Raw genomic sequence first — 72,089 nt, 5'->3', positions numbered from 1 at the left:
TGGAACAAGGTGTTTTCCCCGATAGACTGAAATATGCCATTGTACAACCATTGCATAAAAAGGGGGATACATCGGATGTCAACAACTACCGCCCAATCTCTCTTCTGACAGCTCTATCAAACATTTTTGAGAAAGTAATGTATGCAAGAGTAGCCTCCCATATTTGTAAAAATAAAGTACTAACAAAATGTCAGTTTGGTTTTCAGAAAGGCTTTTCAACAGAAAATGCTATATACGCTTTCACTGATCAAATACTAAATGCTCTGAATAACTGGACATCACGCATTTGTATTTTTTGTGAGCTCTCAAAGGCGTTTGATTGTGTAAATCATGGAATTCTTTTAAATAAGCTAAATCATTATGGTTTGAGGGGGGCAGTGCACAAATGGTTTAATTCATACTTAACTGGAAGAATGCAGAAAGTTGAAATAAGTTGTTCACGTAATGTTAAAACGACAGCTGATTCCTCAAACTGGGGGGGTTATCAAGTATGGGGTCCCACAGGGTTCGGTCTTAGGTCCTTTACTGTTCTTGATATACATTAATGACTTACCATTCCACATTGATGAAGATGCAAAGTTAATTCTTTTTGCTGATGATACAAGTATAGTAATAACATCCAAAAACCAAGAACTAACTGATGTAATTGTAAATGATGTTTTTCACAAAATTATTAAGTGGTTCTCAGCAAATGGACTCTCTCTAAATTTTGATAAAACACAGTATATACAGTTCCGTACAGTAAATGGCACAACTCCAGTAATAAATATAGACTTTGAACAGAAGTCTGTAGCTAAGGTAGAATTTTCAAAATTTTTAGGCGTGTCCATTGATGAGAGGCTAAACTGTAAGCAACACACTGATGGTCTGCTGAAACATCTGAGTTCAGCTACATATGCTATTTGGGTTATTGCAAATTTTGGTGATTAGAATCTCAGGAAATTAGCTTACTATGCCTACTCTCATTCACTGCTTTCGTATGGCATCATATTCTGGGGTAATTCATCATTGAGTAGAAAAGTATTCATTGCTCAAAAATGTGTAATCAGAATAATTGCTGGAGCCCACCCACGGTCATCCTGCAGTCATCTATTTAATGATCTAGGGATCCTCACAGTATATATATTCACTTATGAAATTTATTGTTAATAATCCAACCCAGTTCAAAAGTAAGAGCAGTGTGCATCGCTATACCGCCAGGAGAAAGGATGATCTTCACTATGCAGGGTTAAATCTGACTTTGGCACAGAAAGGGGTAAATTATGCTGCCACAAAAGTCTTTGGTCACCTACCAAACAGCATCAAAAGCCTGACAGATAGCCAACTAACATTTAAAAACGAATTAAAAGAATTTCTAGAGAACAACTCCTCCTACTCATTGGCTGAATTTTTAGATATAAATTAAGGGGAAAAAAATAACAACAACAACAAACATTAGTGTCATGCAATATTTTGTGTAATGCAACATCTTGTACAGACATCTTTTATTAACCTGACACGTTCCACAAAATTACGAAGTGTCGTACTCATGATCTATGGAACAAGTATTAATCTAATGTAATCTAATCTAAGAAGCTGATGCAATGCGAAGCAGCATAATGTCTTTTGTTATTGCGGAAGTTATTAATAAAATAAGTGCTGCGGCAGTTGATACGAGGACTGAGGTGCACTATTTGATGCTTACAACACATTACATTAACACAGATTGGTCTCTTGTGAACAAAGTTTCATTTACAACAAAATTCCCTGATGTTAAGAAGACGGGAGTAAATATTATGAAAGAAATTGAAGAGAGGATGGCTGATTGGGACATTTCGTCGCACATGTTGCACAGTTTTGTTTTTGTCTCCGACCAGGTTGCTAATGTAATAAAGGTTTTGGAAAATCAAGGATTCCTGGTGCTGCTCATTGTATAAACACAGCACTTAGCCATACTTTTGATGAAGATAACTTCTTGTTAAATCATGCCCCGAACGTCCCATCAACAATAAATACTGCAAAATGCTTTGTAAGGTACATTAAGAAAAGAGGTCTGCACACGCTGGAACAGCTTGTACACTGTGCTGGAGTCCTTACACACTCAGTATAACGAAGCCGCTGCTTTGCTGATGGAAAAGGACTCCGCTTACAGATTGCGAGGATATGATAATGAGCTTACAGGAAAAATTGCGCATATTCTGAGACCATTTAAAGAGGCCACAGATGAATTAGAAGGCGAAAAAGAACCGACAATCCAGTTAGTTGTTCTTTGGTTTCACAAACTGCAACAAATGTGCAGTGTCAATGACAATGACTGTCAGGTTAGTAATTACTGCAGTTAAAGGCAGTTTCATTATGATACACTTCAGATGTATAATTAACTACTGTAATTGATGTGTACTAACAGATATGCATTTTTTAAGAGGAGGTACAAAGGATTAAAAATCATGCCTTGACTTTCATTTGTGAAAGACTGTGATCACTTCCAGACATAAAATTGCTACGTCTCCTATCTGTGATTGTATTGAAATATCATTTTACTTTCCAAGTGCTTTATGTATTTATCTGTGTCATGTACTCATTCTTGGAAATGTTACTTTTGTATTAAAAGAGAGAGAGAGAGAGAGAGAGAGAGGTGTTGGATTTGTACAGTACAGTGCAGTAAGCCAGTGCGAGGTGAGGTGAGACATCAGCGGTGACCGGTCATGCTTGGTTACCCGTGTGTCCGGAATCCGGACAACAGACATGGGGCGAGTACGTGGCCGAGCCGAGTCATATGGGGCCAGACACGAGCGGCTTGGTCCCCCCGTCAACAGGTGAGCCGTGTCCGGTCAAACATTGCGCGTTGCAGCACTCTATAGCAGATGATGTTTGAGCCTTAGGGTTGGTGGGACGAAGAGGAGACGTTGATCGAGCGATCTTAGCACTGGCTGACCTGACAATCGAATCGCTAAATGTTAGATTGCATGTCTGTGTAGCTACCTCCCTGGTAGGCCCAGGAGAGGTGAGAACGGTACTGTATGTATCTGCCGGAAGCACAGTGGGCTTTCTGCTATTGAACAACTTGCAAGAAGCTGAGGCTGACACCTTCTCTTTTACTCGAATTTCCTGTACACTTTTCTCATCTTTGTAGACAGGGCAGTCGCGAGAGGAGGCAGCATGGTCGCCCATACAACTGATGCAACGAGGGGATGGAGGTGGACAGTCACCCTCATGGGCGTCCCTGCTACAGGTAATGCATTTTGCTGGATTTGAACAAGACTGCCATGTATGGTTAAACCGCTGACATTTGTAACACCTTGTAGGGATGGGTACATACGGCTGAACAGAAATGATCTCATAGCCCACTTTAATTCGTGAAGGTAATTGCACATTGTCAAATGTCAGGAATATGGTTTCGGTCAGTATGAGGTCCTTGTCGCCCCTTTCCATGACCTGATGGATGGCCGTCACTCCCTGATCAGAGAGGAAAGACAGAATCTCCTCATCTGTTAGTCCGTCGAGTGACCTGGTATACACCACGCCACGCGACGCGATGAATTCAAGGCGTGGTGGGCCTCCACCTGTACAGGAAATGTGTGTAAGAGAGTGGCTCAAAGTAATTTTTGGGCCTGGAAGGCGCGCTCTGTCTCCAACAGCAAGGTACCGTTGCACAACCGAGTACAAGATTTCACCCGTCCTGCAATTGCATCTACACCCTTCTGAATGACGAAAGGGTTGACTGTTGAGAGATCGTGACTGCCAGATCTGGTGACAACAAGAAACTTCGGTGCTGGTAGTAGAATTTTTGGAACAGGAGTCGCATCTAGCTTTCTTTTTTGGGCAAAAGACAGGGGGGAAGAAGAAGAAGAAGAAAAGAAATCCATTGCAGATGAATCCCCCATGATTGCCAGTGTCTCCGATGGTGCGCTCCTTCCTTGTGGGGGTCCTCTCAGAGGGCATTTCCACCTTAAGTGATTGTTCACACCTCAGGTCACACCTCCCGAGAAACGGCAGAGGGACCAATTGGCACGTTTGGAAGGTAGCAGCTCAGGCAATCACCCCTCCCTGGGCCTGTCCTTTACCAGGGGGTACATGTGTGCCTTACTTGTCTACCCAGGGTGGGGAATACACGTCACCCCTTCACCAGCTATGCGTGAGAACGCGTGGGTCGGCCTTCAGACATGCACAGGGAGGAAAGAAAAGAGAGAGAAGAGAGAGAGACAAAATCTCAAACGCCGAAGCGGAGAATAAGACTCAAAGAAGAAGACAAGGAGAATAGGGCAAGGAGAATGAGGCAGAGATAGAGTAAGTGCATGAAAGCAAGGAGAACAGTGAACATAGGGAAAGACCAATGGAGGAAAAAAGCATGATGATAGAGAAAAACAAAGGAAACAGGATCCTGTAGTTTTCAAACGTCCATCTCCAGACGATGGCTCGATACATTACTCCCAAGAAGAGGGAGTGTGAAGGGGAGGTAAGGGGGGGGGGGGAAGGATCGGGGACAAGTAATGATGGGGAAGGGGGGTAGGGCAGCCTGGAAAGGTAGGAGAACTGCACTGGCTCGGGGCCCCATGCTCGCCACGCACATATCCACAAAAGAGTTCTAGACCCCCTGGAGGGTAAGGTACTCTGTTGTCAGAGCTGGCCCAAGGAACAGAGGATTGCTAAATCAGCTGCCAAATGAATGGTTGTAATTATATTCTGGGCTTCCTTGTTGATGCCTCCATGTGGCGGAGAGTCCAGGCCGACAGCAAATGCAAAAGCACTCCAGTCACCCATGTTGAGAGCCCATCTGGGCATGCATCCAGGGCAATGATGCTGGGGGAGGGACAGGAAGATTGTGGATTGGTCACTACCACACAGGTTATCATGAAATCCCCAGTGGATGGATGGGAGAAGCCAAGGGCTGCAAATGAAAATGTTAATGACCAAGAAAACTTGGTGTGCCATGCCAAAATGTGAGGGGGTATCAGTATTTAAGAGGCAAAGAAAGTTGTGCCAGTTAGCCTCTCAGGTCCTTATGATGGCCAGTGATCATGGTTAAAGCTCAAAAAGGGTTATATGTATTGAAATTGCCCAAGATTAGGAAAGATGGGGGAGCTGAGAAACCAATGCAAACAATATCTTATGAGGTGCTTTATCATCAGGAGGGAGGTACACACTGCAGATAGTACTATGCCAAAATGCACTTACCTGAACAGCCACAGCCTCCAAAGCTGCACCAAGAGGCAAAAGTTTGATATACAGTGTATCCAGAACATATGTGCGACCTCCTTTCCGGGTACCATTGTGTGGTTCAAACTAGGGTCTCAGGGGTTGCTGGAATCTCTGCCTTGGCCACAGGAGTTGAACAGATCGCATCTGCTAGTATGGGGGCCCACTGGAAGGTCCTCCTCCTTTACACACTTTTCTTGTCCTTTCTCTCCTTACAGGATTTTGATAATGCCAAGGGCTTCTCTGAATCAGTTTCAGGCAAAGATGATAATGAAGCAGTGCGACCAACAGTTTGTGGTTCTTTCAGCCACTTCCTGGTGTCCAGTTGGTAAGTGCAACCCAGGGAACAAAGTGTCCCCAAGGACACCTTCCTGGCAAGAGAAGCCAGAAGAAACTTATTCATCTCAGGCTGAGAGGTAGGGACAAATATCCCTGGTGGATGGAAAGCTATCGATCCCAAAGCAGGCGTGGAAAAAGCAGCAAAAGGGGATCCCCAAACCATCAGGGGGGCAGGGATGGTTCAGTGGCCCTGAGGGCTCACTACAGAAAGAGTAACAGGCAAGAGTACCACCAGCAAAGGGGAAATGTCTTTGTAGCTGTAGCATATGACATTGTGTACATGCTGGGGGCAAATGCTTGCACGTCCTTTTGGTCTCTTTGTCAGTTGGTTTGTCCTGAGTCTTGTATTCTTGTTCCTTCTTCCCTCTCTAGAAAACAGTGTAATCTGGTGAGCACAAAGTATGGTGCTTTCCAGAGTCGACACAGATGGGGGGAGAGGCACACGGGGCATTCGCAGGCGATACTCATCCACAGTCTCTACAGATGAGGTTAGTGCTGCAATGCAAAGATGTGCCCAAATTCCAGCACTTTAAGCACCACAGGGAGGGGGGGGGGGGGAAGAGATCTACGATTTCACATCACATCAGTATACCATCACCTTGACCTTTTCAGCCAATGAATCACCCTAAAAGGCCCCTGGGGAGGGGGGGAGGGACATGGAATGAAAGGTAATGGCGTTCGAGGAGTTAGAATTGGAGTACATGCATACCCAGGTGAAGCCAAGAAGTCCACTAGTTTTACTTAAATAAAACTTCCTTCATTCTGAAAAACAATGCCATATCATTATTGTACAAAATGTAAGACATGTAAGATATCATGACAACTTTCTGCTTCTTTCCAGTGTCACAGTCACGGTAGTGATGTGGTGAATTATGGATGCTATGTGAGTTACAAATTTAATTCTCTTACAATTGAATGTAATTGTGAATTTGTCCTAAATCTTTACAAATAAAAATAAATATAATCGTTTTGCTTGCACCACTAGCAATCCTTCAGAAGTCACAGAAAACAACTCACATATGCCATCTGGACACCCACTGTCATTGTCCTAGGAACCCAAAACTAAAGACAAATTTTCCATGATAATGAACAGGCACAAGGAATGGCCTTTGATGTAAAAAGCAGTGATCACCTGTTTTATGTGCAGTAGAGTACAAATTCACAGCTGGTTTACTCTCCCTCCCTTTTACTAGTCAAATGATGGAATGATGCAGTCACACTCTTAGTACAATTATAGCTGTCAGTAAATATCTATGCAAGCCACCAAAGTTAAGTTTATAGCAATTTCCCACTTGTTACATCCATATTTGTTCTTCCATGATTTTTTCTAAAATCTCCTACCTTATGGGTGGACTTTCTCTGCATCCACCATATCCAGTATCTCAAATGTATCCCTATAAAAGCAGTGGCATAACAAATTCTGTTTTTGGACCACTCAACAAAGATTTTCATGGCATTTGCTGTAAAAAAAATTGAGTGGTACAATGTGAGTGGAAAAAATACAGCACTTCTGCAGTTGCAGTGCTAGCAGGTGCATAAATATATTTGTGTTAATTTCCTTTTACTGTGTCTTTCTGTGTGGAATATTGTAAGCTTTTCTCTATCTGTATCTGTATTTAGCTTTTCCTTGTTGGTGGGAATGTGAGAGCCTTGCACTCATTTACTAATTTCGAAATTCATCTTAAATCTGCTGTAGCTGCCACTGCATGTGACTTAGACAAGCACCTGTTGAAAAGTTAGCTCAGCGAGGGGAGGCAGGGGGAGGACATCACCAGGGTGACTTACAAGTGGACAAAAAAGTACATTTGACATTCTGGCAGTGAATGTTCTCAAAACAACCGAGCCACATATGAGAAGCAGAGTCGCTGCCAGGTAGTCAGTTTGAAAGCTACAATCTTCGCGCTAACTTGGAAGTGATAAAAAGTGATCACCTCCATTATTAGTTATTACTGCAGACTTCAGTCAGCATTGTGCTTAGTGATATTAGAAATATGGGGAGCATGGCGGAGAGTGTTTTAGTGCTAAGTGTACCTGTGTTGCATTTCTCATTGCGAATAAAGCATTTATTCGAGAATAATTTGCATATAATTTACCTACATCATAACAATATAATAAAATGGATTGCTATGTAATAAAGAAGAAAGTAGAAGCATCTGATGATTCTAGTCACCATTCAGCCACAAAAACCCCATCAGATGTAAAGGCAGAGCCCAGCATTTCGTCTAAAGTTCCACAACGAAGTTCATCGAACGATTCCTTTAATCACACAGATATTAGCAATTAATAGGATGTATCACCATCAGGATATTACTGATGATATAAAACACAAGCTTCTCACAGCTCCAAGGAAACCTGCAAACGGTTGTCTTTCCTAGTTCTAAGCACAACAAGAAAGGGTGGATTGAATGTAGACAAGTGCATAATAATCATTTTAAACACTGTCCACGGTTGTTGTTCTCCCAAGTTACAAAGGGACTTCTTTGCATTAACTGTTTACTTTTTGTGAATAATAAAATGGCTGGAGGAAAGAAATCCATTATCGCCAAGAAACTTGTGATTGAACCACTAACAAAGTCTGCCAAACTTACTGGTAAAGATGGTGACCTTGAGACTCACTCTCAACTCGAGTACCATGTTGAAACATCAACAGATGCAAAATTAAATCGCTAAACTAGGAATGCTAACTTTATGTCATAAATCCATTAGGGAAAACAGAGACCATCTTGTACCTATCATAAAAACAATCATATTTCATGGAAAGCAAAATATTCCCCTGCGTGTTCATACATATGATGGGAGTCTATTACAAAACGATAATGATCGTGAAAGTATAGTGAGTAACACGGGAAACTTTAGAGCTCGTATAAGATTTAGAATTGACGTTGGAGAGCTGCAACTAAACCATCACCTTGAGACCACTAAAGCAAATGCCACTTACATATGTAAAACAACGTGTAAGGAACTTAATTCATGCTGTGAAACAGTGATGTTATCGAGATTACTGGAGGAAATCAAAGATTCTCATTATTACAGCATAATCTTCGATGAGGCTACGGACATAGCACACACTGCTCAACTGAGTTCAGCTGCAAGATATGTTGATGGTGATGGTGAATTACACAAAAGATATTTGAGTTTATTGACATCAATAAAGACGAGGATTGTAGTGGAAGACGATGAACCTCAAGTATGTCAAGATGAAGAGCATAGTGTTACTGGTAAAGTATAGGTACTACAATTCTAAGGAGAATGAAAAGCCTTTCTCTGTCCCTGCGGAACTGTATAGGCTGTGATGGTTGCTCAGTTAACATGTCAGAATCAAAAGGAGCTGTGGCTACAATAAAAAAGAAAGCTATCAACGTGGAAGTAGCACCATGTCGAAGTCATCAGATCAGCTCAACCTCGCTGCCTCTCGCAGCTGCAAAGTTACAAGTGTGAGAAACTCACCTGGTACTATTGAAGTAGTAGTATCATTCTTTACAGTGTCTAGCAACCCTCCCCATTTATATAAATTAATGCCCACAGACAGCCCAAGTCTCTACTTCCTTTGTCCCGAGTCATTGTGGCTGCAGGATCAAAATACTGTCTGTCCCCTTGGACATGTTCAAAAGAATAGACAACACATGCATATTTGATGTGTGAAGATTGGATATGAATAAAACTTTATTTTGCAGTGATAGTGACTCCTTCCATTTATGTTTAACCAAAAATATGTAACTTTACTTCGGGCTAACTTTCATGACCTCATTTAGTCAAAAATCTCTGCTCCTTGAAAGTAGCATTATTGAGCACCCAAATTCTGGTTGCAACTACACCCATAGCAATCAAAACCAATTAGCATGTACGCATTACGTTACCGTTACTTAAAACAAAGATTAAGCCAGTACTTTATTCGACTGCTAACAACACCATAATTTAATTGGTGTTGTTTCAGAATCAAGATACATATGTAGCGCTTCCCTCACCCCCCTCCTCCCCCTCCCCCCTCTTTTTTATGATTACATTCCTTCCATGTCTTTGTAGTCAAAAGGTGCAATCCCATATTTTAGTAACTTTGAAGTGTATACGCGGTCTGTTACACAGCTTAATTCTTTTGAATGAACAACTACACAGCGCAGTAGTGCATTAGCCTCCACTGATGAAACGTCAGAAGAATAGCAAGTTACATATACTGCTTTCTCTGTGTGTTTTATAGTTAATTCTTGAATAGTAGTGCTGGAATTGACATAACGTGTGCACGCTGTGTGCAGATGGAGGAGCTGACCTCAGCTAAAGAGCAGCTGAAGATGCTTTTTGCCGTGTTCAGTAGCATTCAGGCTGCTGCCTACTGTAGTAGCAGTGGCCGATAATCTGGCAAGTCAGATGGGATGCCGAAGGTGCCACCTTTTTGCCCAATGGCTCTGCTGTCAAGACACCTTGTGGTGAACCCAATGTGGCAGAGTTGTCCTCACCAAATGGTGAGGAATGGGTGGTAACTGTTAGCACTGAGGCACAGAGTGAATATGGAGGCTGGCCTCGCCCATTGATCCTGTGAGTGGACTGGCAGGTGTTCATTCACCAGGGTCCAAACAGCAACAGGTGGGGAGGGAATTGCTTGTTAATCAGGAGCTCCAACATTAAATTCATTATGAAACTCCTTAGGGAAATGGTGTCCAGGCCTGGAAATGAATCCTACTTGTACTGAATATGTCTTCCAGGGACCCTCATCCGAGATGTGGAGAATGTCCTGCCTGTGGCTATCAAACATGCAGGGTGCAGCTGTCTCCAAGTTGTGGCTCATGTTGGCACCAATAATGCCTATCATTTTGGTTCTGATGTGATCTTCAGTTTATATGAACAAGTAGCACAAATGGCCAAGAGCCCCTGAGCCACACATGGAGTGCTTGCAGTACACAGCTTGTATCAGCATTTCCTGAATTGATTCAAGTCCTTTGGTTTGGAGTGAGCGGAGGGTCTCAACCAAAGGCTTCATCGATTCTTTGACTGTCCCGACTGCAGACTGCTAGACATGTGTGGAGAATTGTAGGAATACTTGATAGGTCTGGGATGCACTACACAAAGCAAGCTTTTTTAGGCTAGACAATAGTTTGAGGTCCTCTGATGAATGCACGCTAGTCAGTGCAGAGATACAGAAAACAGATTGAATAAAAAGTAAAGACCATACTACCATCAAAACATTGAACAGTAAATTCTTTATGTATTTGTAGTTCCTGAATGTAATGCCCTCCAAGAAAATTGTCATGTTCAAAATACTCTTTGAACAAAGCTGGCTGAAACCTTGAGCAGAAACCCTTGAAATATTTAGCAAGCCATGGAATGTACACTGAAAAAACGGATTACACACCTCTTGTATGGTAGCGTCAGAAGAGTGGAGGAGAGATGAAGGGCAAGAATGAATATGGATGAAATTTGTGCAATAAATGAAAGCCTATGCTATTGGTGGTAAAGCCCAAACAGTAGTGAAAGTAGGATTCTCAGACTCGATAATATTTTTATCTTGCCAACATATAACTATAGTTAAAATGCTTTTTGCCACAAATAAGTAGGCACTTATGCAAACATTCATTTTCATTCCATATGTTTTGTGTGTTAGCTATGACTGTTGGACACTGTCACAAGAGAAGGTACTTTTACAGTTTACAATGTGGCAATGGCAGGTACTTCACACCTATCAATTTGTACCATTCAGTTCTAATGTATCTTACTGTTTTCATGTAATTTAAGGCATAAAGTAATGACTAACTGCATAGCAGAAGTGCTATGTCATTGAAAGGCACATCAACTTTGCTAGCTTTCCCACAGATACTGCTTCAGAACTATGGTCTCATTTTACAGGCTGACTGCATTGTGGCAGCACTGTGAATAAGCAGACTAAATAGTTTCACATGACCAGTAATTATGGGATCCATTTCCATTCTTGCAGATGAATTTATTTATTTTTCAAGAACCATCATACAGAATCACATAATCATTCAAGAAGATTTTTACACCAACTAGGTATGTCTGTAGTTTTGCACATATTTCCTGTGACTTTTCTAACAGACTGGAGTGACCTCTGCCTTTTTCTATACGTGCGACAAACCACTGTTCCATAAATGAACAATTCGGATGGCAGGGAGGGGCCAGTTCAGCACCATTTTTTGTGTACCTGAACCTGCTAACTACACTTTGTCATGTGGGTCTTTTCTGTCTGTAATCCAGTTACTCACCACATACTTTTTCAGTGTGTGATGTACAGACCATTTAACATTTGCAAATATTTCTCTATGTAAATGATACTGGAAGTAAATTATATTCACTCATTGCATACATGGGATGCTAACAACTACTAGCCCTGCTCTTTCTAGCAGATCTATTCAACTAGCCTTCTTGAAAGATTCAGTAACTTCATTTACTATTGTTGTTGCACTGGAATCATGATCACTAACCCCTCTGTGCACTAATACTGTCTGTAAGGACATGACTGTTCATAGTTACAAGGTCTAAAGTATTATAATTTTGTGTGGGCCACTATACTAGCAGCTTACCACAGCTTTCAGAAAACTGCTTAAAAGTACCTCACAAGACTGTCTGTCCACAACACATGCAGTGTATGCACAGACATCTTAGTCTCTACTCAGAAGGTTATGATCATCTCCCTTTTCTGCACTACTTTGTGTAGGTTTTTCTTGAATAATTCTGTAACTGTCACAGCAGTATCACATGGCAAATAAAAACATACAATGCTGGAGTTCACATATACAGAACTATTAAGAGAACTACTCATTAAAACAGGAAACCATAGCTTGAAACTTGGGACTTGGTACCAATTTTCATATAACTTTACCAATGCAATCTCATGTAATTCTTATTTGTGCTTATAATGTAAAGAAGCAATTCTACGAACTCACTAGCTAAACTACTTCACCTGCTCAAAGGCAATGTTTAAATCCATATGGGTATACTGTAACAAAATGTTTTACTTTACCTGTTTCCTCATTTCCAACCTGTGGCATACTATAATACCTTAAGTCTTGTCATCTTTACCTTAAAGTAAACACAGGACTGCTAAAGTGAATACACACACAATTGACAACCATCTCATTATTTCCACCACAACTCAGCAACGATTAATTCCACGTGGTCATATAAATTCTATAATTACCTCTTTATTTGCACCCTCCTCCAACTCTTCTTTTACATTCATGCTGAATGGGTAAACTTGGGCCTGTGGTAAAAATAACAAACTGTAATTAATACATTTAAGCAGTCACAGTCCTCCCATATTATATAAAATGTATAACATACATGAAGCCCAACCGTCATACTTCCTAACAACTAAATAGTAGTTCTGGTTAATTGTTATCTTTTGAGTTTGAAATTCTTGGTGATGAGTTCACTATGGTATATTTAAATGGGAGGCAGCAAAAAATTAAGACTGATTAATGACAACACCTTTTAAAATTCATTACGATCTTCAACTTCAGCCTTCTTTCTATTCCATTGTTTTCAATCATATTTTCTAGCTTCATTATCTTCATATGCATATAATGGTAGTGTAATCAAATAAAATAACACAGCTACTACCTCAAACAATGAAATCAATGTTGTTCATATCAAACGACACAATACGGTGTACATCAACTGTGTGGGGAAGCAGGAACTGGACTGTCAAGTGCCACATCACTCATACTACTATTACAATCAGAATCATAAAATGTCTGGAACAGTTACATCAAAACCGTTTGTTTCACAGAATGCTTATTTATGATAAAATTATTAAAACACACACACACACACACACACACACACACACACACACACACACACACACACACACACACACACACACTAACTTCATTGATTCCTTTTGGTGGGACAAGTACGTTTCTAACAGTACAAAAAGAGTGTAGGCTACAGACAGGCTGAACCAGCCCTATTCTAAGGATCGGAACTATGGGTTTTACTTACTGATTTCAAAAGAAGACAAAGTTCTAGAAAGATTACTTATGGAGCAGCTCCAGCATATCAAGAGTGAAAAATCTGTAATGTTGAAGTAAGTGATGGAAAGAGAACAAATGAAACAGTGATATCATAGGAAGAAAATCATTAAACTGATATCAACATCTGTTGAGAATGTTAGATAATTAGCAGCCAAAGAACAATTTTTGGTTGGAAGTCACCTTACTGATAGAAATAAAGTAGACCACTTAACTTTCAGAAAGAGCATATCGACAAAATAATGAAGCAACATGGTGTATGGGAAGAGGATGCCTTGAAGAGAGATCCTGGGCAGGAGATAGAAAGAGTACAGCCACATCATGTTATTAATCGATCTTTCTAATAATTAACTGCCTACAGTAATACTAACATACTAGTACAAATAACAATAATATTATTTTATTATTATTATACTATCTGAGCCACGACAGGCTCCCTCTTTGACTTCCTGCCCTGCACCTGGTGTATGTCATTTCTTTTCCTTGGAGCTTGTGGTGCCATGGGGTATGGTACAGCCATGCAGGGTACATTGACAGTATCTGGCATTCATCTGAAATTGATAGACTGGAGTGACTGGTAGTCCTTTAAAAGTACTGTCGAGTCAATAGTTGCAGGCACAAGTGTTAACGGAAGATGGAACATCGGTGTGGTCTTGGCTATCTGTATTTGCTGTTGGTTGTTCTCTGTGGAAGTCACATTATGCAAGGAGCTTTTTCATCCACAAAACTGCTTGATTTGCATTGTGTTGCACGACTTAATACTTTGTGGCATGGACTTGGAAGGGGTTAGGGTAATGTCTCGCAACTGGACAAGCTTCTTATTGCTATTCAATTCCTTATGTTCAGCAGTGGATTCTATGATTTGGTAATCCTGAATGCTGTTTTAAGTGTGACCATGTTTAGCCTTAGACTAATTTTTTGATGAGAATCATCTGATGAGTCCGTTGATCTGTGCAACTACTGTGGTCATGTAGTTGTATTAAGTGAGAATGACAGTGGAATTAAGATGCTCCCTTAGTCTGCTCCAGTTTTCTACTGTTGTGACACACTGATTGTTTAGGACCTGGACTCTTAGGGCCTGCTCATCATACTGTGGCTGTTAACACTGCCTTTGAACATCAGCCTCATGGAATGCACCACTGCCAGCTACCAATGGGCTGCCTTCACTCAAGTTATGTAAATTACTATTTGAAATGTGTACTAAAATTTTGTACATTTTCATGTTTGGGGGTTTGATGGGATGAGTGCTCTTCTTGAACATACCGCTGAGCACTGTTAGAATCGCATGCTGATCAGCTCTATGTGAATCACTCATGTCATATTTAGATGTCATCCAGACTTGTGAAAATATAGCCTGTTGGCACATTTGAGGCTCACGGGCTGGAACAAGCAAAAGTGTGTAAAACTTCAAGTCTTACTGAGCTCGGAACGTTTTTTGTGTGTTTGTTCACTGGCCATTTGTGAGCTGGAGAGTGAAAGATATTTATTCCATCTCAGGGCTAATTACTGCTTAATAGATTTAATTGTCCAACTGTTTTGTTATTTTAAAGTTGTCATGGGGTGACCTTTCCTCACCTTTTATTTATTTACTGCTAAAAGTTGGTTCTGAGTACTAAATACTAGTTTTCCTTTTTAAAGGGCATTCTTGAGCTCCTATGCATGCACATTCACTTACTTAAACACTTACGCATCTTCTACGGCATACCTTAATAGAATTTCCAATGTGTCTGAAACCAATTATATCAATCTGTGCACACTAATTTCAGTTAATTACTTAACTGCTCATTGGGGGCAAGATTTAAAGCAACTTGTCCTGTCTGCTGAAGGCAGCTCCAGAAATCAGTGCACCTGTTTACTTTATTAAATTATCTAGATGCACTTTGAGGTGTATTTTAAGAATTTCCTTTTTCTAGTGGTCCCGAGGCAGCTATAAATTGCTCTGTCTTCAGTTTTAACCTTTGAGAGGAGTTATGCTTCTGTGTTGTCTTAAAGAGCCATCTGTTTCCAAATAATTATTTGTCCATTTGTTGAAGCATTTTCTGAGTTGCGGTTTGTGAAGATGGAAATTTTGAATCTAAAATCTAAGAACTGGTGTAAGACACAGCTTTTGTCTTTAACTACTGCCTTATTCAAATGGTCACTAAACTAAGGTGTGTAATGTCTTAAATTTGAAACTTCAGAGTGTTGTTTGTAATCCTGCTAATGTATCTGATTTTAGTTATTTTTCTTAAATAAAAACATTTTAATAAACAATGGAGACTCATGTGAACCCCAATCCATCCGGTCACTCCACTTAATTTCCCTTTTTCCTGCTGGATGTTTGGTTGGTATTGGAGGATGGTTATTTTCCTGGAACTAAAGGGGGAGGTTATCTTCATACTGTCATTCACCACAAGGTGTGTGTCTGTAGGTATCCACTGCTGAACATGGTGTCCCATGACTGTCTCAATTTGTCCTTATTGAAGAAGCTACAGTTTATCTATGAATTACAAGTCAGTCATCTTCCATGTAGTAAGGGCAGTGTGGCCGAACTTGTGGCTCGTCTGCATGTGGACAACCCCCTTGGTGATTAGTACCAACTGCACCGGGGAGGTATATGTTGCACTAGCTGACTGAGCTCTGACCACGACTTCCTTGTGTCAGAACATAGAGCGTTTAGAAAGTAGTCAGCCCCACGATAAGCAAATACATACAGTCCAGGCACAATTGATCCAATGGGATAATCACTTGTGGGGTATTCCACAGTGTAATCGCTATCCTGAGCAGGTTATATTAGCTCTGCAGTTAAAGGGGCAGGTGCATGATTTGCTAAGTGGGGTCAGCCACCTTGATTTAAACAAATTAGGAGCAATAGGTGGAGAAAAAGGTTCTCCCACCAACAGATAACTGCTGTAAGTAGAAGTAATGCTACAGTCACCTTTAAGGATGAGAAGGGAATTCATTTGGGAAATTACCTTACCAAATATGTTACTGCTTCTAGCTATAATGGAACTTTCAATTTAGAATTTAAAGACAGGTGAGATCCATCCTGTGGATCACCAAATTTATGTTTGATGCTGACACTTTGGCCATCTCCAATAATGTTGTTGTTCAGGCATTGTTAAGTCATGTTTTCAGTTGAATTTTACTCAGAGGTGCAACATTGAGAGAGTTGTGGGAATCAATTACTGGGCTGACATTTCACCTCATATTTATAGGGTGCTAAAGCATGAACATTTCGGCTAGTGCAGTTTCCTCATGAACCTTTCCCTAGGTACACAGATGAATGCATATGGTCATTCCTTTCTTGCAATTGCAGGTCACAGAGATACAAATACTCCATAATATATTAGAGAAAATGCAGCGACAGGACCGTTCATGGATTACCTCCTCTAATAAATGCACAACTTTTACTGAATTAGAGGATTTGGTGTCCGCTATTGAAGTCCGAGTTTCGCAGACCAGCAGTGATGGGGCTTTAAGTGTCATTATCAGGATGGGGATCGAGATTCTGGGCAATTTAAAAGGGGACCACCCATACGGAACAAGTGTAGGATTTGTTTCCAGTGTAACAAGGAGGGGCATTTTGTATAGCAATGTCTGGTACCATGGAAGGAGAGTCAAACAGCTGGCATCACAAGGAATGGAAGAGGCATGGTAGTGTTCTACTGCCAAAGTGCTGTCTCTGTGCCAAGTCCAAGGTAGGGGAATGCCTGCCTTACCTTTCGGTATAACTTATCCAGGAACCAGTGTACACACTCCTCAACTCTGGTAGTTCAGTTTCTCATTTAGATTATCTGTGGTATTTGGAGTTCCACAATACCTGTGAACTGCCTCATTTGCATCCATCCTCCCAATGTCAAGCTCTCACTGGGCAGATGTTGCCTCTGATTGGCAAAACTGAGTACTGGAAAATTTTCTTGGCCTATGAAGTGAATAGTAATTAAAAAATTTTCAGTAAACTTAATTTTGGGGTGTGTTTCATAAGTGGTAGTGGGTTTGTGTTAGTTTGTCAAGGCAGGGTTGTTTATTTTAAATTTAACCCAGTTGAAAAATTCCAGTTGTGCTCCTATCAGGTTGCCACAAGAGTTCATAGTGTGTTACCACAATGTTCGCCATTTGAGCTCAGTCACCTTGGTCCAGTAGAGGTAAAGTGGTACTGGAAGTTCTTGATTGTTTACCGCAGGTAGTTAACTAACAGATTTGACGTCACCAATAATTTCCTGTACACAATTCGACTTACAAATTACATTCCAGAGAGGCAGGATCTTTAGAGGCTTTCTCCATCAAAGATGAAATGTATATGTGCTTTGATTAATAATATGTTGTTCGATGGGGTCATCAGGTCCTCAATCTCAGCCTATGCTTCTCCCATATTTTCAGTATCTATGAGCAGCAGTGGGGTGTTTCATCCAGTTGTGGGTTATCATATGGTTTATGAGAAGGGAGTTTTGGAGTATGTGCCACTTCCCAATCTGCATATTTCTTTTACTTGGTTCAGTTGGGCTTAGTATTTTACTGTCCTGCATCTCAATCTCTCATATTATTAGATCATGTTAACAGAGGATTCCAAGCATATTACTGCCTTCTGTACAGACTGGACCCTCTACGATTTTAACAGGGTGCCTTTTGGTATGTCAATAGGAGTTGCCATTATGTCTTGCCTTCTACATTATGCTATGGGTGATTTCAGGTTCAAGTGTGTGTATAATCACCTAGACGGCATGGTTATTTACTGTTCTGTCTGAACACCTGCAACATCTTGAGGCAGTCCTGGTTTACTAGAGGGAGGTGGGATTTACTGCGAAACCATCTAAAATGACACTGGCACATAGGTTTCATTCTTGGGGCATCTTAGTTCCACTGATTGCATTAGAACTGTCCAGAAGCATAGTGGTGATTTGCGAAAATTTCCAGCTCCTAGAAATAAGAACGGTGTGGCACAGTTCATAGGCATGACAAATTTTTTTCGAAAGTTTGTGCCCAATTTTACTAAATTACTGGAATGCCTTAATGATTTAAGAAATTACAAATGGGATGAAAGTCATCCAGAATCTTCTGAAACCATTAAAGTGGCGCTTTGTAATCCACTAGTATTAGCCATACCCAATTTTGAGCTCCTGTTCTTGCAAATGGGCACCTAATTCTTCTAGGGTAGAAAGTGGAAGCTGTCCTCCTGCAGAAACAGGATGGGAGGGGAGGTGTTGTGCGTTGATGACCTATAGCCTATGGACCTTGGAAACTTCCACCTGAGGAGACGAAATATTATATGTATGAATGGAAAGCCTTGGTGGTTCTGTTTGCCCTTGAGAAATTCAGATTTTATTTTAAACACCAAGAATTTTGTTTAGAGACTGACAAGCTCTTAGTTAGAGTTTGGCTCATTATTTCCTTAACACCCTCTTAGGCAGTCATTTGGGCATTTATAATACTGTTGTCAAGATAAGACAACACATCACCTGGTCCTCCCTGTATAATGGTGTCCAGAGGTTGGTGGGGGATGTGAGAGCCATAATCGAGCTGAGCCCAACCCGAACTACCTGAAGGGCTTTTGGAGTCTTCCCTATCAGAAATACCTGATGCATAAATTTTATATTGATTATACAGGTCCACTATCTCGTATTTGTGGGTATTAGGCACCTTTTAGGTATCATGGATGACTTTTCTCGCTTTTTGACTCATTACAAGCAGAGGAGTGATCATCCTGGTAGCTATCCAGCATTTGTAATGAATTCTTTCTGTTTACAGGCCACCCAGAATGCTTATTAGCTTTTGTTTCCCAGCTATTCGTGAGGTTCTGCTTTGACAATGGAATTAAGAATGTGACCACAAATCCTTATTACCATCATACTTTGCTGACCAGGTGAACTGCGAGTTGAAGACTGTGCTTATCTTTCACAACAAGGCTCAGACGAAGTGGGACATTTCAGTACCATGGCTCAATTTTTTCTTTAAAACTGCACAACCCAAGTCCCTGGAAGCTGCTCCAGTATCCCTTATGCTAGCACATCCAGTCCATTATCCTCTTGTCAACCTGTGGTCAATCAATGGTTTGCTTCCAGAACAAGTCACCCTAGCAGTAACACAGCACAACTGGAGCCAGGCTAGGCATAATACCAAAATTGCCCGTCACAGGCTAGCCATCTGCTGCAATCAGGGGCTAAATAGTTCATTGCAAAGGCTGGGGATAGAGTGTTAGCCCGAAACCCTCATTGTTCAAAACCCTCAGTTCTTGGGACCCTGAGAGAATGTCAGGGTGGTGAGCCTGACAAACCTCCTGCTTCTGAATTTATGCACGCATAAAGCCTCATGCATGCACATTACCCATGTCAAGGAGAGTCATATGTAGAGGGCTCCTGAATAGTGGGGAAGGGGTATTTTGGTTTTGTGGGATCCCTCTTTGAATTCTAGCCCCATGTGCCTGGAAAATGTCACTTGTCACAGCTCAGAGTTCATGGCACCAGTGGACATTGTGGAGCCAAAATGGATGTAGAGCAACAACAGTGCATCTCAAGGGCAGTCGGTGTCTTGAAGCTGGACTGGAGGGTGAGCCATGCAGCGCTTGAGGGCAGCATGTGCTGTTTGGCCGAACTTAATGTGCCGCTATCATTATCACCATCACCACAATAAAACAATCTTCTTTCAATAATGGTAACTGCCATAGTCTGATCAGCCCCAACATTATTAACACTCATTTAAAGTCTGGTATGTCCACCTCTGGCACAGATAACAGCAGGGAAACATTGTGGCATGGAAGCAATGAGGCCTTGGTAGATCAATGGAGGAAGTTGGCACCATATCTGCACACTCAAGTCACCTCATTCCAATAAATTCTAAAAGGGGGGATAATCTCCGACATTTTAAATTACATCCCAGATGTGTTTGACCAAGTTCGCCATCACATCAATTGGAATTCACCACTATGTTCCTCAAACCATTCCATCACACTCATGGCCTTGTGAAATGATGCATTATTTTGATGAAAAACGCCACTGCCAGTGGGAAAAATCATCGTCATGAAGGGTGGACATTGCCACTGGTAGCGAGGCTTGCATGCCTCAGTGACATAGATGGCTGTTCTGTAGGTGCAGCCCCAGCGGAGGTTATCTGTTGAGGGGCCAGACAAATGTGTGGTCCCTGAAGAGGGGCAGCAATCTTTTCAATAGTTCAATAGTTGCAGGGGAAACAGTTGGGATGAACGACTGATCTGGACTTGTAACATTAACCAAAACAGTCTTCCTGTGCTGTTAGCAATGGGGAAACTATAGCCATAATATTTCCCGAGGGGACACAACTTTACTGCATGGTTGAATGATGATGGCATCCTCATGGGTAAAATATTCGGGAATTAAAATAGTCCCCCATTCAGAGCTCCGGGCAAGAGTAACTCAGGACGTCATTATCTGGAGAAATAAAACTAGCATTCTACAGAGTGAAACAGGGAATGTCAGATCGCTTAATGGGGCAGGTATGTAAGAAAATTTAAAAACGGAAATGGATAGGTTAAAGCTAGATATAGTGGGAATTAGAGAAGTTTGATGGTATGAGGAACAAGACTTCTGGTCCGATGAACACAGGAATATAAAAACAAAATCAGAAAATGGTTCAAATGGCTCTGAGCACTATGGGACTTAACATCTGTGGTCATCAGTCCCCTAGAACTCAGAACTACTTAAACCAAACTAACCTAAGGACATCACACACATCCATGCCCAAGGCAGGATTAGAACCTGTGACCGTAGCGGTCACGCGGTTCCAGACTGCAGTGCCTAGAACTGCATGGCAACACCGGCAGGCCAATACAATATCAAACCGGGGTAATGCATGAGTAGGTTTAAGAATCAATAAAAAATAGGAGCACACATAAGCTACTACGAACAGCTTAGTGAACACACTGTTGTAGCTGAGATAAACACGAAGCCCATGCCTACCACAGTAGTACAAGTTTATATGCCAACTAGCTCCCAAGATGAAGAGATTGAAAAAAATGTATGATGAGATAGAAGAAATTATTCAGATAGTGAAGGAAGACGAAAATTTAATAGTCATGAAGGAGTGGAATTCGATAGTAGGAGAACAAAGAGGATGGGGGCAGGGGAGGAGGAGGATGAAGGCCAAGGCCAAGAGGCAGCAGAGGGGGCAGATGAGGCAGAGGACAGGAGGGGGGGAAAGGCAGAGGCAGACGGGGGAGGGGGGAAAGCAGAGGCAGACGGGGGAGGGGGGAAGGCAGAGGCAGACGGGGGAGGGGGGATGGCAGAGGCAGACGGGGGAGGGGGAAAGGCAGAGGCAGACGGGGGAGGGGGAAAGGCAGAGGCAGACGGGGGAGGGGGAAAGGCAGAGGCAGACGGGGGAAAGGCAGAGGCAGACGGGGGAAAGGCAGAGGCAGACGGGGGAAAGGCAGAGGCAGACGGGGGAAAGGCACAGGCAGACGGGGGAAAGGCAGAGGCAGACGGGGGAAAGGCAGAGGCAGACGGGGGAAAGGCAGAGGCAGACGGGGGAAAGGCAGAGGCAGACGGGGGAAAGGCAGAGGCAGACGGGGGAAAGGCAGAGGCAGACGGGGGAAAGGCAGAGGCAGACGGGGGAAAGGCGTCGCCCTCCGTTTCTGGTGGTGCGCAACTGTGGCAGTCGCAGCTTTGGCATCTCCCTCTGGTGGGAAAGGGGAAAGGTTGCCTGTTCATGTGTATGTAAGGGGCGCTATGAGCTCACCAGTTGGTCAGTCGGGGTCAGTCTGGGTGAGTCTGGAGTCAGCCTGGGGTCAGTCTTTTGTCCCCAGCCTGCTAGTCTCTCATCCGAATTTGTGGTGCAATGAGAGAACTCAACAAGTGGTCGCCCGATCGCGGGCTTAATTCCTGCATCTGAGGCTGCACGCTGGACCACCAGTCTGTTCGAGTTGCTCAGGAAATGGTCATTGGTGGTTGGATCAATCGGTTGGTCGGTCGCACACTGAGACACAAGATGGCTTGTCCGCCTTGAGTGTCACCACATGTGAGGTCGCCACTTGAGTCCAGTGGGCCGCACCGTATAGCAAGGGGTAGCGGCTTCACGGCCGACACGAGAGCAACAGGAGTCAACCCACGACATCGGTCTGGGCTGTGCGAGGTGTGACGCCGTGAGACGGGAGATTGGCACACCTTCCTGCGTTTGTTGAAACGGCTGGCAGCAGACAGTTCGGGAGAGAGTTTTGGAGGTGCTGCGCCAGGTCTTCGCTAGAAATCGCAGTTTATTAGAAGTTAATTGATTCATGATATGTTGTTTCATTTACTTGTTAAATTCTACTTGTTTTCTTGGTGAGGTCACCAGCCCCTTTGTTTTGGGGTCGTCCCACTATTCTTCTCCATTTGCCCACCTGCGGGAAGGTGGTTATTTATGAATTGGGTGGTCCGTTTTTCCCTTGTGGACTAGGGGCACGTTAGAACAACTTGCGGTTTGGGTTGTTTGGTAATCACCTTATCAGTCTGCCGTATGTTAATAGCTGCCTCTGTCATGTTTGTCAGATTTGGTGTGTTAACGAATTTATTGTTTGAAGTGTAATGGTCTAATTCCAGAAATATGTTTTTATCTTGCCTATCATCTTCAGAGGTGGTATATGTGTACTGTAGAGCGTGTTTGGCCAACCTTGTATAATTTTATGTAAGATTGCATTTCATGGGCTTTTATTTAAATGGTCATTTTTGTATATAAAGTTGCCACCGTCCACCATAAGACTTCTCTTAGAAATTAAAATCAAGTTGCCCCTTCAGTGGCAAGTTAATCTTTTAATTTCCATCTATTCTACGGTGTGCATACTTTGTGTGCTTGTGTGAATTGTTAAAACTTTTACTTTAAAGTAATCTGGTGTGTTGCAGATTTGCACCTGTGTAGTCGTTCAGAGGTGGTTGTTAGCGGTCATGACTACAGCCATGTCAAAAGGGAGCGGCAAGGTTCTCAGCCCGAAAACTCATACACTCAAAAATTTGTTTCTTTCTGCCTCTGAATAAATTGTAACTTGATATTTAGAGGGTGCTTTCTGCTAATAATTTTAAATCTGTATCTTAAAAAACGGGCTTTTAGGAATAAAATTCCCATTTGTTAAAAGCAATTTCATTTTGATTTCATCAGTTACTCCCTGGCAACTACTTCCACGCTCACATAGTGTGATTAAATGTGTTAATGTTCTTGACGAATCGCTAGTAAATAAAGTAAATTCTTAAGAAAAGTTCTGAAAGTAAATTCACGGTTCACAGAGAAGGAAAATTAGTGGGTGAATATGGAATGTGGATAAGGAATGAAAGAGGAAGCCATCTGGTAGAATTTTGGACAGGGCATAACTTCATCATACAGTATGTGCTCAAAAGTATCCGGACACTGCCAGAAACATACTTTTTCATACTAGGAGCATTGTGCTGCCACATACTGCCAGGCACTCCATATCAGCGACCTCAGTACCCATTAGACAACATGAGAGAGCACATGGGTGCTCTGCAGAACTCATTGACTTCGAAAATGGTCAGTAATTGGGTGTCACATCTGTGGCACAGCTGCAAAATACTAACATGAATTATTTACAGACGAATGGAAAAGCTGGTAGATGCCAACATCAGGGAAGATTAGTTTGGATTCCATAGAAATGTTGCAACACAAGGCAATACTGACCCTACGACTTATCTCAGAAGACAGATTAAGGAAAGGCAAACCTACATTTCCAGCATTTGTAGACCTAGAGAAAGCTTTCGACAATGTTGACTGGAATACTCTTTCAAATTATGAAGGTGGCAGTCATCAAATACAGTGAGCAAAAGGCTATTTACAATTTGTACAGAAACTAGATGGCAGTTATGAAATTCGAGGAGCATGAAAGGGAAGCAGTGGTTGGGAACAGAGTGAGACAGGGTTTTAGCCCATCCCCAGTGCTTTTCACTCTGTATGTTGAGCAAGCAATAAATGAAACAAAAGAAGAATTTTCAGTATGCATTAAAATCCAGGGAGAACAAATAATAACTCTGAGGTTTGCTGACAGCATTATAATTCTGTCAGAGACAGCAGAGGACCTGGAAGTGCAGTTGAACAGAATGGACAGTGCCTTCAAAGGCGGATATAAGATGAGCATCAACCAAAGCAATACAAGGATAATGGAATGTAGTCTAATTAAATCAGGATATGATGATGGAATTAGGAAATAAGACACTTAAAGTAGTAGATGAGTTTTGCTATTTGGGTAGCAAAATAACTGATGGTTGAAGTAGAGGATATAAAATGTAGACTGGTAATGGCAAGGAAAGCATTTCTGAATAAGAGAAATTTGTTAACATAAAGTATACATTTAAGTGTCAGGAAGTCTTTTCTGAAAGTACTGGTATGGACTGTATCCATCTATGAAAGTGAAATGTGGACGATAAGTAGTTTAGACGAGAAGAGAACAGAAGCTTTTGAAATGTGTTGCTATAAAAGAATGCTAAAGATTAGATGGGTGTATCACATAACTAATGAGGAGATATTGAATAGAACTGGGGAGAAGAGGTATTTGTGGCACAACTTCACTAGAAGAAGGGATCGGTTGGTAGGACACATTCTGAGTCACAAGGGATCATCGATTTAGTAGTGGAGGGAAGGGTGGAGGGTAAAAGTTAGAGGGAGACCAAGGCATGATTACACTAAACAGATTCAGGAGGATGTGGATTGCAGTAGTTACTCAGAAAAGAAGCAGCTTGAACAGGATAGAGTAGCATGGAGAGCTGCATCAATCCAGTCTCAGGACTGAAGATCACAACAAGAAATGCATCCTCCCAAAGGCATGATGAATGTATCAGGATTCATCAGACCATGCAGTGCTCTCCCAATGTGCCAACATCCAACACCAACAGTTACATGCCTATTTCAGTTGTAGTTGTCGATGTCATGACATTAACACTGGCACATTCATTGGTCATCAGCTGCACAGACTCATCATTAGGAGTGTTTGGAGCATTGTGCATGCAGACACACTTTTACTCTGCCTAGCATTAATGCATGATGTTAGTTATGCCACAGTTTACTGTCTGTCTTGTTTTACCAGTCTGCCTAGCCTATGATGTGTACCACCTGTCATAAGCAGTACTTGCCCAACCCCCATAATGTCTGGACATGGTTTCACCTGTGTTTTGCCATGTGTTGAAGACAACTGCCACAGCACTCCTCAAATGCCCAACAAGCAGTGCAGCTTCCAAAATGCTCATCCCAAGCCTTCAGGCCATCAAAATCTGCTCTCTGTCAAACTCAGATTGTGTGCATTCCCTATTTTACACCCAGACAGCATGCTCACTCATACTCCATGCACCGTGTGCATGTGGGACTAGAAGACAAGGTGAGGTGCTATTGCCTGGATAAGTTTATATTGATAGCAGATCAGTGGTCATAATGTTTTGGCTGATGTTATGGATATTGTATTATGACTTCCAAATGGATGCTACGCCATTCCAAGGGAACCATTCTGCAACATTCAAGGCAGTTGTCAAATGCATCAAATTACTACAAGAGTGTATCAGAAAATAATGCCTACTAAACTTTGATTCTATTCTTCATATCAGTTGTCATGCATATTACTCTGTTGATGTTACGACTTTGCTGACACAATATGCAGCACCCTCCAGCTGAAGGGTTCTGAACTGCAGTGTGTAATGCATGTGTGTTAGTTAACCGTGTCAGCATGTCAGAAAACAGAACACAAATTCAAATAGTTTATCCACATGTGGAGTACCCTCTCCTTCAGCATGACAATGATAGACCATACACAACTTTTTTTTGCACCTAAAACAATCTGACACTTTTTATTCATTGTTATTGTTCATACTTCATAGTGTCCCAGTTTGACCCAGTTATTTTTCAACTATTTGCAAAACCTAAAGAACACCTTCAAGAACTTCACTTTGCCGGATGGTGTGGCCAAGCAGTTCTAGGCACTTCAGTCTGGAACCGCACAGCCGCTACGGTCGCAGGTTCGAATCCTGCCTCGGGCATGGATGTGTGTGATGTCCTTAGGTTAGTTAGGTTTAAGTAGTTCTCAGTTCAAGGGGACTGACGACCTCAGAAGTTAAGTCCCATAGTGCTCAGAGCCATTTTTTTTTTTTAACTTCACTTTGATAGTGGTGAATTGGTGCAAGCATAGATGAGGCTGTGCATCTGCCAACAAAGTCAAACATTCTACAGTGATGACACCAACAACCTGGTGTCTCATTGGGAGAAAGGTTCAGTGCCATGGTGACTATGTTTGAAATAAATATTTAAACACTAAGAATAAAGATGTAAAATGTTAATAAAGTTTGTTTTAATTAAAATGCTTCAATAATTTTCAAATAAAAATTGTGTACCATTACTTTCCAGCATGTCCTCATGCCCAAAATATACACCATTTAAAAACTAAACTTTATTAATTTGACCAAGAAGATGGCTTTCAACTAACATAATGTCTACATGCATCTGTTAAGGTCATAGGGAAGTTCAGTCCCACTAACACACCACACAACATAAAAGAAGACTTCTCGTAGTTAAAAGTTACATTCTGGGCACAATTTGGATTTTTTGGTTAGGCTGTGCTACTGGTCAATTTGTTAGCACATCCTTTACTTGGCTTTCACCTAGCAAGGCTTCATCAGCTCACAGCCACACTGCCACCTTTCAACCTATGCTAAGCCTTGAGCTGCACTATGGTTCAGTCTCTCAGAACAACCAATAGTTCTAGGGGGGAGGGGGTCTAGAAACACATTTTGACCTTGTAGCCTTTGAATAGTTCTCAGGTTCAGGTCCAAGGTCAATGACTCTTCAAATTGCTTTTCATTTACATGATGTGTGTCGTGCATACATATCATTCTGTATGCCAAACCATCATTTAGTATATTTACTTTCCTATTGTTTTCTCACAGTGATGGTTTAGGATTACTATTGTGATACTGCTCGTCAAATGAATTGCAAGCTGATCACAGTTTGTACGAACTATAATGAAGCACATATATTCAAATGCAAATGCTGCATTAATGTTATCACAGTACTTCTGCAGTTGCACCTAAGATGGGTGTTGAAGCAGACTTGTTCAGCACAGAGAGTACACAAGTAGTTTGCATGATTGTGTCAGGACCCTCAATTCTGGTAGGCAGAATAAAAATACTAGTGGCACCAAGTGAATTTGTTTTCCTGCTGATAGCTGAATACCCTACAAATAGCTGCACTGTATCAGATTTCAAGTGACATGTGTATGTAAGATTATTTACACCAGTAACTGTAACATTTTGACAGTTTCGCAAAAAATATGTGTGACAATGTGCAGCAAACACAGAAAGTGGTTATGAACAAACCTGTCAATATTTCATGTGTAATACCATTGCTTCATGAAAACTTCACTGCCAACATATAAATTCATTCTGCAGATACGGACCGTTTAATAATTTATGTTTTCATGTGGTATTTGTCTGAAATTTAACTTTACTATTGGGTCATTCCATGTCAAGTGGCCTAAATTTAGACAAGTTCCCCACTTTACCATCTCCAATTTTATGAAATTTTTACAGGATGTACATATAGACCATACATGAAGCACTGCCAAATTACAGCTTCATAAATAGTATGGTGGAGCCACCAGCCACCTTTTTGTAAAGGCTCGTTTGTTTCATTGCGACTGAAATGAATAAATGATCAACTTTGTTTTACCACTGTTCAGGATCTAAGAGACCTGTTGTGCTCAAACTTTGTGATCCTGTTCAACTTTTTGGGTACAATAGCTTCGTTTTAGTACAAAAGGTCAAACTATGGTAAATTCATCATAGTGTGCTATTGAAGTGTTCCATAAATCTTGTATCAAATAAACTCACATTTATATTACATTAAAAAATACATGTACCAGTCGTACTCTTTATGGTTCCCAAGCCAAATATTTCAGTTCTTATTAATTCATTTGCTGAAATTTGTTACTAATAGAAATTACAGTTGATTCTAACAATCTATAATGTCAGCCCATTCTTGTTGCTGATGGAGCTGGAATGATAGAAATAATGTGTTGGATTGAAATCCAACAAACATCCTGCCTAGCTGGCCAATAGAATGAATATGCAGGTCCATTGGGGTGCATGAAAATGACAAACATTTTCTTCTTCTGAAACTTCGGACACATTACCAATCCACCATTTTCCATCATATATACAGGCAATGTACTGGTCCAGCTGTAAGGCTTTAGTGTTTCTGAATGAAATGCTTTGGTCAACATTTGCCACAAAAAAGTTTGTATCATTGAATACTCTTCTAATACAAACTTGCTTTTCATTTAATGGCACAAAATGGCGATTGTCTCTTGTTCCTGATACTGTGCAGCCATTTTTTAACCTTGCTTCCTGCTCAGTTTTTAATGTTTCAATTTGTTCTTTTGAAACAAAAATTAATTGGATTCCTCTGATATTCTTTGTACAGTATTTAAACAAGTCAGTTGGTGTCAAAATCTGGTACTCAGTTGGTCTTTGAAGGCTTGCTCTTGCTGCCACGCACTTTACAGTTCCTCCAATTCTATAACATGGAGATTTTCTGTGGCTTGTAGCAGGAAAGTTCCATTCAGCTGAGATTTCAAAGTCATTCTGATGGTGGCAGAGATTCATAAAATTTTTGAAGTTTTTGTACTGCACTGCTGACCCATCACTGCAGTAGTAAATGTGTGTCATTTTTCCAAGGAGACACTTTAGATCTTCTATTAATTTCACTATAAAATCATTTACAACAATTGCATTATGTTTCAGGCTGTCGCTTATTATACAGTAGCTGATGTCCAAGTTATTTCTGAAGTACACGACAAATGGGTGTAAAGTTGCTTGGCTGTTATTCCAGTGAAAACCTTGAACTGCATCCTGGACAATGAAGGAATAATTTTCAGCAAAGTCCATTAATATGATCATTTCAGTTGGCTTACAGTTTTCTTTTATGCATTTTAGGTGCTTGCTCTGGTACTTTGCAACATAATGAGTGGAAAGTTTGTCAATTTTTGAAATCAGATCTTCAATAAAATCCTCAGTGGTCATCTGCTTTGTTTCTAATGTATATCAGTGTGCACCCACTGTTTGAACTCAATGGTATCATCTGGATCACTGTCTTCAAAACTACTTTCTAAAAACTGCGCAAGCAGTACCTTTCCCGGACAGATTTCACGGGGAAGAAGCATGCAGTCTGGATTTCAAATCACACACTGTTTTAGCAGTCAGACTCTTATAATCTTCTATAATTGGAGTGCTTGCAAGCATCAGTTTCACAGTTTGGTGTAAAGTGCAACCAGAAACTGAGTGAGTTCCTGCAGCACCCACAGCGATGCACGATTTTGGCCTCAATTCACAAAATTTACCAAATCCAATTTCAGGTCCATGCTGAAGTTGATATGCAACAAATATTTCTTCCAAATTATTCAGAAGAAGGTATTTTTGCATCAAAACTATCTTTCCTTCTATTCTAATTGATACATAGTCTTTTTACCTGGACAAATTCGACTAAATTCTTCATTCTGAAAAAAATGTTACCACTGTTTTACGGCATCTGAAATAATCTTGCCACACTTGTTCTTTGGCAGATTTAGTACGCTATTTTCTGCCTGTAACTTCCTAGCTGCTTTTACCATCCTCTCTTAAACACCGAATTCTAGTATTGTCTCTTTTATAGTCCAGCTTTGTGGTACTAGTGTCAGTATCTGCAATTTTTCAGGCTGCCTTGACAATTGCAACTTCTCTTTCAATTCCTTAATCAGCTGCTTATAATCTTCACAATCAGGACATGTCTTGCTTGTACTAGGTGTTTGAAGATCTTTTGGGGCTAATCCTTCAAGCAGCAGCATTGTTATTCACAATTGCCTGTTGAGCTTCACTTATTTTTCGTTTTGTGTAACCTTTCACATCCCTTTTGGATATTTTCTGAAATTTTAGAGGGAAGACCAAAAAAGCAGTTAGAATTGAATTGATTGATTGATACCTCTGGATATGCTTCATCTTCTGACTGGTTTGAAGTTCACTGAGATTTTTCTGCTTTCTATGGTAAAAATTGTTTCTGCAAGTTGGACAGATCTTCCGACCAGGTTTGACATTGCTCTTAGTCACAGCTTGCAATTGTTTTGCCGTTTCCACATTGACAATCCGTAAACCCTTTTCAACAGAATGGTTCTCTGCACCAAAACGATTACAACAATATCTCTGTAGAAAGTCATGAATTCATATTACTCTACTGAAAATTCTTTGATTGGAATGAAGCCTCGATGTGTGTATGTTTTCAGCTGACATGCAGAATTATATGTAGGACCAATGACACACAGTACTGAAACCTCAATTAAATTTATGCTTCCAATTGCCATTTGTTTCAATATAAGATAAAGTAGAATTGGTGTATATTTCCAACTGAAAAATATTATAAAGTAGAATTGGTGTATATTTCCAACTTAAAAATATTAAACAATTATAGCAGGGTGTATACGCCGACATGGAAAAAAAAATTCCCGGGTTTCCCAGTTAAAAATACACTTCCTCCCGGGAGTGCAAACATACTGTTTCCCTATTAACTGACAATATATTTTCTCTCGGAACTGTATATCATCAGTCTTTTGAATGGTTACATACGGTCGTAGAATTTCCCGGCGCTTTAGAAAATGAAACACAGGGAAAACAACATGTATTGGAAAGATCTTTGATGAGCAGCAACATGTACAGTGCATATTTTCATATTACCAAAGTATAAATTCGAATTCCACCAAACACCGCATGTTACTTTCCAAAGCATTGAAATCAAGATTACAATGCGTTTTTGTAAGCCAGTCATAGCTCATTTCACGTGATCTCGCCAGCCGATGACAGCGGGTATTCAGAACTGAGGACACATGATGTAGTCAGCCAAAAGCAACATCACTGTTAAGAAGTGCGAATGCACAAACAGAAAAAGCTAATGGTTTAAATTAATATACATCGTGTTGCTACACAAAAAGCAAAGCTTTCACATATACTATTGGTCTCTAAGATTAAGACACTGCAAAAGAAGCAAGCTTTCAGATATAATGTTGGTCTTTTATGTACGAATTACAATGTAACATATATTACACAAATGTGCCAGCAAAATTTTTAATAACGATGTTAATGTCTTGTCTTCTGAGCTCTAAATTCATCTAAATGGCTCATCATCAAAGAGTTGATTTTTAAATGAGACTCAAATGCTCTGTGATTTAAGAAATTCATCGTACATTCTTACACATAGTTCAACTTACATAGAAGGATATTTATTTTGAAAGTAACACTTTTCAAACCACCATTCGGAATATTTTCACGTGAGCTATCAGAAATAGGTTCATTTGTGCAGTTGCCAGAGAGCGCCAGATGACAGGTGCCACCGGCCTTGCGCAGCTACGATGGTGTAGTGACCGATAATAAAATGTGCACATTTAAAGTGCACATTCGTATGTCCAGATTCCCAGTGAAGTGGGCCACAACCTGATATTAAGCTTTTTAATGTAGTTTTTGGAATGTAAATTTTCTTATAATACCAGTACTATGTTATCTCATGTTTGGTTCTTTATTATGACATAATGCCACACGTGTTACAAGTTGAAAACGTGCACTTGAAATGATGCAGCAAACAGTGTGCGGAATTAAACACTTCGTTTCAAATATATTTTCTGCCTCAGCAGAAATGATTAATAAAAGAAAATTTCTTTAGCAAATCGACAAAAATAGCCTCATTGTTCAGCAAGGCAATAAATGCTTGACTGTCAGAAAGATGGAAATAAAATAAAATCTGCAAGTAACAACACATTTTAGTCTTCCGTAATTATGTGTATGTATTTTAATTCACTCGATAGCCTCCCACCACAGCAATCTGTTTTGTTTTCATTTCATGTGAGAGCAGTAAACGAAGAGGAAACAGCAAAATCACTAAATGTATACACGGATCACGTGGAGACTACCCACATGCCCACTATAACTCAGACTACTCTGTGCATCAGCCCCGAATTTATGATACTTCTGAACTGGGCCAATACACCACCACTCCCTCAAGCGTTTGAGACAGGACGTCAAAAATTATTAAAAAAACGAATTTTCAAAAATTCTTCAGAAAGTTAATCCTTTCAGTAGATACAACGCAATGAAGTACAGTCAAAATTTGGTATAAGATTTATGAGCCACTTTGATAGCACACTATGATGAATTTACTATAGTCACAATGTCAAAAATTGAGCCTTTACGAAAAGGTGGCTAGTGGCCCCACCATACTACTTATGAAGCTGTAATTTGGCAGTGCTATATGTAAGGTCTATATGTACAACCTGAAAAAATTTCATGGAAATTGGAGATGGTCTAGTGGGGACCCTTAGACCACTTGACATGGAATGACCCTGCTGACCGTTCTACTTACACTTTGTTCACATATTCAAGGTCGACACCTAATGTTAATAATACTACAAAATTTACTTCTCAGATTAGTGAAATGCAAATGTCACTTCAACATCATCAATAAATTACATTTCTTATTCCATACCACGATACAATGCAATAATGCATTAACTGTGCCATACCATTTATAAATTTAATGGCACAGCTAAGATTCACTATGGTCAGAGTTATTCTTAAGTTGCACATTAAGACTGTCATTTAAAAGAAGCATATCAGAGCAGAATATACCCACTTTATGGCAACCACGTTATCAGTATAATTGAATTGTGCATTAAAAAAAGGTTTCCATGTTTACTTAACATTAAATTGAAACTCTTGCTGAATTCTATGTGAGGTTTAATAGCAGGCTTAGTTCAATGCACTGTGCAAAATGTCAGATTTAAGAGTGAAAGTTCATCAGTTGTTTAGTAAACAGAATTACTTGTGTTTCCAGCAGCATGACATCAATTTTATGTACTCACGCACCATACTGCACACAGAAATTAACGAAACACTGTTAAGAAATACAAGTAAGCCACTTACCATGAAGGGTAACTCTGTTATCACTTTGTCCGTTTCCTCTTTTTTTATCCACGTAGCTGGCTCCTGGTCCATTGCTTTAGTTCTGCAATCTGAAAAAAAAAACAATTATATAAGAACAGTGGTACTCAGTTTCTGTTGTTACCATGAAGTACAGTTCAAAGGCAGTATTTTCACTTGTCTAATGGGTGCAGTAAATGGGTGATTACACAGGAAACAGATTTAGAAAGGATGAGGAAAAGTCGGTTCAGTGATATAAACTCATTTACATTTCTCAGGTCATGAAGAGTGAGAACACTGAAAGTAACATGCACTGGAAACCGAGTATTTATAGTTGCTACTGCTCTTTTTTAACACTGGCTCATGTATACTTTTCTATTGCGACAATTATGGAAGATGTGTATTTTTTGTGCATGCACGAACTTCTGCATTACAAACAGTCAGAGTGGTCAAGACATTACTGAATAACACCAAATAATTCATTTTACACTTTGTTCGTTGTGTTAATTTCAGTCCGATAGGGACATGAATCTGGAGTACGGATTGTTCGTTTGTCAGTGCATATGCATTTTCAACATAGGTATTACCTTTGAAACTTCCTTCACCTGTATTCCTCACGGATGTATACATAGTTTATAGAAAGCATCATCATTTTGGAATCTTTACCTGCTATTAAAGAAAACCATATAAATGTCCCATAGATTTCTCACTGCAGTGCAAAAGTTCTCATTCTTGATTAACATCAAGATTAAAAAGTGGTTCGTTTTTTCTTACAAAACTGATTTACTAAAACGACTTCCTACTAACTGTAACTATGATGAATGATCTATTCAGTTCTGATGACGTGTAATGCTTTGTTGTTGTTGTCTTCAGTCCTGAGACTGGTTTGATGCAGCTCTCCATGCTACTCTATCCTGTGCAAGCTTCTTCATCTCCCAGTACCTACTGCAACCTACATCCTTTTGAATCTGCTTAGTGTATTCATCTCTTGGTCTCCCCCTGCGAATTTTACCCACCACACTGCCTTCCAATACTAAATTGGTGATCCCTTGATGCCTCAGAACATGTCCTACCAACCGATCCCTTCTTCTGGTCAAGTTGTGCCACAAACTTCTCTTCTCCCCAATCCTATTCAATACTTCCTCATTAGTTATGTGATCTACCCATCTAATCTTCAGCATTATGTAACGCTTTCTGTTAGACGAATTACAGTTAATTTGTACCTCGTATTTCGCCAGTTCCTAAATTACAGTATCCTTATACAGAACTCCATTAAAACCCACACACTACAACAAACTGGTATTTACACATGATTAGATGTATACTAACGACACGAGTAACCAAAGCACAGGGAAAACTAGTAAAATGCAACAGAATTACAGCATTTCCTTTCATGCGAACATACTCAAAGCATGAAATGTTGTAACTGTGGGCACTTGAAAACATGCTTACGTTAGTTCTAAAATCTGGAGCCGCTATATGTCTACATCACAGCAAATTATCTTCACAATTATTATAGCTGAGTAAGTCAACATAATCGTACTAACATAGCGAATAGAGGTGGGCCAAACGGCTATTCTGGAGTAACCGTTATCGCAATTCCAGTTATTCTTTGATAATCGTTATTTTTAACTGTTATTAATAACTGTCAAGTTATTTTTCGCTAGTGAATACCGAATACTCCACAGGGCTACAGTTAAATAACGACATAGTTGGAATCCTTCAGTTTAATTATCAGTATAACTGCGAGTAGTGTGAAATGGCAGGAATGTCATTTGAAACGTTTCATAACCTTAGCTTATTAACTCCGGGTACATTTTAGTAGATGTTAGAACGATTATTAGTGTTTCATATTATATGTTTGTTGGTTATCAGTCGCTATTAGAAATATTATCTTCGCAGGTGCAACAGAAAGTATGTGGAACTTCGCCACAGCACTATTTAAGTAAAATGTTAACAACGTGCATTTTTAAGTATGAAGTAATATGTAAACTGAATACTGTAGGTTAAATTTGAAGCTTAATTTCTTGTGCTGCTCACTTAATAGAATAAGTGTACAGCCTTGTAATACAACAAAAAATATACGTAATGTGACAGATTCGTTTACTCCTGTCATGTAAAAGATAGTCCTATTGGGGAAAGTGTGGGTATGCTAATACAAGTTTTATGTGAGATTAGGAAACTGTTCAATTTCTCCAGCCACAACATGTTTATAGCATATGAAGGCATGCAGATCGAAAAGGTTGACAGTGTTACATTTCTGGGACTACAAATCGATAATAAATTCAGTTGGGAAGGGCATACCACATTTTTTCACTCTATTATTCCATAAGGGAGCATATTCTGTGGTAACTCATCAAACGTAGCGAAAGTTTTTTGCATCTAAACGTGTGGAATAAAAATCGTTTGTGGTATAAATTCAAGAACATCATGTAGGAACCTGTTCAAGGAACTTTGTATTCTAACCACTGCTTCCCAGTATAATTATTCCTTAATGAAATTTGTTACAAGTATTTCCAACCAATAGCTCAATACATAATCAGTAGTAGAAATAGGAACAGCAATCTACATAAAGACCTAAAATCACTTACCTTGGTCCAAAAGTGGTCCAATATTCAGGAACATGCATTTTCAATAAACTGTCAGCAACCATTAAAAACTCAGTTTCAGATAAAGCATGGTTTACAGTGTGTTTGAAAGACTTTTTGATACAGATGTGTCTGATTCCACATGTCTGCTTTGACCTGGGACGTCCTCAATATGCCGGAAATGGCTATTTTAAGTGTGTCTATGACATCACTACATACACATGGCAACAAACATGAAGATACATATAAATAATACAATAACATCTCCCACCAAAAATACAATCAAACCAACGGGACAACTGTGGGAAGTTGCGGGTTTTAGGGTGAGGACAAGCTAGCAAAAAATAAAAACACATCATGATCCCAAAACACAAAATGAAGAACAAAAAGAAAAAAAATACAGGATTCTGGTACACCAACAAAAATCTGCAGGAATCGGACACTTCCCTTGAACAATATAGGTCAACCATAGGTGACAATACCAATGCCTACAACTAAAAGTACGAAAATTTTAACCTGATATTTCTCAACCTCAGATGACGATACCAAAACATCAACACCTACAACTATGAAAATGGGAATCGGTCATTTCCTGTTACCTATATAGAACCACCACAACTACTGATACCAAAAAACCCGCACCTATAACTGCGAAAAATAAAACCACAATCCCAAAAATCCACAAATCAAACATCCCTACATAAATTAAATCACATTCAATACTCCATAAATACACAAAACATCACAACTAGAAAAAAAAAATTAATTACCACCAGCAAATTCCGGCACTGCAAACTAGATCGGCTAGCCCCCCCCCCCCCCCCCCCCAAACACACACACAAAAACCAACTCAAACACCGTGCCGTAATGACATTCACTCACAAAAACACCTTTACATCGAAGCAGACAGGTGGAATCGGACGCTTCAGTTGACCCCTCCTTCTACTCTGTAGATGAATATCATAAGAGATACTGATAGACCAGCTTAGGTAAAAATTCTGCTATAGGGTGAAGTGGGGTAAGTGTAACCGTGGGGTAAGTGTAACCACGGCTTATGGTGCCTTAAAGAAGCTGTATTTTTACCTCTGACCTATCACACGTGTTAATTTACTCCTTTCTTTGTTATATTTAACCCTAAGTTGTCAAATCTGACAAATTGGTAATTAATTTTTGGACTTGAATTGACATCTACATTTTCACTCTGCGAGAGAGTGACATGCTCAGAATTTGGTGGTCTGTCATTTTTGCAGTTTTAAAGATAACTGCACAATTTTTTGGTTACAAACTAACTTTTGCATGATAATTTCAAATACGAGATTCATTTTACTCTACTGATAAAGCTCTTGATATGGCAGGCATGGTTACACTTACCCCAACTTTTTCCCATGTGGGGCAAGTGTAACCAATCAGCTGGTGCAAGTGTAACTAGGGGGGTGTTACACTTGCCCCAAACAAACTTACCAGAACATATTTATTTATTTAAGCCATAACCCTGTTTTTGCCATCACACTAGATCAACTAAACTGGCCTTCCTGTGTGTGAAATCTACTTGGGACCAAAAGTTAACTCATCACCAGAGACATCGTCAAGGGTAAAAATTAGCAAACATGACTTTTCCAATCTCCTCACTGCTGTATGGAATGAAACACCACCTGAATTGTTGAACAGTGGTTTTCAAAAAGCAGGAATATTACCTTACAGTAGAGAAGTAATTGATAAAACTAAATATGATCCGGAGGCATATAAAAGATATGTAGCTCATACCAAATCTTTGGCAGAAACAAATCCATTGCCAGCTCACAATAATGCAGCCAGACTGTGTGGAAGCTACGTCTCTAACAGAAAGTACTCAGATTTTTGGGAAGCTTCCAGCTGAACAACCTCCAGAATTTTATAGGCCTACATCTACTGAGCCCTGTAGTTCTCCCAGTATCAGAGTTCTTTCTCAACCATTCCCAAGCTAACCAATGTTTCATTATGTTCTGGAACTTCTGATTTGTCATTTGAAAGGTTATTATTGGAAACAGTCCAACAGTGTAGTCCCACTGGTAAAACAAAGAAGAAAAGGATTGCACCAGGAGCTGAAGTTATCACTTTTCAAGATGCCATCTATAAAGAAAAAGATTTAAAAGGAAAAAAGAATATAAGGAGAAAGCAAAACAGAAAAGCATTATTGGCATACAAAAGGGCTTGGTAATAAAAAGTAAATCTTCCAAACAAAGTGCTGTTACTTTATCTGAAATGTCATCTCAGAATGTGGTGGAAAAAAAATCCCTGATTGCTCATGTGGGTAACAAGAAAAAAAGACTGGAAGTTGAATCAACAAGTGAAGAAAGTGAAACTGAAGGAGGCCTATCTTTAATAAGTAGTGATGAAGATGAGAACACTGGATGATCTCAGGAAAGAAATGATAAGCTGTGAAGAAGAAGAAGAGGCAAACTTTTTTGAAGCCAAAGATAAAATTACAGTTGGAAACTATGTTCTGGTAGCTTTTGCAACAAAATGTAAGAAAGTTCATTTTATTGGCCAAGTCACCAAAATTATTCATTCAGGAGATTCAGAAGTGATTTTCCTGAGATGCAAAAGTAAGACAAAGCATGGAGCCACATTCTATTGGCCTGATAGAAGAGATGAGATGCAAGTTCCCTCCTCTGATGTCATTTCAGTGCTGCCTGAGCCTACTTTCGGTCACAAGGGAGACCTGACATTTGGTGTTACATTTGATTCATACAATATTCAGTGACTAAATAATAGTTAGGGCCTAAGTGTGAATATAACAAGTTGAATTAGGGCAGTTTAGCATTAAACACAAATTGCCAACAACTTTAGTTCGATTACTATGAAAAATAATAGAAAGTGAACTTCTAAAGTGATTTTTTCTTTTCTCTTGAGCCTAGATATTTTATTATTTCTGTTAAATTGCCTACTAAAGAAAAAATATTACTTTTGTAGAATTTAAACTAATAAATTACTGGCCAAAAACAAAAATAAATCATCTACACTCCTGGAAATGGAAAAAAGAACACATTGACACCGGTGTGTCAGACCCACCATACTTGCTCCGGACACTGCGAGAGGGCTGTACAAGCAATGATCACACGCACGGCACAGCGGACACACCAGGAACCGCGGTGTTGGCCGTCGAATGGCGCTAGCTGCGCAGCATTTGTGCACCGCCGCCATCAGTGTCAGCCAGTTTGCCGTGGCATACGGAGCTCCATCGCAGTCTTTAACACTGGTAGCATGCCGCGACAGCGTGGACGTGAACCGTATGTGCAGTTGACGGACTTTGAGCGAGGGCGTATAGTGGGCATGTGGGAGGCCGGGTGGACGTACCGCCGAATTGCTCAATACGTGGGGCGTGAGGTCTCCACAGTACATCGATGTTGTCGCCAGTGGTCGGCGGAAGGTGCACGTGCCCGTCGACCTGGGACCGGACCGCAGCGACGCACGGATGCACACCAAGACCGTAGGATCCTACGCAGTGCCGTAGGGGACCGCACCGCCACTTCCCAGCAAATTAGGGACACTGTTGCTCCTGGGGTATCGGCGAGGACCATTCGCAACCGTCTCCATGAAGCTGGGCTACGGTCCCGCACACCGTTAGGCCGTCTTCCGCTCACGCCCCAACATCGTGCAGCCCGCCTCCAGTGGTGTCGCGACAGGCGTGAATGGAGGGACGAATGGAGATGTGTCGTCTTCAGCGATGAGAGTCGCTTCTGCCTTGGTGCCAATGATGGTCGTATGCGTGTTTGGCGCCGTGCAGGTGAGCGCCACAATCAGGACTGCATACGACCGAGGCACACAGGGCCAACACCCGGCATCATGGTGTGGGGAGCGATCTCCTACACTGGCCGTACACCACTGGTGATCGTCGAGGGGACACTGAATAGTGCACGGTACATCCAAACCGTCATCGAACCCATCGTTCTACCATTCCTAGACCGGCAAGGGAACTTGCTGTTCCAACAGGACAATGCACGTCCGCATGTATCCCGTGCCACCCAACGTGCTCTAGAAGGTGTAAGTCAACTACCCTGGCCAGCAAGATCTCCGGATCTGTCCCCCATTGAGCATGTTTGGGACTGGATGAAGCGTCGTCTCACGCGGTCTGCACGTCCAGCACGAACGCTGGTCCAACTGAGGCGCCAGGTGGAAATGGCATGGCAAGCCGTTCCACAGGACTACATCCAGCATCTCTACGATCGTCTCCATGGGAGAATAGCAGCCTGCATTGCTGCGAAAGGTGGATATACACTGTACTAATGCCGACATTGTGCATGCTCTGTTGCCTGTGTCTATGTGCCTGTGGTTCTGTCAGTGTGATCATGTGATGTATCTGACCCCAGGAATGTGTCAATAAAGTTTCCCCTTCCTGGGACAATGAATTCACGGTGTTCTTATTTCAATTTCCAGGAGTGTATGATGCGGTCTGTTTCAGTGTTTTATGGTTTAGGCTAACACTTATTTTTTAGTTTAGCTAACATTTTCTGTGTATTTCATAATATACAAAGAGGCGTGTGCAAAAAAGTTCATATCTTTAGTAAAATTTAAGATATTTTAATAATTTAAAAATTCTCAAATTCAGTAAAAATTGGGTAATCGGGTCACTTACCCCAAGCCTCTTTTACAATGCTCTGTATGGGTACAACAATGTGGGGGCAAGTGTAACCTCACAACAGAAAATTTTGAAAACGATTATTTGACCATATAATTTGTTCTTTCAAAAACAAAATGTATATTGTTTAAAAGTCAATAAGTGAAACTTTAAGCATGAGAAATTTCAAAATCATATCTTCAGCAACAAGTTGGCAATTTGGTGTCAAACTTGAACTATGCCAAAACGTGGTTACACTTATCCCACTTCACCCTATTTCAGTTTTGACAGCACTTGGTTGCAACAGTCAAGATTGGGTATTCTGTGTATGATAAATTTATTAAAAGTACGTAACTGTGTTTTATTCTGACAGCGTATCAATTCTGTAAATATTAGCAGTTACTGTAATATATTCACATATTTTGATAATCTCCTGACAAATGACGATGATAATTATTACATTCAACTGTATTATGTTACACTTTCTGACATGTTACTTGTCATTTGCGATGGCCAGCGGCTATTTCCGAAGAAGTACGTAAATATTTGTTCGCTCCAGTAACTATCGTCTCTGAAATATCACCGGGGTCTAAGACTGGAGTCACTGTATCAGGAACACAGACACAGTTATTCCGTTACCAACTTCCAGGTTACCTGTAATGGTAGCCCGACAACTGCCAGAGAATGAGAACTGTGAGCCAATAACGATAACTGCCAGAGGAAAATACCGATCTCTGACAGTTATTTCCATAGTCGCTCGTATTCCTTATGGTAACTCTCTTTATACTATCCGTTCAAGCTAAATTGACAGATGAGGTGGTGGCTCAAGGGAACGACCGTACTGTACGACTGTACCGCAGTTCCTATCAGCCACCGCTCGGATATTAATTTTATTTAATTGTTTGTTCTAAAAGCAACGAAGTACAAAGCTCTTACCAACAGATGGCGTGCAGTCTCACAGTTATTCCCATTGCCTATAAAACGCCTTCCAAATGGTCTATCACTCACAGATCTCCGGCGGTACACCGAAAGGTTACCGCCCTTCGATAGTGCAATTTTCGCGCTCATCGAAGTGCTAGGGGTTCCAGGTGCCAGCCAGCCAGCCAGTCAGCCAGCCAGCCAGCCAGCCAGCAGCAGCAGCAGCAGCAGCAGTTCCCGGTCCTGGCCTGCAGCAGTGGTCCCGCAGCCAGCCAGCCAGCCAGCCAGCCAGCCCGCCAGCCAGCCAGCCGGCCAGCCTTCCAGTGGCAGCAGCAGTCCAGCCAGCAGCAGTCCAGCCAGCAGCAGCAGCAGCAGCAGCAGCCGCCGCCGCCGCCGCCCCGGCCCCGTCCGCGGCAGCAGCGTCCCTGCCTCTCGCCGTCGCCGTCCGTCGCCGTCCGTCGTCTCCCAGTGTGTGTCCTGTCCTTTTAGTGCTGTGTTTTTTCTTCTTCTTCCTGTCGTCATGTCCGCCCCCACCACCACTGTCACTACTACCACCACCGCCATCGTGTATACGTCCCCTTCCGCCGCCTCCACCACTATCACTTGGTGTGCCCAGTCCCACCCCCCTCCTTCCATCCCTCCCCTCCTCTCTATCCCTTCGCCCTCGCTCTTTGTCGCCCCCTCTCCCGCTTCTTCCTCTCGTTCTGATCCTTTCCCCCCACTCCCCCAGCCTGTCACTGCAGCTCCGGCTAGGGTGGTGGCCCGTCGGGCCACTGCCCACGCCCAGCTCTCCCCGTCGCCATCGCCATCACCGCCGCCACCGCCACCGCCACCTCCGTCATCTTCGTCGCCATCGCCATCACCATCACTGACACATTCGCCTGCACCGTCACAGTCACTATCTCCGGCGCCGACTGCTGCGTCCGTGCCGGGACCTGTCCCTTCCCACCACCTCCCCATCGTTCCCGTCCCTCATATCACCACCCGCCCATCTGCCGCTGTCAAACGCCCTAGTGGCGCCTCCACTTCCTCTGCTCCTAAAAAGGCTCCACCCCGCCCCCCGTCCCCACCCCAAAATGCCATGGACGTCTCCCCACCAGGCCCCGCTCCCTCCTCCTCCTCCTCCCCACCCGGTCTCTACAAATATCTCCTGTCCCGTCCCGATCCTTCCTTCCTCGAGGCCCGGAATCTCTCCCTCCTCCTCCGCCAACATTTCCCTGGCGCCCCCATCTCTCTCCTTACTCCCAGACGGGATTCTGTTCATATCTCCTCCCCCAGCCCAACCCTCCATACTGACATCCTCTCCCGCCTCCCCATCACCCGTTTTGGTCCTCACGCCTCCCTCACCCCTGCTCCCTCCCCATCTCCTACCCACCAACCCCAACCCCCGCGTCGCCCGCCGACCCTCACCGCCGTGATCACTCGGCTTAGCCCGTCGATCACGGAGGAGGAGGTGCTGGCGGAGCTGAAGGCCCATCCCACCCTGGAGGTGCGGGCAGTCCGCCGCATTTTCAACGCGACCGGCCCCACCCGCCTTATGCGGGTTTTCTCTGAGGACGCCCCCTCCATTGACCGTCTCCTGAAGGAGGGTGCCCTCCTCTTCAATCAGCGGTACAAGGTCGACCCCTCCCGTTCCCCCCCTCAATCCCTGCGCTGCCAGAGATGTCTGCGCTACAATGCACATCCAACAGCAGAGTACTGCGAGGCCCCCACCTGCCCGCATTGTCGGCAAGCGCACTTCCTCCGGCAGTGCCCCAACCTCCAATCCCCTCCCTCCTGTAATACCTGCAGCCTCCCCCACCCCACCTACTCCCAAAAGTGTAAAGCCCGACCCCCTCCCACCACTCCTGAACTCACCGTACCTGTCCAACCCCTGGACGCCCCCACCCCTCCTGGCAATTCCCTTCGTCCCCCCCCCCCCCACTGCTGAGGACATCATCAGGTTCCTTACCATCGTCCTCCAGAATGTTCATCCCTTTCAGCGCCCACACACCCTCCAACAGATCTCCCTCGCCGCCCGTTTCATATTCCAACTCAAGATGTACGCCACCTACTCCAACAACCAGGCCCATTTCACCTTCTCCCGCCTCGACACCCTCGTCTAAATCCCTATCATGGCGCGACAGCAACGTATCCTTTTCAACAACATCCGCTCCCTACCCGCCAACAGGAACCTCTTCCTGCACACCCTTGCCACCCACCGCGTGGATGCCTTCCTCCTTAATGAAACCTTCCTCCAACCCCACCACACCATTCACACTTCGCCCTACCTCCTCCACCGCTCCGATAATCCCCTCCCGATTGCGCGTGGCGGAGTTGCCATTGGTCACCACCGCCAGATCCCCGTTCGGCTCCAACCTCTCCTTCCCGACCCCACCGAACACCTGATCCTTAGTCTCTTCTTCCCCGGCCTTACCATCTATGTCCGCCCCAACGCTCCTATTCCCTTCGACTTCCTCTCCCACGTCGATCGTACCTTCTCCTCCTACGTGATCGCCGCCGACCTCAACATCCATAGTCATTCCGCTGCCCAGTTACGGCGATGGCATCGGTTCCTCTCCATCCTTCAAGGTGACCTCGTCCCCATCCCCCGACATACCCGTCCTGAATCCAACTCCACTCCTGATGTTATTCTCTCCTCCCCCAACCTCCTTGGCAGCATAACGGTGGATGTCCTGGAGCCTATTGGTAGCGACCATCTCCCTGTCCTCCTCACCGTTTCAGACGGTCGTCGCCCTCGCCCCGACCCTCGTACTGACCCTCCCCCTAAGTATGTCCATGACTATTCCCGAGCCGACTGGAATGCCTACCGGGATACCCTTTCCACCCAGGTCGATAGCCACCCTCTCACCTACCACCACCCTGACGATGTCACCCATGCCGCCTCCTTTCTCCAGCGGACCTTGTCTGAGGCCGTGGAGGCCCACGTTCCTACTGTCGCCATCCACCCCCACCGTCCTACCTTACCCCCACAGGCCGTTCTCCTCCTCCGTGAATCCCGTCGTTTCTACCGTGCCTTCCTCCGCACGCGTGACCCGGACACACTACGACGCCACCGGCAACTCCAGCGACACGTTCGTAATTTGCTCGCGGCTAAGAAACGCCGGGACTGGCGACAGACATGCACCCGTTTAAATGCAACCCTACCAATCAACTCGTCCAAGTTCTGGTCGGCCTTCCGTCGCCTTACCGGAACTAAACCCTCCCCCTATTATCCTCTTCTCCATGATGATCACCCTTTCCCTGACTCCCTTAGTAAGGCCAATCACTTTGCCTCCTACCTCTCCGATGTATTTTCCGTCCCCGATGATCCCCAGTTCGATTACTCCCTCTTCCCAGATATCCGCGATCGAACTGACACCTCTTCCCCTCCCCTCGCTCCTGGCTTCCAGTACTTGGACAACATTACACACACGGAACTCAATGCCCCTATCACTACACAGGATCTCATTGATACACTCCGCACAAAACGCAACACCGCTCCTGGTCACGATCGTGCCACCTACCGTCACCTTCGTGAAGCTCCTGTCTCTTTCCTCTCCACCCTGGCCAGGCTCTACAATGTAGTCCTGTCCACCGGTTACTACCCCGACCTGTGGAAAACCTCCCGTATCCTCATGTTCCTTAAACCTGGCAAACCGCCGTCCGCCGTCTCCTCCTACCGTCCCATCAGCCTTACCTCGGTCTTCAGCAAGGTCCTAGAATCTATCCTCACCCGCCGCATCCACCAGCATCTCCGCCAGCACCGCCTCCTTCCCGTCACCCAGTGTGGCTTTCGGCCGCCCTTCTCTTCCGACGATCTTCTCCTTCACCTCACTCATCTCCTTTCCGAACAGCGTAATTCCCGTCGCTCCGGCATCTTCCTCTCACTTGACCTCGAACGCGCTTATGACCGTGTCTGGCATTCCGGTCTCCTCTTCAAGCTCCAAACCTTTGCCCTTCCCATTAACTACGTCCGTCTGATCGGTTCCTTTCTCTCCCGCCGTCCTTCCTATGTCACCATCCATAACACCGATTCCTACACCTTTTTCCCCTCTGCTGGTGTGCCCCAAGGCTCCGTCCTCTCCCCCCTTCTGTACCTTTTGTACACGGCGGACATGCCGCCGCCGTCGCCCCCCGTCCACCTCCTCCAGTTTGCCGATGACACCGCCTTCCTCGCCCTTGCCCCCACCCTGCAACGCTCCCAACGCCTTCTCCAATCCCATCTTGACCGGTTCACCGCTTGGTGCAACCAGTGGTTGCTCAAGGTCAATCCCTCCAAAACCCAGGCGATCATTGTAGGCAAAACCACCCCTTCCTTTCGCCTCCTTGATTTCTATCTCACCGTCTATGGCCGTCCTATCGCCCTCACTCCCACCCTTAAGTACCTTGGCGTCACCCTCGGCCGTCGCCTCTCCTGGACTCCCCATCTCCAGACCATTCAAGCCAAGGCACGTTCCCGACTCCGTCTCCTCAAGCTCCTTTCCGGCCGCACGTGGGGTCTGGACCCCTCCACACTCCTCCACACCTATAAATCCCTCATCCGCCCGATCCTTTGTTATGCCCATCCAGCCTGGATCTCCGCCCCCCCCTACCTTCTATAAATCCCTCCAAATCCTTGAACGCCATGCTCTCCGCCTTGCCAATCGCATCCATCTCCCCTCCCCCACGCGGATCCTGTATGATCTCATCCCCTTCCCCCACCTCCTCCTTTTCCTTGAAAGGATACGGATCCTGTACACCTCCCACCCCCGCCCGCTGCCGCGCCTGTATTCCCACGTCCCACCCGGTCTCCATCTCTCCACCCTCCATACCCTCTCCCAAGGTGGCTTCCGCCAGCTCCCTCTCCCTGATGATGTCCTCGTCCCCTCCATCTACCCCTCCTATCAACTTTGACCCTGCCCCTCCCCCCACTTCCCGTGTCCTTTCCTTTCGGCACCCTCCCTCCCTTCTCTTCTCTTCCCTTCTTTTTCCATCTCCCTGTCCCCTCCCTTCCCCCTCTTCCCCCGGGCTTCCTCTCCCCCTTCCTCCCTCCCCCCTATCTCCCCTGCCCGTGGCATCTCTGCTCTCCCCTCTCGCTCTCCCACTCCCCTTCCTCCTCCTCCTCTCTTGGCAGGTCCCCGGAATCGCACACGTATAGTGAACATTCGCGCGCCGGAGATCGTCGCCTTTTGTGTCTCGTGTGTGTGACGTCGTATAGTGTTTTTGGTGTCCGCCGTCCCACTCCTACGTTCACTTGTGCCGTCGGACTCATCAGTGTTTTGTGCGCTGTGCCAACGTGTTTTCAGTGTTGTTATCGTCACATGTGAACGACTCCGTGTTTTTTATGTCTCTGTGACCTCTCTCTTTTGCCCGTCACTTTGTTCATTGTCATTCACCATGTTTTATACTCTTGTAAAACGCTCTGGCTGAAGAGCGGCGTAGTGTGCCGCTGCCAGCCTACCTGAGTTGTACAGGTTTTAAAATAACAATAAAGTAAAAAAAAAAAAAGTCTATCACTCTCCTTCGTTCGTAGCCAGATCTCCGATGAATTGACGGGAAAGCGTATTACGATCTTCGGTCAACAGATGGCGCGAGGCACTGTTGACACTAGACAGTTATTGAAAATTGAAATAACTGCCTGTATCAGAGTAACAGTTATCGCAGTAACAGTTACTTCTCAGTAACCAGTTATTTTTATCACGTTATTTTTTGCCACCTCTAATAGCGAATGTTTGAATGTCACACTGTCCACCTTTTCTCGTCAGTCACGAAGTACACGACGGAGATCACTGCATGGGGAAACTGCTCGTAACAACACGTCACATTCTAAGCCATTTCTTTTACAAAGATACATGTAGCGATTTTACCGGACAGGCCAAAAACAACAAGCTCTAATAACTTGGGTATTTAGTTGTTATGAACATAACCTGCAAATTTATAACACTCTTACAACTTCACCAAGCACACTATAGGTGATGTGATCAAGAATACAGAATAAAATCTCGTCCTTATGTACCCATTAAAAATTAAAAGACAGAAACCTCAAATATAGCTTCCACAGCGTCATCACAAGATATTCACGAACTATTAGACTCGCCAAACTCAACTGTTATTGTGTTAGAAATGAAGTACCGCGCTAATTTACTTGCGAAACCATTTTCGTCATTTACTCTAGCTTGCAGTTCATAAACGCTTAAAAATTACCTGGAGAATACCACACAAATTTCCGCTAAACCACGAACTTACAGCTGACTACTCACTGAAAGAAACCAGCTAAACCAAAGATTTTGCAGCAAGACAAAGCACTCTGCCGTGGGCTGTGAGATAAGGACTTTGGAAAGACCGGAAAGATAAATTGCGAAAATTAAATTAAGGTAGAATACCTACTCTATCCCTTTGGTAAATCCTTATCGCTATTTTAGTATAACAACTACATAACTTAAAATAGCTGTTATTGAAGAAATGCGTTTGAAAATTTCTCGCAATTTTAAATCTTCACTGTACCACAGTTTAACATAACAGTCGCGACACTCACCACTGTAAAAGTTGCCGTTCGACAGATGGAGCGACACTAGCGCTCCAAGCAGCAGGTAAGGTGAACGTCAGTCGCGTTGTAAGCATATGTTTGTTTACATCCATTTCCTACGTAATTTCCGAATTATTCGAGTTATTTTCTTGCCTCCAAGAGTTTGTTTAGTATCGGAAGGCAAATATGTTTCTATTAATGATTCTAAAATAAGTGCAAGTATGGACAAAAACCATGAATAGAGTGGTAAGCTACAACACATTCGTGAAGAAACACTTGTGACATTGGACAGAATTCAGGTTACCATGTTGATATCAAAAGAATATAAACACACAGATTCACATGTAAGAAGCACAGACATGTACATCTACATGCAAAAGCTATCGACAGCGCGTTTATCGTTCTGTAGGCCTACTGTGTGTGTCATTGTTGCCTGTTGCCACAAGTACGACCTTAATCTTTATATTATTCAAAGTGGGTAAAGCAACTGCCAAATAGTGGCAGAAATATGCTGAAAACATTATAATGAGATGATTACATTACATTCCACGAAAAACCAAATATTTGAATTATTTTTCAAACAATCTGTCTGTAGGCACTTTCCTTGTCCTGTAATACTTTCTCTCGATCTGCACATTCTGACACTTCACACGCTTTTGTAAGACATGAACAGCTGCACTTAATCTAACCACTTTATCGTCAAAGCACATCTGTGGTGACGATTCGCACGATTCTGGCACTGATACATGGAGAGCTGAACTGGCTGCTTCTGTGTTATACTACTGTTTCACAACTTTAGATTGACTGTCGAATCTTTGTGGCAGTTTCCTCTTCATCGTCAGTTGAGGTGGTTTATTTAGGATGTCAAACAGTGTGGGTACTGCATTCCACACGAGTTTGTTATTGTCTGCGTTCATGAACTGGTTTTCTTCGAAATGTAGCGGACAAAACCTAATATTATTATACAGGTAAACTGGGTCTTTCTTCATAAGGTCTTCTCGTCTGCTATTAACAAGCCATTTTCTGCTCCTAAAACGATACATTCATCATTTATACACATACAGTTTGCAACTGAATCCTGACGATACAGTTTAGTAACATGATGGTATATACCTCTCAGGATCCTTAGGAAACATAAAAAGAGACAGCTGTGGTGTCTTCTTCCTGTTGTTGCTGCAATTTATTGTGCTACAAACGCTCCCGATAGTATAAACCATTGTATAAATCAAAATAATCAATCACTATTCGCTTTCACGATCGCGCCGAACTCACATTTCAACATACCAGCCGCTTGGGGCGCTGCTGGCGCTGTAGGCAACAAAATCGAGGCGAAGTGTCGCGACTGTTATTTTAAACTGTGACTGTACTGTGTGGGAAGCACTGATATGCACATGGACATAACATCGTCGTAATTTTCCTTTGTTACAGGCAGGACGAGCATGTACAAACCGTTTGACAGTGAGGTCTTGTTGATTGTCCTTGTTTTCTTGTTAGAGTTTTGAGTCTAAACTCTTCCCCAAAGTTTTCTTTAAATCGCTTAACAAATGGACGCTGTTTTATGATATTCCCATCCGAAGAGGGAAGGAAGATTAAACGTTCCATCGACACCAAGGTCATAGGAGACAGTGCAAAGCTCGCACTGTGTTAAGGATGGGGAAGGAAATCGGCCGTGCCGTTTCAAATGAAACATCCCAACTTTTGCTTGGAGCGATTTAGACAAGTCTCGGAAAACCCAAAACTCTATGGTCAGATACTGGTTTACAACATAGTTCTTCCAATTGCGAGTCCAGTATATTAACCACTGCACCACCTCATTCGGTCTTACCCATCTAACTGGTTTCCTGATCACATCTCCTTTCGTTGTTGTTGTTGTAATCTTCAGTCCTGAGACTGGTTTGGTGCAGCTCTCCATGCTACTCTATCCTGTGCAAGCTTCTTCATCTCCCAGTACCTACTGCAGCCTACGTCCTTCTGAATCTGCTTAGTGTATTCATCTCTTGGTCTCCCTCTACGATTTTTACCCTCCACGCTGCCCTCCAGTACTAAATTGGCGATCCCCTGATGCCTCAGAACATGTCCTACCAACCGATCCCTTCTTCTGGGCAAATTGTGCCACAAGCTCCTCTTCTCTCCAATTCTATTCAATACCTCCTCTTAAGTTATGTGATCTACCCATCTAATCTTCAGCATTCTTCTGTAGCACCACATTTCGAAAGCTTCTATTCTCTTCCTGTCCAAACTATTTATCGTCCATGTTTCATTTCCATACACGGCTACACTCCATACAAATACTTTCAGAAACGACTTCCTGACATTTAAATCTATACTCGATGTTAACAAATTTCTCTTCTTCAGAAACGCCTTCTTTGCCATTGCCAGTCTACATTTTCTATCCTCTCTACTTCGAACATCACCAGTTATTTTGCTCCCCAAATAGCAAAACTCCATTACTACTTCGTGTCTCATTTCCTAATCTAATTCCCTCAGCATCACCCGACCTAATTCGACTACATTCTATTATCCTCGTTTTGCTTTTGTTGATGTTCATCTTATATCCTCCTTTCAAGACACTGTCCATTCCGTTCAACTGCTCTTCCAAGTCCTTTGCTGTCTCTGACAGAATGACAATGTCATCCGCGAACCTCAAAGTTTTTATTTCTTCTCCATGGATTTTAATTCCTACTCCGAACTTTTCTTTTGTTTCCTTTACTGCTTGCTCAATATACAGATTGAATAGCATCTTAACAACTCACATAATACTGTCAACTGACAACCTTCTCATGGGTTGTTTCACGAGCAATATAAGGTTTGTCACCCCCTTCTTCTCGCACATTCAGCAATAGCATTCCAGTCAGCAGCCCGTCCACTTTTACTTTTTTAAAATTCTGTTGTGACTGCCAAATGCAATGAGATACATTCCATTTCACTGTGATGAATAAACATGAATTTTAAATCAATGGATTCTAGGCTAGATCTTCCAGTGTTTGATTAATTATAGGTTAGATATTTCCTGAATACCGGACGAGCACATCAGAAAATTTGTTGGGATTCTGTCTTCCACAACAATCGCTAAAATGAGCTTTACCATTGCAGGTAGAGACTTCAACATCCATACAAATAGCAACATCCATACAAATAGCTTGCTATCTCATATCTTCCTCGTTTTCCCTGTATTTCCGAACACATGAAACACTCTTCTTGTTTTCACTTTATGTCATTGTCTGAAAAATTAAAAAAAATTTCAGTCGCTGCTTATAAAGCAAACCATTGTTAATGGGATCAGTTGCTGTCAACAAAACTTGCTGGAAACAGAGGTTTCAGCTTACAGATGTCCTATGTAAGTTTTGGGCTCACTCCATCTCGTTTCTTCTCCTCACGAGCACTGTCTGTTTCTAAAAGTTGAGCATTATAATTAGGTGTCAGTGCTCCTTTATTGACCCCAGCGGTACTCTAGGCAGTGTAGAGACGTCACTGATCTTTTTCGGGATGATGAAAACAGAGACTATAATCCTCTGAAACTGTCTTTCTGTAAATATGCTCTGTATGCACAGATTTGTACAAGTGTGATGTTTTAGTGACAATCTGAGGTATTTTATTATTTTTCCATTGTGAAAGTACTAAGCTTGAGCCACTGAAAAATTTCAGTTTGATTCCTCACACCATCCCAAATTTCTGGTCAATTAAATTTCCTTAGATGATGGTTCTTCTGCCTTCTTCACTTGTGTTTTTGACTGCTCTTTTCTTCATCGCTGTTACCACAACACCTTAACAGATTCCAAGTTTATTCAGAAACATGGTCTTGCAGTCTTGAATTCATTCTGTTCTTCATAGGAAGTAGAACATAAGAGTGAAGTTTCTTTTGGAGTTCACTCATGTGCTAACTTTTTTAAAGATCTTGCTTGAATTATTGCAAATAAAGTCTCTTTTTTATACATCTCTAATTTGTAACATCTTTAAAAATGTTCAGCCTTCCTGCATGGACATTCTTCTTATGACATTTGCTTCTGCAGTTGTCTCAACATGGATTTTTCATGTAAGCTCCTGGAACATGGAGTTCCCTGAATGAAATGTAGGATTCTTTGCACTGGTATCTGATTTTCAAAACATTTATATCCCTGAGTTATCAATGTTTTTATATTTTTTATGGCGTTGGTTCTCCTTGAAAGTGTTTCTCCTATGTCTCTAAATTCTGTTCTTTAAAGGGGTGCACATCAGTAATGTCACATTCATTGGCTGTCTACAATAGCTCTGAACTTTGTTACCATCAGTTGGTTTTAATTGCTTCAAATAATCATTTGCTCATTTTTGTGGCTCTTCATCTGATTCATGACCAGATGTTAGTTGATATTCCAAAGTATAAGGAGAGATATCTGATGGCGAATATGAATCATGATTATTGTCACTGGCAAGGACTGATATGAGTGGTTTCTCACACAGGAAATATGAAGAATCAAGAGTACTTACAGAAGAACAGAAACATATTCTAGTATATTGTGCATTCTATACTTCAAACTTTCCTTATTCTTCAGCTTGACAAAATTTTTTAAAAAAATGTTTGCACTCTGCATCCATAGAAAATGAAGGAAACAGAAAAGAGAAATAAAGTGTTGAAATTTGATTTCAAAGCTATAGTATTTCAGAAGAATGTTGTTATACATACAAGCAAGAGACATCAAATTCTATAGAACAAATTCCATCATATTTTCCCTCTGGAACTCATAACTAACAAATTAGTACTACAAGAGAGCTCTGAAACCAAACAAACACCCACGATTTTTTCACTCTTTATGACATAAACAGGACAAAACCATAAAGAACGGGGAAAAATACTCACCAAACTTTGTTGCCAATATAAACAGACAACAAATATTTCCCTGTATGAAGTTAAGGTATTACAGTTGTGTAGTTCAAGATATCTGCCTCTGTTCAAGATATCTGCCTCTGGCATTACAGTTATCATATAATTCACAGTTCTTATTAAGGAACACCTGGGCAATTCAAGATAGCTATTTGTAGCAGAGAAATGCTCACTGATATAATATTTGCATATTTGTTGAAGTGAGTATTGTGATCTAACAGTAAATCCTGAGAGATACCTAGTTATAGCAGAAGGAGGTGTAATAATGATGACTCAAATGTGAAAAAGATCGAGTAACCTAGTTATTGTACTAATGTGAGGATATTTTTTAGCAGTTGTAGAAATAGGTTGAAATACTATGAATAACTGTAAAGCAGCTGAAGACACAATGACTACACTAGTAAGAATAACCTTATTCAAAGCAGCCATCAATATCTGAAAATCTTACAATAAATACTAAGTTACAAAATATATTATGAGCAAAATAGAGGCCATAGCCTTGGAATAGTTTAATGTGTATTAAGGTATAGTATCTCAGCTTAACATTTTATCTGGAAGCATCTATCAGATTTTAAAGAAATTCAAGTAAAGCAAGTTTGATCCCATTTTAGCAATGTTATCCTCATTCAAAAAATCTTTCACCCAGAATTTAAATGTATATCAACTTGAAACAAAATGCAGTTTCGAGAATTTTCGGAAGTTGCAAATGCTATGCTTAGGATATTTCGTAGTAAATCGTCATTTGTGTCTATATGAACAGTTTTTCATTCTGATGGGATCTGATGTCAGTTCTAATTAAGCTTTAAGCATCTGAAAGCACTAATAAATTTTATGTTGCCACTTCATTCTAACATTTGTAACCGAAAAATGAAAATTAATTTATTATGCTGGAGTTAAGAAATCTTAAAATACTAATAGTTGTGCAGTAATGGAAATATCTATGTGCCTGTACTCAGTGTTTTCTGAAATTATTGGCACTCCTTGGTAAGGAAAGTAATTGCTGAAGTATAGAATCAGATTCCTTTCACAAAGTTAAAGTATATTTTGCCACTTAACAAAAATTTTGTTTACATTCCATACTTGCAAAATGATTGCTTAGAGAACATGTTAAAAGAATGTCTATTCATTAACTAATTAGTGTCAAAACCCAATAATAGAAAGTTGCAAAATCAGCTACATTTATACTGACTTACCTAATTTCCTTTTCTTGTCAATGCTATAGGTTTCCTTCTTCTGTAGTGTTTAAAAAAGTACTCATGTTCAAGCGCAGTGCAAAATACATACCACAATCTACTCATACTAGGCTCAGTATAGTTTACATATAAAATGAAGTTTCATTTTTTGAGAGCTGTATGTGCCAATTATGCACCAAATTGAAGTTGACTGTAGTCTCTACTAAATTAGTGGCAAAAGTTACCTGCTGATACTAGACACAATAAAACAAAAATCACTGTTTAGATGGCATATGTCTTTTTTTTGTTACATGTCAGCAGACAGGCAAATACATATTAATTAAAACACTGGATGAAAGTGCAGTTACAAAGCCGGTTGTCAACTGCAAATCTAGAAGCTCATTCGGAATTTTCTATGGCCCCTAAAGAAAGTTAGTTGGTATTTTATTCTCTTAGGTTACAATTTAATCACTTAGTCACAGTTTTTGGCCAAATCGGAAATAAGACACGCAGGTACATTACTGTAATGTGAAACATATATCTCAGGCTCCAGCACACATCAGTTTTTTATTTCAGTCGTACTTCTGTTTCGAGCTTCATTGGCTTTGTAGCTCACCATGTCACATTCCAATGTTTCAAGGTCTTGCAGTACTAGTACTCTGCAGATCAGTCTGTCAGCACACCTACATTTTCTTCCATTCATATTTGCTGGCTTCACCAACTCACAGTAGAGTGATCAAACTCCAGCCCTAACCTAGGCCTCAGGCTTCATTACAGGTCATTGTGGCACTACATCTAGTTTTTTCCATTCATCAAACAACTAAGAAAATCAGTAACCCACCCTAAAATTCATAATAACCAGAAACGTATAAGTTATTTTGGCACTCTGCATATTAAAACTAAAACAATCAATTCATTTCACCTACTGAAAGTAATAATTATGTTTGGCGATTCTTATTGGCTTTCATATACTGGCATCCAATTGCCTGTGACCAGTATCAATAAATTGCCATCAGCACACAATTCAAGAGCTACAAGCCCCGTATGTGTACTCCGCCAAATTCTGTAATGAAATATTAATCTTAATCACCTGTTACACATCAAGTGCATCTTAGGTAATGGTAACAAATGATTAAACTCACCAGACTGTTATGACATGTGATTTACTTACTGTTACCACGTATTATTATTCATACTTGTAGATATTTTAACCATAATGAACATCCCACACTTAAAAATGCTAAACAAAAACCAAAATTTGTTCACATCCTGCAGATATGCATCCATCAGTAACATGTACCAACAAGAGCTCATAGTTTGCTGCACACACATCAGATATGCAACGTGCCCAACAAATACTGGATGTCAACCTCGAGACACATCTAGTATCACAAGTCGCCCCACCCTCTTCTGTAGCATGTCAAATCTTCAAAAAGTATGGGAATTTGTGGCCGACTTGATGACCTATGCTTTTGCAAACAGTTGTCAGGGACTGTGTAGCATGAAGGGTGTCCTCAGTAGAGTATGTTGGTGTAGGTGTTGCTGCCATCTGTGGTTCGATGAAGTTGCTCATCCCTTTTTGTAACGAACGAGATTGGTGCTAAATTTGTACTTGGTCACTGTGTAACATTTAAGCTGTTTTTACCCTTTCAAGTGACGCTGTTTTTGGGCTATCGTTTTATACTGCATACAGTTAATGCAGACAACAAGCCCACCACTTTTGATTCTACATAGCCTAAGGAAACCTTTCCCTGACGTGGTATTGGCAGTTAGAATTATTAGTCAATTTTCCACAGATGTGAGACATGTTAAAGGGACTGAAAAGATGGTGGCCAACTATTTTTCGAGGTCAATGAAATTTGTTATTCCGTTGATTGGCCAAATATGTGTCAGAATAAGCAGCCAACATGTAGACAGATGAGCTTATGTGAGTGGCGACATGTCAGTTCAGCTGAAAAGAGCTGTATTTTAAGGGAGTAAAAAACTTCATTGTGGTTTAGTACATCTCAACTACCTCCCACACCTTATCATGTCTGCTGCTGTTTTTCGCATGCAAGTGTTTATAAAGGTGTACAAGAACAGTCACCCTCGAGCTAATACCATAATTAAACTTGTCAAGGACAGCTACATTTGGCCAAGTACTAGGAAAGGCTGTTGATCATGCAAAAGATAATTTGTTTCACTTCAGACAGCAAAAGCTGAGGCATCAAGGGATCATCAGTTTAGTATTGGAGAGCAGCATGGAGGGTAAAAATTGTAGAGGGAGACCAAGAGATGAATACACTAAACAGATTCAGAAGGATGTAGGTTGCAGTAGGTACTGGGAGGTGATGAAGCTAGCACTGGATAGAGTAGCATGGAGAGCTGCATCAAACCAGTCTCAGGACTGAAGACCGCAACAACAACAACAACAACAACAAGACTGAACAATTATCACCATAATTACCCAGCAATTTTCCCTGAGTGTTTACTATCTCTAACTATAAGCAACTGATGGAGATTAGCTAAAACAATATCTGTACTTGCAGATGGAGGTCTGTCTATATCCAAAATTGTGTGTCCTTCCACAACTAGAGTTAATTGCAGAAAGTTCAGTGTCACCTTCAACACTTAAAGAACTTACATCTTTGGGGCCCTAATTTTTGCCACTTTTGCAACATAACCTTAAGGCTTGATCTCCCTGCTAAACGATGAGCAGAAATGCTTTGTTAATGGAAGCATAATAAGGTTCTTTTTTGGTATACCTGTGCTCTGTAATACCTGAAACATCTGGCTTATTAACACATGCTATGATGTCCAAATATCTGTGCTTACTTCCTCAGCTTGTAAAGTTTTGGAGGATAATCTTGAAACTGTATTTGGATTGGTGGATCATATCTGCAGATTTAATTCCAACTTGTGTGTTATCTAAATTTGCATAGTCACCACATTTTTTAATTTTTTGTTTGTAGCCATAAATATCCTCATTAAGCTAATCAGATGTACATGTCAAACTGGGAAGAGGACACAAAAAGGCCACACACAATAATAATAAAAAGAAACATTCAAAAGGAGTTCCTGACAGCTAAATGTAAAACTCGTTTGTTTTTGGATATATTACATCCAAAAGCTTAATAAGGCTGTTAGTTTCGTATCTTCAAGGCATAATGCTGCTCCACTGAGCATCACAATAAACAGCCTGAGATAGTAGAGTACTGTGATACTACCTAAGAAGAAATTGATGCACCACTGGATGTGAAGTGCACAATTTACTCCACACAGCAGGTGCTCCAGAAGATGGACTCTCACTCTTCTGTGCCATCATGAATATTTCTCTGGTAAATACATAAGTGGTATATTCTACACTGACAGAAAATTGAATAATTACATTTTTGCTTAAAGTTCCTTAAATGGCAATTGATGAGACCGTATCTGAAAAGACAGCTATCAACCCCACTTTCCACAGGAGGTAGGACTACAAATTACCAAAATTCTGAAATGTGAAACTTGTAAACCTGGAGTTGATCTAGCAAAACAAGGAAGGTCTGACATGTGTCCCACATCAGATGAGAAAACAAAAGGTTACTGTCTTAGCTATAGCACACAAATATGCAGTGACTAAGAACTGGGTGTGATGACTATGTACATTTGTTTAACTCCTGGTTTAAGTAATTTACATCATTTCATTGCTGTGGTTCTTACTGTTATCCATTAATATCAAAATGTCAACAACTACTTTGTTACTTTAAAATCTTCAATATGTTAGCTGTGGCCGACACTTATAAATGTCAACGTAAGCCACTAACCCTGTGCTTGTAAGTGTCAGCTGCACTTAATGTGCAAAACATGAAAATTTTTACAATTTAATTGAAAGTCCTAATTAAGCTTCCATTTTCATGCATGTTTATTTTTAAATATTAAAACTGATGAGAGTTTCATTTCTAGGCCCCTAATTTTCAAATCTGGATGGCATCATCCTTGCACTGCAACTAAAAGTACACCATGCATGACAGGTTCAATGTAATCTCTCCTGTAAATTGCACCTCACACATGTTGCTATCACAGGAAACTGCACCAAATATGTCAATATAATACTACATTTCATTTTCCATATATCTAAGCAAAACCAATTCATGCCCATCCAAGTGTATCTCATCTGTGCACTGCATCTTTCCCTTAACTTTAGTGTGCTTTACAATAAAATTCATACAGCAAGTTTTCTGAGTAAATTACCCATTCCATACCTACAGCTAATGCTTGTGTAACCCAGTGTGCCTTTCAGATGTGTTTACTTGTGTGTCAATACAAATGTCAGGTTTGGTTCTCAAGTGTGTCTTGAAATACATACCCCACATCAATTTTTAAGTACTTAGTCTCAGTTGCAAAATATGTTATGCACTATCAGTGCCATTTCACTGGAAAAATTTTAAATCATGCTGGGGATATACGGATAACAAAGTTCCCGCATTTCTCAGAAATTTAATTTTAGTTGCTTCAGCCAATGAGAACCAGGGAACAAAGTCTTACACTGCCCTGTTTTGTGTGCAGTGGTCTCATGGTAATAACCAGATAGCAGCATTTTTACACTTTATTCTTAATGAGCAAAAATACTTACTTGTATCTGATATTCCTTACCATTTCCAGGCGATTTTTGGGTCTGCAGTATTTTTATTTCAATTTCTATAAAGCCAAACGATTAAATGACTAGAAAGTTGTTTACGAATTCAGTTTTAAATACATATTTAGCATAAGATATTAACTGTCTAAAGGATAATAGCTCAAACAGTAATTAGCATTCTAGCTGTATCTTTTTAGCCAAGACTATTATAGATGCATATACTTTACTCTCAAGGTTCCTATGTGCCCCCTTAACACATTGACTACCATATTGCTGCCACCAGCGACAACAGCACAGCACACTTAATGCTGTATACCTTAGCTGGTGGTGAAACATCTGTCATTAACCATATCAGTAAACCTGTTAAATATAGAAAAACCACACCCAAGAAAGGCAGCAAGATAAACTCTCAGAGAATACTATAATCTAAAAATGTAAAATTACAACTAAATAAGCAATTTCCAATTATGTGTACCAAGCAAATTATGCCTTGAGTCAGTGATTTCTTTTGCCACAATTGATTAAGAAACATGCAAACTGAAGGACTAGTGAATAATCATACTTTACCTGTGAAAGCAGTGACAGCTATGTGCATAGTCCAATTTATGTTGAAATTATCAACTTGGTATTTCAATTAAATTTTGTGAACTATAGGCAACACGATAAAGAAATCAAACGAAAAAAACACAAAATTAATTTCTTTATTAACAATGCTCGGTTTTCCACATCACCATAGAGGTACCAAGCTTGATGCGTTACTCATTTTTTTTTTTTTTACATTGCAAGTTTCCCCAGTAGGCCTATAAACCATGAAAAACACAAATAGCTACTTCTTGCTGTCTTCTCTTCTTTGGACTTTCACTTCAGATAGAGGAGGAAGACTGCAAATGAAAAGAAGAAACAGTGTTTTCTGTTGTACATTTAGTGGCGCATTGGCGAATATTCCGCATTTGGGTGAACAGATAGCGTCTACAAATTTAGTGAAAGAATTGAGAAATGTGTCAATTAAATGCGATGTGAGTCTTGCAGTATCTCCCTGTTATTCTCGAACTAAGTTTTGCGTTATGAGACTTGTGGGAACCGGATTCCAGAAAGATTTGAAGACTGTGAGAAAGAAAGTCAGTTTTGAATGTGAGGTTTTTTTTTTTTTTTTCCTTTATTGTTATTTTCAAACCCGTACAAACAGGCAGGCTGTCAGCAGCATGGTACGCCGCTCTTCAGCCGTAGAGGAGATATAGAAAGAACAGAAAGAATACACAAATGTGACATAACGGTGGGTAATAAAACAGTAGACACATAAAGACAAACACGGAGCCGTTCACACTTGACGAGAATTCACTACAAACTGGTGTCACGACGCACTAACACTGAAGACGGCGATGGCACAGGTGAACGATGGAGTATGACGGGAACACTGAACACGAAACACAACGGCACTCACGAGACACTGATGGCGAGGATCTCCGGCGCGCGAATGTTCACTCAGCGTGTACGAGTCCGGGGACCTGCCAAGAGAGGAGGTGGAGGAGGAGGAAGGGGAAATGGGAGAGGGGAGAGTAGAGATGCCATGGGCAAAGGAGTGAGGGGGAGGGAGGAAGGGGGGGTGAAGCCCGGAGGAGAGGGTAGGAGGGAGGGGGGAAAGGAAAGAGAAGGGAAGGGAAAGGGGGGGAGGGAGGGTGCCTGAAGGAAAGGACACAGGAGGGGGGGGAGGATCATAGTTGATAGGAGGGGTAGATACAGGGGAGGAGGACATCATCAGGGAGGGGGAGCTGGCGGAAGCCACCTTGGGAGAGGGTAAGGAGGGTGGAGAGATGGAGACCGGGTGGGACATGGGAGTACAGGCGCGGCAGCGGGCGGGGGTGGGAGAGGATCGGGGAGACGAGTGGGTGAGGAGGATCGAGTTTACGGGAGGTGTAGAGGATTCGTATCCTTTCGAGGAAGAGGAGGAGGTGAGGGAAGGGGATAAGATCATACAGGATCCGCGTGGGGGAGGGGAGACGGATGCGATAGGCAAGGCGGAGAGCATGGCGTTCAAGGATTTGGAGGGATTTATAAAAGGAAGGGGGGGCGGAGATCCAGGCTGGATGGGCGTAACAAAGGATAGGGCGGATGAGGGACTTATAGGTGTGGAGGATGGTGGAGGGGTCCAGACCCCACGTTCGGCCGGAAAGGAGCTTGAGGAGACGGAGTCGGGAACGTGCCTTGGCTTGGATTGTCTGGAGATGGGGAGTCCAGGAGAGGCGACGGTCGAGGGTGACGCCAAGGTACTTAAGGGTGGGGGTGAGAGCGATGGGACGGCCATAAACGGTGAGATAGAAATCAAGGAGGCGGAAGGAGGGAGTGGTTTTGCCTACAATGATCGCCTGGGTTTTGGAGGGATTGACCTTAAGCAACCACTGGTTGCACCAAGCAGTGAAGCGGTCAAGATGGGATTGGAGAAGGCGTTGGGAGCGTTGCAGGGTGGGGGCAAGAGCAAGGAAGGCAGTGTCATCGGCAAACTGGAGAAGGTGGACGGGGGGTGACGGCGGCGGCATGTCCGCCGTGTACAAAAGGTACAGAAGGGGGGAGAGGACGGAGCCTTGGGGCACACCGGCGGAGGGAAAAAAAGTGTAGGAATCTGTGTTATGGATGGTGACATAGGAAGGACGGCGGGAGAGAAAGGAACCGATCAGACGGACGTAGTTAATGGGAAGGGCAAAGGTTTGGAGCTTGAAGAGGAGACCGGAATGCCAGACGCGGTCATAAGCGCGTTCGAGGTCAAGGGAGAGGAAGATGGCGGAGCGACGGGAATTAAGCTGTTCGGAAAGGAGATGAGTGAGGTGAAGGAGAAGATCGTCGGAAGAGAAGGATGGCCGAAAGCCACACTGGGTGACGGGAAGGAGGCGGTTCTGGCGGAGATGCTGGTGGATGCGGCGGGTGAGGATAGATTCCAGGACCTTGCTGAAGACCGAGGTAAGGCTGATAGGACGGTAAGAGGAGACGGCGGACGGCGGTTTTCCAGGTTTAAGGAACATGAGGATGCGGGAGGTTTTCCACAGGTCGGGGTAGTAACCGGTGGACAGGACTACATTGTAGAGCCTGGCCAGGGTGGAGAGGAAAGAGACAGGAGCTTCACGAAGGTGACGGTAGGTGGCACGATCGTGACCAGGAGCGGTGTTGCGTTTTGTGCGGAGTGTATCAATGAGATCCTGTGTAGTGATAGGGGTATTGAGGTCCGTGTGTGTAATGTTGTCCAAGTACTGGAAACCAGGAGCGAGGGGAGGGACAGAGGTGTCAGTTCGATCGCGGATATCCGGGAAGAGGGAGTAATCGAACTGGGGATCATCGGGGATGGAGAAAACATCGGAGAGGTAGGAGGCAAAGTGATTGGCCTTACTAAGGGCGTCAGGGAAGGGGTGATCATCGTGGAGAAGAGGATAGTAGGGGGAGGGTTTAGTTCCGGTAAGGCGACGGAAGGCCGACCAGAACTTGGACGAGTTGATTGGTAGGGTTTCATTTAAACGGGTGCATGTCTGTCGCCAGTCCCGGCGTTTCTTAGCCGCGAGCAAATTACGAACGTGTCGCTGGAGTTGCCGGTGGCGTCGTAGTGTGTCCGGGTCACGCGTGCGGAGGAAGGCATGGTAGAGACGACGGGATTCACGGAGGAGGAGAACGGCCTGCGGGGGTAAGGTAGGACGGTGGGGGTGGATGGCGACAGTAGGAACGTGGGCCTCCACGGCCTCAGACAAGGTCTGCTGGAGAAAGGAGGCGGCATGGGTGACATCGTCAGGGTGGTGGTAGGTGAGAGGATGGCTATCGACCTGGGTGGAGAGGGTATCCCGGTAGGCATTCCAGTCGGCTCGGGAATAATCGTGGACAGACTTAGGGGGAGGATCAGTACGAGGGTCGGGGCGAGGGCGACGACCGTCCGATACGGTGAGGAGGACAGGGAGATGGTCGCTACCAATAGGTTCCAGGACATCCACCGTTATGCGGCCAAGGAGGTTGGGGGAGGAGAGGATAACATCAGGAGTGGAGTTGGATTCGGGACGGGTGTGCTGGGGGATGGGAATGAGGTCGCCTTGAAGGGAGGAGAGGAACCGATGCCACCGCCGTAACTGGGCGGCGGAACGACTATGGATGTTGAGGTCGGCGGCGATCACGTAGGAGGAGAAGGTACGGTCAATGTGGGAGAGGAAGTCGAAGGGAAGAGGGGCGTTAGGACGGACATAGATGGTGGCGCAGGTAACGGTAAGGCCAGGGAAGAAGAGACTAAGGATCAGGTGTTCGGTGGGGTCGGGAAGGAGAGGTTGGAGCCGAACGGGGATCTGGCGGTGGTGGCCAATGGCAACTCCGCCACGCGCAACTGGGAGGGGATTATCGGAGCGGTGGAGGAGATAGGGGGAGGTGTGGATGGAGTGGTGGGGTTGGAGGAAGGTTTCATTGAGGAGGAAGGCATCCACACGGTGGGTAGCAAGGGTGTGCAGGAAGAGGTTCTTGTTGGCGGGAAGGGAGCGGATATTGTTGAAAAGGATACGATGCTGTCGCGCCATGATAAGGATTTAGACGAGGGTGTCAAGGCGGGAGAAGGTGAAATGGGCCTGGTTATTGGAATAGGTGGCGTACATTTTAAGGTGGAATATGGAACGGGCGGCGAGGGAGATCTGTTGGAGGGTGTGGGGGCGCTGAAAGGGATGGACGTTTTGGAGGACAATGGTGAGGAACCTGATGATGTCCTCAGCAGTGGGGGGGTGGACGAAGGGAATTGCCAGGAGGGGTGGGGGCGTCCAGGGGACGGACAGGGACGGTGAGTTCAGGGGTGGTGGGAGGGGGCCGGGCTTTACACTTTTGGGAGTAGGTAGGGTGGGGGAGGCTGCAGGTATTACAGGAGGGAGGGGATTGGAGGTTGGGGCACTGCCGGAGGAAGTGCGCTTGGCGACAATGCGGGCAGGTGGGGGCCTCGCGGCACTCGGCTGTTGTGTGTGCATTGTAGCGCAGACATCTCTGGCAGCGCAGGGATTGAGGGGGGGAACGGGAGGGGTCGACTTTGTACCGCTGATTGAAGAGGAGGGCACCCTCCTTCAGGAGACGGTCAATGGAGGGGGCGTCCTCAGAGAACACCCGCATAAGGCGGGTGGGGCCGGTCGCGTTAAAAATGCGGCGGACTGCCCGCACCTCCAAGGTGGGATGGGCCTTCAGCTCCGCCAACACCTCCTCCTCCGTGATCGACGGGCTAAGCCGAGTGATCACGGCGGTGAGGGTCGGCGGGCGACGCGGGGGTTGGGGTTGGCGGGTAGGAGATGGGGAGGGAGCAGGGGTGAGGGAGGCGTTAGGACCAAAACGGGTGATGGGGAGGCGGGAGAGGATGTCAGTATGGAGGGTTGGGCTGGGGGAGGAGATGAGAACGGAATCCCGTCTGGGCGTAAGGAGAGAGATGGGGGCGCCAGGGAAATGTTGGCGGAGGAGGAGGGAGAGATTCCGGGCCTCGAGGAATGAAGGATCGGGACGGGACAGGAGATATTTGTAGAGACCGGGTGGGGAGGAGGAGGAGGAGGAGGAGGAGGAGGAGGAGGAGGAGGAGGAGGGAGCGGGGCCTGGTGGGGAGACGTCCATGGCATTTTGGGGTGGGGATGGGGGGCGGGGTGGAGCCTTTTTAGGAGCAGAGGGAGTGGGGGCGGCACTAGGGCGTTTGACAGCGGCAGATGGGCGGGTGGTGATAAGAGGGACGGGAACAATGGGGAGGTGGCGGGAAGGGGCAGGTCCCGGCACGGACGCAGCAGTCGGCGCCGGAGATAATGACTGTGACGGTGCAGGCGAAGGTGGCAGTGACGGCGACGGGGAAGTCGATGAAGATGGCGGTGGTGGTGGTGGCGGCGGCGGTGACGGCGATGGCGACGGGGAGAGCTGGGCGTGGGCAGTGGCCCGACGGGCCACCACCCGAGCCGGAGCGGCAGTGACAGGCTGGGGGAGTGGGGGGAAGGGATCAGAACGAGAGGAAGAGGCGGGAGAGGGGGCGACAAAAAGCGAGGGCGAAGGGATAGAGAGGAGGGGAGGGATGGACGGAGGGGGGTGGGACTGGGCACACCAAGTGATAGTGGTGGAGGCGGCGGAAGGGGACGTATACACGATGGCGGTGGTGGTGGTTGTGACGGTGGTGGTGGGGGCAGACATGACGACAAGGAGAAGAAAGAAAAAACACAGCACTAAAAGGACAGGACACACACTTAGGGACGACGAACGGCGACGGCGACGGCGAACGGCGACGGTGAACGGCGACGGCGACGGCGACGGCGACGGCGACGGCGACGGCGACGGCGACGGCGACGGCGAGAGGCAGGAACGCTGCTGCCGCGGACGGGGCCGGGGCCGGGGCGGCGGCGGCGGCGGCTGCGGCTGCTGCTGCTGCTGCTGCCGGGACTGCTGCTGCCTGGACTGCTGCTGGCACCGGAGGGCTGCTGGCTGGCTGGCGGCGGGACCACTGCTGCAGGCCGGGACCGGGAAACTGCTGCTGCTGCTGCTGCTGCTGCTGGGCTGGCTGGCTGGCTGGCTGGCTGGCTGGCGGGCACCTGTAACCCCTAACACTTCGATTAGCGCGAAAATTGCACTATCGAAGGGCGGTAACCTTTCGGTGTACCGCCGGAGATGGAATGTGAGGATCATCAAAACGTATATGTTGCCCATGGAACCAGGGATGATATGGACGTTATTTCGGGATATGATATGCATTAAAAGTATCAAAAGTTTTTATAGCCACGTTTTTATATAATTTAAAATATCGTTTAATTTCCCTGAACTCTGAAGACTGGTTTATGTGCCGTTAGTCTTCCACTTTGTGGGGAATTAGTTTCTCAGTAGAGAAGTCGACATTCACTGCGTGGGAATGACTAACGTACTACCATCTGTTGGCGACGGCCGGCAACAGCTGTGTGGCCCGCCCTTCACCTTCCAGTAGCGGCCGACAGATGACAGTCACGTTTATTTCAAATTTTGACGTCTTCTCGGAAAGTATTTGAAGTAGAGTTCATCTCAGCAAATTCATATCTCTTGTTCTTTAAAGACTTTGATATAAGACAACGTAGATTTCCAGTAATTTACTGTAAGAATATTTAATACTCGTTCCTACAACTTGTGTCATATGTTGTATAGTTTACAGCACTGTCTGTAAGGGATTTACATTGTTCGCAGGGTTGACCCCCCCCACCCTCTGGTTTCCTCCTTCCTCTCCACCCCTCGCCCGTTGCCGCGCCTCTATCGCTGTATCCCTCCCTCTCTCCACCTCCACACCCTCCATCTCCTTCATCAGGGCAATTTCCAACGCCTCCCCCTCCCGGATGACGAACTTCGCCGTGACATATACCCTTCCTTCCAACTATAACCCGGCCTTGTTCCCCCCCCCCCCCCCTCCCCAGGGCCCCCTTCTCCTCTTTCCTCCTTCTCCCAGAGCGGATTCTCCTCCATCCCCCCCCTCCCCTGAGACCCTGCACCCCATACTTGCCTCTCTCCTTCCCACATCCCTCCCTACCTGGCCCTCTTCCGAGCGACCCCCATTCCCCTCCCCCATCTCTTCCCCTCCCTCCCTTCTTCAGGTCTCCCTCATCTCCTTGAACCTGGCAGATCCTCTGTATTGATCATCATCAGTGTGCCACGTCAGTGTTGTGTTTCGTGCTATTTCTCGTGTGCGTCCAGAGGTGTGATTTTCATTGTGTACTGCCTTGAGGTTCGCCGTCAGTGTGCTATGCCATCCGTCAACACCTTCATGCTCCAGTCATACTGTGCCTTGTGTTCTTTTAATCGTCGCAGAGTGTGGCTTTTTGTGTGTGCTACTTTTAAACAGTTTTTTTTTTATCTCCATTTTACAGTCACCCCGTTTTTTTTTTTGTATATTGCCTTCCATGATGTTCTCCCTTTTGTATATCTATGTTCGCCTTCTTCTCTCCTTTGCTGTTTTTAAATGTCTTCTATTGTTTTGTTCTATGTCTTTCGGCTGAAGAGCAGTGCATATGCTGCTGCCAGCCCGCCCCGATGGGGAATTGAAATACAATAAAGAAAAAAAAAAAAAAACTGTAAGGGAGCTTTTTACGTGTTAGTGTGATTAACAATTTTTGGCGGGAGCAGATTCGAATGTGATCTGTCTCCCGTAACCTATGTCGAACATTTGGACATGTAGGGTCGAGCTATCAATTAGTGATCCACGTTCTGTTTTGGAGCCAGCGAAAGCTGTTGAGGCAGTATTGCATCTGAACAGAATCAAGAAACTGTTTGACAGCACTTCAAAAGTCGATACGACGTTTCATAAGCTGAATGCCCCAGGGAGTATATGTCAAGTAATATGCGTTATAATGACTATAGGTCATTCATTTCAAAATCCAGAAGCACTAGAACTGATGCGTTTCGAGCGAGCAAAATAAATTTGCTCTGCAAGAAATAATAAAGGTGTTATAAAATAATAAGATTCAAATTTGGTGATCACTTCCCTTGTAAAGTGTGATTTAATAAAACGTGTTTCAACTTTTTTCTGTTGTTTAAATATAGCTGTAGCAGAGCGTGTTCGATACTGGAACACATTTCGATGAATAGAGGCCGGCGTTACATTCAACTGTCGACAGCCAGGCGCGCAGGAGGCTGCAGGGGGCTGAACCCACAGCTTCTGAAACATAGACCTCATGGCGCAACTGTGACGTCATCGCCGCTAGGCTGTCGCTGCCAACCTCCATTGTACTACAAGATTGAAAGCCTAACAAAATCACGAGACTTACATCTCGACTATCAATCTGTTCGCCATTTACAGAGAAATAGTGCCGCCCTTTATCATTCATAAAGAAACTATGTGGCTCCAGTACGCTGTAGTGCAAAATGCATATTACGCTGGTTACAATACTATGTGATTTCCTTCTATTGTGTTTCAGATCATACACAAAATTACGAGTGAAACCAACATCAAACACAGCCTGTAATTTACAATACATGATAGAGATACTTTTAGTAAAAGTTATCAGATAGGATGAAGTAATTATTCTGGTAATAAAATGTCGTGTGACTAGGGCCTCATGTCGGGTAGACCATTTGCCAGGTGCAAGTCTTTCGAGTTGACACCACTTCAGCGACTCGCGCGTCAAAATATTCTGGTGATCGTAAGCTTAATCACCTCGACAAAAATGTAATTCAATGAGACATAAATGAGTCACCAAAGATCTTATCGATATTGTCGCCGGAATCGGTTTAATAGTAAATTGTCATCTTATCAAGTTTTAACCAACAAAGCAAAATGAGACATTTCATAAATCTGACACCTCCATCTCTCTGTGTCAAATATGTACCAGAATACTTCCGTTAATGAAATGAAAACTTTGTAAGTAAAATATAGGCTTAGTATTATGCAATTTTAGTGTTAACAATGAAATTACACAGATCAAGAAAAAAATTATAAATGTGGAGAAAATGACAAATGTTAATGTTTGTTAACCTGTGACAAAACTTATTCCAAACTGCTTTACAGTTGACATTTTTCCCTTTCTGCTGTTATTACTGTTATGGCTATCGTTATTTTTTTTAACATAATTATCGAGAAACATGTTATACCCTACATTTTATTCCACACCGAAGAAGTCTGTTATCTGTGTGATCTACCTGACTACGACAAAATTACCTTAGCAAGATGTCTTCTTTTTTAATTGCATCAACAGCTAATCTTAAAAGTAAATTTCTCTGGGAAGAGCATCTAATGAAGCTGTGTTGATGTTCTCCAGAGACCATGTTTTTAACATCCCAATAAGCATAAATGATAACATTAATAACCTTATTGGCTTCATCATTTTCTATTGCTGATAATGTTTTATCTCGCTCTAAATATGTTTTACTTGTATCACATGTCAGCTTCTTTCGATCCTCACTGAAATCCATTATACTGCCAGTGTCTGCTCGTGATGGTGGTAAGGTGACATCATCAACACAGTCAGCTTCCCAAGAATCTAAATCTGTTCCAACTCCTCCAAGAACAGATGATGGAATTTTGAAGGGTAGCGGGGCCTGAATTTTTAGCTTGGATTCAATTTCAAATACCTGTCCCAGAGATGCCAAATAGTGACATACTGCCATTGTTTGATATTTTCCAAATTATTTTTCTACAGCATCGGTCTGAAACTTTCCTGACAAAAGATATTCAAAATTCGAGTCCTTAGTGCAATACTTGGTCATTTCTAGATGAGCATGAGTGGCACAAGGTATGTGCAAATGACTGTCATTGGATAATCCAAATGTGCGATCAGGACAACATTTCCATATATCCAGCAATGATAAACATTTTTCTAAATATCTGACAGTGGTTTCTGCAGTGCATCCTTGAAACAGATTACCTGGTCAGCTAATATTTAAAATGTTCCACCATGTACAAATTAATTTTGATGAATTTAGCAGTGTTGTTAAAACTTTCAGTAAGATGATGGTCCCCCAATGCTAGGAAACCTTCAACAGTCCTCTCATTGAAAATATTTTGCACAGATGTAACAGATAGTTTTTATAATGAGACTTTAAATTAAGGTTTTTTTACAAAAATTTATTATCTGTGGTCTCTCCACATCATGCAGCTTTTTAACTGCAGAGATTTTCGCCATACTTAGTTATGTACGTTCTGAAATAGTTTCAAAGTGTGGGTACTTTGTCTGATCTGGATCTTCTTTACTGATCCAATTGTATGTGAAACATTTTAATATGCGAACGGAATGTTAAACTGAAAAACGGGTTGGGTGTCATAGCAAGGAAGATTGCAAACAATTGACAGTTGAGAAATGGAGGCAAAGAATTGCATGGCCCATCTGTTAATTGAATTTTTGTCACTGACAACAAAGACTAATTAGTGAAGCAAAATGATCTGATTCACAAAAAAAAAAATTCGAATTTCTGTTTTGTATACAACAGGTATGTGTCACCTAGCTTCTAACCTGCTGAGTGTGTATGAAAATGTGGACAAATCTTATGCAGTGTACTAGGATGGGGTAGGACAAGACAGTGTGTGTTCCTTATATACTGGTAAATGTGTGGTGATATTGAAAATAAAATACTACAAAACGTAATACAATCTGGCGAGTATCTGTAATCCTTCTTTTGGACACCCATTAAATTCACTTGCTCACATGAAACATTAATGTTGCTAATTTCAGTTTTACTACTCGTGGCTCAATTTCATAATTTTCTCTGCAACGAGGCTCAGAACACTTCTACGCCATTTCGAACGGTTACACTTCACTGCCACATATATCAGCTGTGTAAATAAAGTAAGTAATGGATGCTACTGTGAGAACTTCAGTTGGTTAAGACACGTTCCTGCAAAACGTAAGAATACGAAATGAAATCAGCGACGGCTAGTCCTGCCATCGAACGGTGCGCCACGCAACTAACCCCTTGCTGCAGGCCGGCGCCACAAGATGGCAGCACGGTAGGCAGCCTCACGCTTGTCGTGAGCGACGTCACTCTGCTTGCAGTTTGCAGCGTAGAGCTCGCCGTCGTCAGGCAACGCCACCTGGAAACAAAGCCTCACAGCCGGCGTCGTGTTGTCACAGCAGAGGTCAAGCAAATATCGGAACTTTGGCACACCCAGCAAAACGGTCTGTCCAATTAAGTGAATGTATCATTACTTAACGCGTCTTGCATAAATAGAAATTGTCATTTCAAATACGATAACGTAAAGTAAACATGTTCATAGTTTCCTTCACTGATGCCTAGTAATGCTGCAAATCTCATATTCGCAATATTTCGAACATTTTCAGGTGCATCTTTGTAATTTTAACATGGCTCCACAGAGTGACAATACATAAATCGTAATTTGCGCCTTGAATGATCAGAAACATACATTAATACCATTTAATGGAAAACAAGTGGACATGTGAATCAGTAATTGTAAAATATAGCATGAGAATACCATGTTCATTTTTTGTTACTAGAAAATTACCGAACTAGCTGAAACCAAGCCACCAAAATTTTGTTTTATACGAACACACATTTAAAGAAGCAGCATGCAAACTACTGCAAACATTCTGGAATCTATTGACTCATGTAATGTCATCAGTGAATAAGGAAACTATTTAAAATAAATAGTTAATAAAAATTCTAAGAAATAAATCGCTGTTTATAACAGAGTAGCCAACAACTGTTGGGTAAGCATTGTGGTTATTTGATAATAAGCAAACACTATCTAATTTGTTAACTACGATCCAGTCACTATGCTTATCGCACTCACTTATCTTACTGTTTAATCGCTCTAAATCACAGAAAGAAGTCGCTTCTGTCAACTTCTCCTGCGTTTCTACACTTTCTCAAATGGCAATGTGAAGGGCACTATTTTCTAGTCACTCTCTGCGTCTTTCACAGTCCCCTCGGGCTGATGTTGTATTGGACTAATATGAAGGGCATCTCAGTATTATTCAAGGTATAGCATCTCAAAAAGAAAAGCTTAACATCAATCGAGATGCAACTATACAATCAGCTTCCTCCTGATGACATTATAATTTACAAATGTAGGCCTCTGCCTAACATTTGGTTCTTTAACCTACCTTTTGTTCAGCGTTACGATCCAATGGTGCAGTTAACAGTTTGCTAGTTCTTGGGTCGTACATAATTGTACTGCTTTATAATACTTCTTCGTTGAAATGCAGCTCACAGATCTTAAAGGAGGCGTACAGTTGATTGTTAAAGATGTTAGGAAAATGAACGTTAAGATGGGCATGACTGTGTATTGCTTTCATTCTTAATACATTTCGAAATAAGAATCATGGCTTATGATTTATGTAATGGTGTTATAGTACTTAAGAAAAACAACAATACGTACAACTGAATGTTTGCTGGGCATCCAATCTTGTCTGTGAACAGCCGAGAACCATTTCAGTTTTAGATATTCGTCAGGCGGAAAATAAAACACAGAAACATTAGGCCCACTGCTGCCTGAGACGTGCGCCGTGAGGCTTCGTTTGAAGGTGGCGCTGCGTCAGGTCCCAGACTCTCAGAGCTCTGGCGGCGCCGTAATTCGCACAGCGCGGAACCGCGGCGCACCCTGAACACTGCCGGCACTCCACGCAGCACCGCGACTGGCGACACAGCTCTGCAGGCTGCGTGGCTGAGCGGTCGGCGCCTCCGTCGCCCGGGTTTCCCACTCTCTATCTGCAGCCGACAGTGTTGAAATGTTTCTGACGGTGAAATGCTTAGGACTAACTCTCGACGCATTACTAATGTGGAACGCACACCTCGTCACCATCCAACAGCACCCGCTGTCCTCGCCTCCAATTCCCTCCTAAACCGTCACACAGAGCAGTGCGGGGCTGATCCTGTGTCCTCAGCAGAGTCGCAAAAACTTTGCCGCCCCCACCCTCCTCCGCTGGAAACTAACTTCTCACAAATGGATGTATTTATGGAACTTTGAAAGTTGTATGCTAGGTTTAATTAAAAAAAAAGAATCGTTATTGAAAAATATTACTTACATGAGCGATATAGTGAAAAATTATGTATCAAGAGAG

The 72,089-nt window shown here is 42.9% G+C and overlaps 1 protein-coding gene across 1 annotated transcript; it reads left to right on the top strand.

Moving 5' to 3' along the window:
- Positions 1-21,557: 21,557 nt before the first annotated feature.
- LOC124719783 (glycine-rich cell wall structural protein 1.0-like) lies at positions 21,558-67,516 on the top strand. The gene is made up of 2 exons (XM_047244980.1): positions 21,558-22,080; positions 67,494-67,516. Exons 1-2 carry the CDS (start codon positions 21,558-21,560, stop codon positions 67,514-67,516), a joined length of 546 nt encoding a protein of 181 aa, XP_047100936.1.
- Positions 67,517-72,089: the final 4,573 nt, after the last annotated feature.

Source organism: Schistocerca piceifrons, chromosome 11 (assembly GCF_021461385.2).
Source record: "Schistocerca piceifrons isolate TAMUIC-IGC-003096 chromosome 11, iqSchPice1.1, whole genome shotgun sequence".
Classification (NCBI taxonomy): Eukaryota; Metazoa; Arthropoda; class Insecta; order Orthoptera; family Acrididae; genus Schistocerca; species Schistocerca piceifrons.
The sequence above is the reverse complement of the archived record's forward strand: the minus strand, read 5'-3'. Positions and strand labels throughout refer to the sequence as shown.

Coding starts and splice junctions, on each gene's coding strand:
- LOC124719783 (XM_047244980.1), top strand. CDS start 21,558: ATGGGGGCAGGGGAGGAGGAGGATGAAGGCCAAGGCCAAGAGGCAGCA. Junction 22,081..67,493: donor GTCGCCCTCCGTTTCTGGTG/GTGCGCAACTGT, acceptor ATTGTGTTTCAG/ATCATACACAAAATTACGAG.